This window comes from Phyllobates terribilis, unplaced genomic scaffold, assembly GCF_046119375.1.
Source record: "Phyllobates terribilis strain yellow unplaced genomic scaffold, ASM4611937v1 Scaffold_256__1_contigs__length_2794641, whole genome shotgun sequence".
Taxonomy (NCBI): Eukaryota; Metazoa; Chordata; class Amphibia; order Anura; family Dendrobatidae; genus Phyllobates; species Phyllobates terribilis.
Genome location: NW_027363016.1, coordinates 243,767 through 315,855, shown reverse-complemented (window position 1 = coordinate 315,855; position 72,089 = coordinate 243,767).

The following is a 72,089-nucleotide window of genomic DNA, read 5'->3' as shown; positions in this document are numbered from 1 at the left end:
TGTGCTCAGTATCTTAGTTTTTTCCCATTTTCTAGAGCAGTAATGCAATTTAAATTTAATTTATTTCATGTTACTTGCTATAGCACTGCAGAATGGACCCTCCATCACATGAATGAGGAAGCCCCCACCCACGCTGCACATACGAGTGATGGTAAGAGAGCTGAAACATAGGAGAGATTTGCAAATTAGCCTGGAAGTGCACTGGGGGCGTGTCACTGCACTTGGATTTCTTCTTTCACGCCCCCAGCGCACTTCCATTCTGATTTGTATATGGTGTCTACTTTACATTTCTCCTGACTGGCACATTGGATTTCTACAAACAATTATTATTAGGGGACAATGGCCTATACCGTCACACCACTACTTCTATATGTAACAATGTGCTGCCAGGTTCCCATTACACAGAGTAGAGAGTAAATCTAACATTATCCTCCGTCCTCTGTAATATCTGGACATTCCTTGTAGAAGGTCGGGTGATCGCTCACCTGTAATCAGATCGCTGTTCAGCTCCGGCTGACTCCTATTAGGGTCAGGGATTTTCGGGCTCACATTTTGCCCATATTTGGCGTCGCCTCCTGTTGTTTCCTGATAGATATAATATATATAATTACTATGTGGAAGATTTTACTAAATCACCAAATACATAAATCATAAAGGACTAAACCAACATTTACAGATGCACCAATTGTAACGATACAAATCCCGCGCCATCTTCAGACCTTTTCTCAGAAAGTCTCCTCAGATACAGTGGATTAAGATACGTCTATTAATATTGATCCTTACCGGGCGTTCCAATGAGCGTTCTAGTATAGACAGGACTTTTTCGGCCAGTTCTTTAAAGACAGCCAAATCTTCAGTCTGAGATCTTTCTTCAGCCTATAAAGAAGGAAAAATGGAAAAGAGAATTTTCAGATGAAAGCGGTCAGAATGGAGGCGGAAATTGTATGTGACATCGGTTCTCTGTCTGCAGATACAATGACTACATACTGTATTTGGGGACTCGTTGTGTTTTACCGTATTTTATGGACTATAAGATCCTTTTTTTTCCAAAATTTTTGACCTCCCTTCTAACACTCTCGCACCCCTCCAATCTATCCTAAACTCTGCTGTCTGACTAATCCACCTGTCCCCCCGCTATTCCCTGGCTTTTCCCCTCGCTCCGCCAATCCCTTCACTGGCTCCACATTACCCAGAGACTCCAGTTCAAGACCCTAACCTTGGCATGCAAAGCCACCCACAACCTGTCTCCTCCATATATCTGTGACCTAGTCTCCCGGTACTTACCTGTACGCAACCTCCGATCCTCACAAGATCTTCTTCTCTACTCCCCTCTTATCTCCTCTTCCCACAATCGCATACAAGATTTCTCCCGTGCATCCCCCCTACTCTGGAGCTCTCCACCCCAGCATATCAGACAGATTATTAATAATAATAATTGTCTGAATGTAGCTTACCAGGGGGGTGGCTGTGGTGGAGTGAGGTCACAGGAGGTGGGGTCACTGCTGCAGGAAGCCGGCAGTAGAAATGGGGCGCTCCTGCGGGCCAGCGGGGTGTCCAGGACGTGCGAGGCTGCGGGCCCTGGGCTTCAAGGAAATGTTAGCGGTGATTTAGGAGGGGAGTCCCCGCTCTGCCCATTGATTTTCTGGCGGTGGGCTTCAGGCAAATGGCCGCTGGAGGCAGTGCATGTGCAGATTTAGATCTCGGCTCAATGACGAGCTGAGATCTCAATTTGTGTATTGGCCATCTCCAGCAGCCTACTTCTTGAAGCCCACTGCAGAGAAATCAATAAGCAGAGCAGGGCCTCCCCTCCTGAATTACCGCTAACATTTCCTTGAAGCCCAGGGCCCGCAGCCTCGCACCTTCTGGACACCCCGCTCCTCCCAGCTTGGGGCCCACAGCAGCGCCCCACTCCTACTGCCGACTTCCTGCAGCAGCGACTCTGCCTCCTGTGACCTCGCTCCACTGCCACCACCCCCCTCAGTAAGAAACCGAAAATTCGGACTATAAGACAGGACTATAAGACAGACCCCCATTTTATTATAATAAATGTTTTTCCTATTTACCTCCCAAAAATTTTTGGTACGTCTTATGGTCTGCAAAATACGATATATTAGAAGAAAAAGCTTCTATCCCTCCATTATTATCTATTAATATTGAGATGTTCTGTGCAGAGTGTCCGCCACTTACCTGGTGTAGTAATGTCCTGATGTTCTGAAGTAAATCCGTCAGATAGTCTGACGTTAGACGACGTTGTCGGTGTTTGGTCACGCAATCCTTTACTAGCTCCATCACCAGCCGGTGAGTGAAGCTGAGGACGCCATCGGGTGGTAGAAGCACACTGTTAGGACGATTGATCATAAGGATCAACAATAGTGCTTTTACCTGAGAAATGTCCAAAACAATTCCAGCCATAGTGAAAAACTGCAAGTGCTATCAGTCACTATAGAGCCAAGAAAGGCACGGGTGAGCCTATGTGCATTGTATATATAGCGACTGTGAGCAGTGATGTCACCATCACCTGTGATGTCATCACGGAATCTTGTGATAGAATCTTCACGGAGCAGCTCTGCGCAAATAGAATGCGGCCTGGTAATATATAAAGTGAAAACACCATACAATTAACTACCCATGTTATCATGGCCGTTCTATTTTATATCCAATTAGAACACAACCAGGATAAAGGTGTGTTCACAAGTTGGATTTTGGCAGCATTTTTTTTCTACCTCAAAAATCAAAGGAGGCAGGAAAAACGCTGCTTAAAATTCAGGTGTTTTTACTTGTGTTTATTTTTCCATTCATTTGAATGGGTGAAAAATGCTGCAAAACCTCTGAAAGACTTGACAAGCTGCAGATTTAAAAAAAATGCAAAAAAACAGCATGTGAATGAGATTTCAGAAATGTCATTCACTAAGATGGTGCTGTAAAACACAGCATTTTTGCTGCAGAAGAAAAAACAGTGAATACACCCTAAAGATATCCTCAGTCATATTATGGGAAATATTGTATATTTCGCATTTATTATCTCACGTGTTTTTCTTCACCATAGAACTTTTAAGGCTGTGTGCCCACTATGCGTTTCTTAGGCGTTTCTGCAGCGTAACTTCCGCCGCGGAAACACTTAAAAAACGCTTGGTGATAGGTCTGCAATGGTTCCCAATGATAATCCGCATGTGCTGTGCACATGCTGCAGAGATTTCCGCTGCGGATTATCATTGCGGAAAAATCCGCAGCACGTCCTTTAATTTTGCAGAGTCGCTGCGATTTAGCCGCCATTGACTTGCATTGGAACGCATAACATCCGAATGACTAAAAATACACATGTGGATACTATACGACTCAATGCATGGATGGTACCCGGGTCAGGAGATGAAGAGACTCTCCTCCAGACCCGGGTACCATAGTACCTGTAGTTAAAATAGAATTAAAATAAAAAATAAACATATACTTACCTTCTGATGGCCCCTGTCTGCTCCCGGCGGTGCTGCTGGCTCTTCGGCTGCTCGCGGTGGTAAAATGACCTTCCATGATGCCATTTAGTCATGTGACAGGTCACGCGACCGCTGACATCGGCGGTCGCGTGACCTGTCACATGACTAAATGACGTCATGGAAGGTCCTTTTACAGCACCGTGATCCGCCGAAGACACCGGACGCACCGGAGAAGAAGATCGAGGACCATCGGAAGATGAGTATAATGTTTTTTTTTTATTTTTCACCATTATTATTCTTTTTTTTTATTATTGATGCTGCATTTGCAGCATTGTAACTTGGTCACACTATATAAATCCATGCCGGTTGCATGGAATTATATAGTGTGACCAAGTTGTCAAGCACTTTTCCAAGTGATGCTAAAATCACTTGGCAAAGCGCTTGACAATCCAGGGAGATGCAGAAACGCTTAGGAAAAATCCGCAGCATTTCTGCATCGTGGTCATATATCCTAACTCATTGGCGAACTGTTATACAAGGCTATATTCACACTAGACGTTTTTTTAGCGGGCTTTTTTATGCAAATTTTCAGCTGCGTTTTACAGTACCAACAAAGTCTATGAGATTTCCGAAATCTCATGCACAAAGCTTGCTTATTTGTCCTCAGTATTTTGTGCTTTCCATGGCTTTTTGCAATAGAGTATGTCACTTGTTTCAGCGTTTTTCACCCATTAAAAAAAAGGGTGGTGGAAAAAAATGCTGAAAAAAAGCCTAGTGTGAACATTTTGCTGCGTTTTTAGTGAAAAAAGCAAGTATGTGACACACATTTACTTTTGTGATTTTCCCAAGTTTAAACCATCTTGTCTTGGTCACCTGATATAGCAGCTTGGATTATTACAGTTTAATTAAATTAGTGATGCCTACAAAGTAAACATTGGTTGAGCTAGGTGTGAGATTGAACAACACGTGTGGCCCAGGGAGGTGTGAAAATGAACAATGCCTGAGCAACTCAATGGCAAACCATAATGTGAAAGTAAATAGTGTCCTACAAATTCAATGCACTGCCAGGGTCTTAGATAAACTATTCCAGACCAATTCACCCCCCCCTATTACATTTGTAATGTGTACTTTTTCATGAACATATGTCTTGCAATGGTGACCTGTTTTCATGTGTCTATGGTGGAAGCAAAGCTGAACTTTGGGATCCTGAAAAACGCACCAAAAATGCACCAAGAACCACTGCAAAAAAACACACCAAAACCTGCGTTTTTGACGCTACTTCTTTCCTGCCAAGAGATTATGTTTTGCTGCAGAAAAAAAACACCTAGTGTGAATATAGCCTAAGACTTACTCTGCCAGCATTAATAGTCAATATTCTGTATACAAATAGGACTCCAATCCATGTATTCAGTTTATCATAAACAAGCCTGAGTTAATCTGCCAAATACACATAGTATGCTTTCTCATAGGTGAAATATAAATCCTGTTAAAGGTCCAAGTTGCAGCAGTTAAGTAGAACAAAACAGACCTCTTCATTCTTTGTAGGTGGAAAAACTTTCGAAATTTTCAGTGTATCAAGTACTTATACTCCTGACTGTATATAGTATAATTGCCGCACTGCTACATACAGGTGCTTCTCAGAAAATTAGAATATCATCAAAAAGTGAATTTATTTCAGTTCTTCAATCCTAAAAAATGAAACTCATATATTATACAGAGTCATTACAAACAGAGTGATCTGTTTTAAGTGTTTATTTCTGCTAATGTTGATGATTATGGCTTACAGCCAATGAAAACACAAAAGTCATTATCTCAGTAAATTAGAATTAACAAGAAACACCTGCAAAGGCTTCCTAAGCATTTAAAAAGGTCCCTTAGTCAGTTTCAGTAGGCTCCACAATCATGGGCAAGACTGCTGACTTGACAGATGTCCAGAAGGCAGTCATTGACACACTCCTCAAGGAGGGTAAGCCACAAAAGGTCATTGCTAAAGAAGCAGCTGTTCACAGAGTGCTGTATCTGAGCATATTAATGGACTTGGAAGGAAAAAGTGTGGTAGAAAAAGGTGCACAAGCAACTGGGATAACCGCAGCCTTGAAAGGATTGCTAAGAAAAGGCCATTCAAAAATTTGGGGGAGATTCACAAGGAGTGGACTGCTGCTGGAGTCACTGCTTCAAGAGCCACCACACACAGACGTATCCAGGACATGGGCTACAAGTGTCGCATTGCTTGTGTCAAGCCCCTCATGACCAATAGACAACGCCAGAAGCGTCTTACCTGGGCCAAAGAGAAAAAGACCTGGACTGATGCTCAGTGGCCCAAGGTGTTGTTTTCAGATGAAAAGTAAATTTTGCATTTCATTTGGAAATCAAGGTCCCAGAGTCTGGAGGAAGAGTGGAGAGGCCACAATCCAAGCTGCTGGAGGTCTAGTGTGAAGTCTCCACAATCAGTGATGGTTTGGGGAGCTATGTCATCTGCTGGTGGAGGTCCACTGTGTTTTATCAAGACCAAAGTCAGCGCAGCCGTCTACCAGGACATTTTACAGCACTTCATGCTTCCCTCTGCCCACAAGCTTTATGGAGATGGAAATGTCATTCTCCAGCAGGACTTGGCCCCTGTCCACACTGCCAAAAGTACCAATACCTGGTTTACACACAACAGTATCACTGTGCTTGATTGGCAGCAAACTCGCCTGACCTTTACCCCATAGAGAATCTATTATAGAGAATCTATGGGGTATTGTCAAGAGGAAGATGAGACCCCAGACCCCACAATACAGATGAGCTGAAGGCTGCTATCAAAGCCACCTGGGCTTCCATAACACCTCAGCAGTGCCACAGGCTGATCCCTCCATGCCACATTGCCGCATTGATGCAGTAATTGATGCACAAGGAGCCCGAACAACTATTGAGGGCATTTACTAAACATACATTTCAGTAGGCCACCTTTTCGGATTTTAAAAACATTTTTCAAGCTGTTGTTATGAAGTATTCTAATTTACTGAGATAATGACGTTTGTGTTTTCATTGGCTGTAAGCTATAATCATCAACATTAACAGAAATAAACACTTAAAATAGATCCCTCTGTGTGTAATGACTCTATATAATAGATCCCTCTGTGTGTAATGACTCTATATAATAGATCCCTCTGTGTGTAATGACTCTATATAATAGATCCCTCTGTGTGTAATGACTCTATATAATAGATCCCTCTGTGTGTAATGACTCTATATAATAGATCCCTCTGTGTGTAATGACTGTATATAATAGATCCCTCTGTGTGTAATGACTCTATATAATAGATCACTCTGTGTGTAATGACTCTGTATAATAGATCCCTCTTTGTGTAATGACTCTATATAATAGATCCCTCTGTGTGTAATTACTCTATATAATAGATCCCTCTGTGTAATGACTCTATATAATAGATCCCTCTGTGTGTAATGACTCTATATAATAGATCCCTCTGTGTAATGACTCTATATAATAGATCACTCTGTGTGTAATGACTCTATATAATATAGGAGTTTCACTTTTTGCATTGAAGAAATGAAATAAACTAACTTTTGATGATATTCTAATTTTGTGAGAAGCACCTGTATATAGTATGAAGCCCCACTGCCCCATATCTGTATGTATAATTTGATGCACATGACTCGCCCCCTGGGCCGTGGGGTACACGGAACCGGGCCTTCTAGTGTACGGTGCTGATGGGGGTAGTAGTGGTAACCCGATCCCGTGGCTCAGGGTGGTCAGACCAAATGGTGGCAGTCTATTTATCAGTGTTTTGAATGTCCGACTACGCCACCCGTGGATTGCGGTCAGGGATAACCGCCGCTGCGAGGCAGACTGCTGAGGCTGGTGTTGGTGTGCAGCACAGGTGTAGGATAACTCCCCACGGGAAGAGTGTAGCCTCAGGGCAGTGTAGGTGGATGTTGGGGGTGATAGTGCAGGCCGCAATAGTAAGAGTTCAGAGTCCGCTTCAAACAGTTCAGGGTCTTTATTGTAGATATTATTAATGACCCAACAGTACCGGTTAGGAATGGGCCTGGGTGTCTGAGAGCATTCGGGCGAGCCCCACTGGTCAGGGTGAGTGTGTAGGCCTACCGTTCTCTCTATGCTCTTTCTGACTATCCCCCTTTTCGTGGTGTAATAGCCCACGTCCCTGAACTGGCCGTGTACTTCTCGCCTGTATGGCATGCGACTAGGGCCTTGGGTACCTGTTGCTTGCTCCTCGCTGTACTGGTCCCTCTGTGTGGCGGAGCCTCCAGGATTCTTAGGCCAAGGGACCTGAAATCCCTCGCAGGTTGGTTCTCTGCTGCTGGGCTTGTAACCCTGACAGCCCCGGACCCCAATGCCCGGTAGATTGGTTCTCTTCCAGGACCGGCTCTCGTCGCCTCTGTCCCTGGCTTGCAGTTTCTCCTCTGCCTCACGGACTCCTCAGCTACAGCTGAACTGTCCCTCCTTCTCTGGGACTAGTCTCACTCCTGAGCTAGGTCTTCCAGTTCTCTCTAACCCTGCCCCCAGTTCCAGCTTTTATAGGGGCAGCCAGCTCCCCCTGCTGGCCTGGGACAGGAGGTGCTGTATGCTAATTGTCCCTAACCAGTGGACCTCCCTCCTGCTCTCAGACACAGATTATTGTTTGTGGCATCCAGGCCTGGGGTGACACATTCTCCCCTAGTAAAATTTAGTACTTCGGACTAAACAGGAACCACAAATACAGGGTATAAATGACAACATAACATATACACAAGTATATTTTGTCCTTGAGGTCACAGCGCTTCCGTGACCGGGTGTCCATGTCACCCAACAAGGTGAAGTTTTCCACGGTGTGGGGACCTGTTTCCATAAACCCCAAGTTCCTGGCCTTGGGCGTGGCGACAAGGCTGAGCTCTCTACTTTGGGCCACAAGGAGGCCACACCGGACAGATTTTTCTTCCGTGGCCATCTTCGAAAGAGGGCACCAAGTGCAACTATCTACAAGACAGTTCCGGTTATTCAGCGTCCATAACCTGTTAGTCCATGAACTAGAAAGACTGGAAAAACATAATTAGCAACCAGGCAACAAACATAAAACATTTACAATATACAGCATTTAGATCTTCCAGTGAGCTGGTATTTGCCCCCTAGTGCTCCGGGTTGACCTGCGTAACCCACTGTCTGGTGGTGGTCTAACCTGACTTTCCCCACTAGCATTCAGGGTACAGCTTCTAGCTGGGTTTACAGGCAGTGCAGGCAGCTATCTGCGGGTCCTTTGGCTTACCGCAGGTATGGCAGGCTCACTGTCAGCAGAGGGTTGACTCTCTTGGGCTGCTGGCATGGGTTCTTCTGCCTCTAGGGCTGCTTGGTCTTCTAATTCCTCCTGCTCTCCTGTAGGTTCCTGCTGGGTTGGTTGAAGGAAGTGTAGGACGGGTACCACTATTGCATCATTTATCCGAGTCCAGGACCGGGGGAACTCTCCAAGAACTGTGCTGATCATTTCTTTCTTGTCTTCTGCGGGTTCAAGGTCATCTTGATCTTCTCCTGCACTCTGTAGTTGCTTGGGGCACCTTTTTATTTGGTCTCTGGAGACGGTGCTAGTGGTTTCTCCTCCATCCTTGGTAATTACACATACCTTCGGGTTGTTGTGGTTGGACTGCAGTACTGTGTACGGGTCGCTCTCCCACTGGTCATCTAGCTTGTGAAGCCTTCTCTTCCGCTTCAGAACCTGCTCACCAGGTTCCAGGGGACCAGCAGGGGCGTGTTGGTTGAAGAGCCTCTCTTGCTTTTCTCTCGCTTGAGCCAGACTCCTCTCCACACTCTCCTGTACCTTCTTGTACTGTAGCCGCCGTTCCGTATCCCAGTCCGCGTCTGGGGAGGTGTCCTCGGGGGTCAGGACTCCCATCTCCAGGTCTATCGGCAGCTTACCTGGTCTTGCCCTCATCAGGTAAGCCGGGGTGCAATTTGTAGCATTCACCAGGATATGGTTGTATAAGTCTATCAGGTCTGGCAGCTTCTCCGGCCACAGGCTGCGTTCTTCCAGGGGCAACGTTTTGAGGAGATCAATGACGATATTATTCATTTTCTCACATAGCCCGTTGGTTTGTGGGTGGTAAGACGTTGTCCGAATCTTCTTACAGCCGTAGAGGTTGCAGAACTCCTGGAAGATTTCAGCCTCAAACCCTGGACCTTGATCTGTCAAGACCTGTTCCGGATACCCGTGTGGACGGCAGAAGTGTTGTTGGAAGGCTCTGGCCGCTGTTTGGGCTGTCAAGTCTTTAACAGGAACCACCACCAGGAACCGGGAATAGTGGTCCACTATTGTCAGGGCATAGACGTAGCCCAACCGGCTTGGAGCCAGTTTCACATGGTCCAGAGCTACCAGCTCAAGAGGCTGCCTGGTGATGATGGGCATCAAGGGCATCTTCTGGCTGGTACCGTCCTTCCTTCTGAGGTTACATGGGCCGCAGTCCCTGCACCACTTCTCTATGGCCCCTCTCATTCCGACCCAGTAGAACCGCTCTCTCAGTAGGAACTCCAGTTTCTTCCACCCGAAGTGTCCCGCTCTGTCATGGTAGGCCTCCAGGACCATTGCTGCATCTCGTCTCGGGACCACTACCTGCCAGGTCAGCTCGTGCGTCCGGTGGTTGACAAGCCTTCTGCACAGCTTACCTTCGTAGAGGAATAGCCTGCTTTTCTCCTTCCATAACTGCTTGGCTTCCTCTGGAGCGTCCGAGCCAGGGCTAGCGTCTGCCTGGGTCAACAGGTCTTTCACCAGGCGAATTGCAGGGTCACTATCTTGCGTTTCAGCCCAGCCGTGGTGAGGTAAGGGATTGAACATGACAGTGGTCAAGTCTTTGTCTCTTACACGGTGGGAGTACTGAGTGGCCCCGTACCGGTGGAATGCAGGGAGCTCTATTTCCTCCAACTCGTCTGGATCTTCTCCCTCATCAGGCAAGTGGGGAATTCTCGATAGGGCATCTGCATTGGCATTGTCTCGGCCTGCCCGGTACTTGATGGTGAAGTCATAGTTTGCTAGCCGGGCCATCCACCGCTGCTCTAGGGCACCAAGTCTCGCATTGTCCAGATGTGTCTACGGATTGTTGTCCGTGTACACAGTGAACTTCACAGAGGCCAGGTAATGCTTGAAACGTTCTGTTACGTCCCACACCACTGCCAAGGACTCCAGCTTAAAGGAGCTGTAATTCTCCGGGTTTCTCTCGGTGGGCCTCAGCTTCCGGCTGGCGTACGCGATCACCCTTTCTCTGCCCTGTTGGTTCTGTGACAGTACGGCTCCCAGCCCCACATTACTGGCGTCTGTGTGGAGGATAAAAGGCTGGCCATAATCAGGGTAGGCCAGGATCTCATCCCCCGTGAGGGCCATCTTCAGCTGGCGGAAGGACTCCTCTTCCGGCTTGTCTCACTTGAAGGGTGGCTTTTGGCTTCTGGTCTTAGATTGTCCTATAAGGAGGTCCTGCATAGGGGCTGCCATCTTGGTGAACCTGGGGATGAACCTTTGGTAGTAGCCTACCAACCCGAGGAACTGCCTCACTTCTTTTATGTTAGAGGGGCTTGGCCAGTTCTTTATTGCCGTGATTTTGTCAGGGTCGGGGGCTACTCCTTCTGCACTCACCACATGTCCCAGGTACTGTACCTTCGGCTTTAACAGATGGCACTTGGAGGGTTTCACTTTCATGCCAAAGCCTGCCAGGGCATCGAACACCTCGGCCAGGTGCTTTAGATGGTCCTCGTAAGTCTTCGAATAGACAATCACGTCGTCCAGGTAAAGTAGGACCGTCTCAAAGTTTCGGTGCCCTAGACAGCATTCCATCAGCCTCTGGAAGGTCTCGGGTGCGTTGCAGAGCCCGAACGGCATATAGTTGAATTCACTTAATCCCATCGGGGTGGTGAAGGCGGTCTTCTCCTTATCAGCCTCTGCCACAGGAACCTGCCAGTACCCACTTGTAAGGTCCAAAGTAGAGAAGAAATTAGCTGATTTTAGTGCGACCAAAGACTCCTCTATTCTAGGCAACGGGTATGCGTCTTTATGGGTGATACGATTGACTTCTCTATAGTCCACGCACATTCTCATAGTACAGTCTTTCTTTTTAACCAGAACCAAGGGGGCTGCCCAGGGGCTACAACTGTCTCTAATGACCCCGGCTTCCTTCATTTCTCTCAGCATGCCCTTTGCGTTCTGATAGTGTGCGGGGTGGTACAGATCTGTATCTTTCTTTTATTGGTGGGTGGCTCCCCATGGGGATGTGGTGTTCTACCCCTTTCACTCTGCCGAAGTCTAGCGGGTGCTTACTAAAGATTCTCTCGTACTCTTGAACCACCCGGTAGACTCCTTGTTTTTGGTGCAAGGGAGTGGAGTCAGCACCCACGTGGAGTTTCTGGCACCAGTCCTCCTTGGGTTTCTGGGAACCATTACCCTCTGCATGGGGAGATGGAGGCAAGGGTTCCATGGCCCTGACAGCATTGTGTTCAACAGTATACAATTTGGCTAGTGTAGCGTACCAAGGCAAGTGTACTTCCCTTTCCCCAATGTTTAAGATCCAGACGGGCACCCTTCCATGGCGGACATCGACCACCCCCTGGGCTGTCAAAATGGTGGGCCTGCTGTCTGAGTACACGGGTTCTACCATGGCTTGGTAGTCTCTCCCTCTTAACCCGATTGCATTCCGACACCAGATCATTTCACTTTTGGGGGGCATGGCAATGGGGAACGGGTCGCTCATCCATTCCTCACGCTACCGATCTCACCACCAGACAGTTCTACCTGTTGCCATCTCATCAGGGCTCTTATCTCCTTCTGGAGGACCCTCTGCTGGCTGGAGCTCACATTCATCGCCACCTGCTGCAAAATTACAATTGCTTCTGAAAGACAATTTTCAATCACATTAGTACCCAAGGTTATTTTAGGGTGACTTTCTCGACGGTCAATGTCCACAATGATCACTCCCTGTGCCGGCAGTTCAACTTTACCAATCTTAATGGTCATCTCTCTGAACCCCACCTGCGGCACGGGTTGACCATTGCTGGCGATGATGCTCAAGTCATCATCTGGATAACGAGTTATATCAGTGTCACTCCAGTACTGCTTGAAAAGTACATATTGGATGGTAGTCACTTGGGACCCGGTGTCCAGCAGTGCACTCATGGGGATACCGTCCAGCACTACGGGTAAAACCGGGCGTTCCCCTACCTACTTACCACGCCAATTAGATGGGCCTGATGACCTTATACCTGGGGGTTGGCCCTTTGCCCCAGGTCGGACCCATTTAAAGTACAGTACCTGGCTACGTGTCCCGGCTGGCTGCAACGGCGGCAAATCGGCTGTCCATCCTCAGTGTAATGATCGGCGGGCCTCCCTCTGAACGACGGGATCCTCCTCCGTCGACGCCACGGGACATCCTCCGGACTGGAAGCCAGCTTGATTGGTCCTGACGGGTCCATCTGTAACGACTGTACGGTCCTGGACAATGCAGCAACACTCTTTGTTAGTTCTTGGACCTGATGGTGCAGGTTTGCAGGCGGGGATGGATTTAGGGCCTGCGCATCAGCCCCCACAAGGTCTGCGGGATAGGGTGCCGCCCCCTGGTGGTAAGGGATGGCAGGGCGCCGGGAAGCTACAGCGCCACCCGGTGCAGGTTCTCGGAGCACCCGGATGGCCCTATCGTTGAACTGTGCAAAAGTCAAATCGGGGTTCTGTAGGGCCATGAGGCGCAGCTGGGTTCTGTGGGCGCTGGACAGCAGACCTTCTATGAACTGGTCAGTCAATAGTTTATCTGTATCCTGCACGCTGCCAGGGTCAGCTTGCTTAATTGCCCCCAAGGCTTCCTGTAAATTTAGGGCATAATCTCGGATACTATCTTGAGCTCGCTGCTTACATCCATAGAACCGCATTTTGATTTCTGCTGAGGTACGGGTATCAAAGGTGTCCCGTAGACGGGTGAGAACCCCCCTTACAGTCCTTTTCTCCTCAGCTGTCCAAGACTTTACCTCCCGCTGGGCCGCACCAGTTAACTGCCCTATCAGTATGCTTACCTTCTGTTCTTCTGTCAGGGGATAAACTTTGAACAGTCTATACAGCCTTTCTTTAAAGTCACCCAAGGTATGCGACTCGCCAGCATACTGGGCATCCAGGCCGCTCCGGGGATATAGGCAGGGGTGGATTAAGAGTAGCAAGGGCCCCGGGCAGTTTAGAAGGCGCGGGCCCCCTCCACACACCTGATTTATCACGTGACATGTCACATGATCCCCTGTGATAGATCATGTGATAGTTCATGGGAAATTAATTTGGCATAATATTAATTGTGCTGCCTCATCTGAGAGCAGCACAATATTGGGGCAGATACCCTGATTCCAGCGATGTGTCACTTTTTCAGCTGCTTGTTGCCATTTTGAGAAAATCACAGTTTTATCTGCTGCAGATCTAGCAGCTCTCTGAATGCTGCGCTCTGTATAGCCCCACCCACACCACTGATTGGCAGCTTTCTGCCCATGCTCAGTGTACACAGAAATCTACTGATCAGTGATGGGGGTGGGGTCCTACAGAACTTACTAGTCATCTAGTGATAATTACCTTCTGACAAATCAATGATTTTATCAAAACAACACTAAACAGCCCAGTAAGTGACACATTACTGGAATCAGTGCCTCTAACCCTACATTATGCTGCTCTCAGATTAGGTGGCAAAAACCTGATGACAGATTCCCTTTAAAAGAGCTGTAAAGACAAAAAAGTTTGTATTAAAAAAATACAAGCCATTTGTTAAATTAACTTTTTTTCATTGTTAATTCACATTAGACTGTATCTTCAACACTTTTGTCAGCAGGTCTTATTACAGACTCTGAATAGGGCAGCTCTCTCCCTCTCCCTCAGCAGAAAGTCACAGCATGGTTAAAAAACTGGATCTTTTATGATTTTCTCATAATAAATAAAAAGGACATGCAAGTCCTCCAAACTATTTTTCGTTTCTCTATAGGGGAGGTCCTAAATCTTTCTTGCTCTTTAGTTGATCACATGTCAAAAATGCAAAGCATTTACTATGAACTCGCCTAAAAAAATATACACTTGGAGAGTAATATCATCATCTGCATGTAAATATTCCTTGACTCTAAGGGCTCGCTCACACTGTCGTATAACACGGCCGAATGCTATGTGATGTTTTATCGGATAGGACTCGGCTCTATGTTATACTATGGGACAGTGCGATTATTGGCATGAGAAAATAATCTCATTCGATATTCGGACCATGTGCACCCATACAAGTCTATGGGTGCACGTAAAACATTGGACTGCACTCGGATGTCATCCAAGTGCAGTCCGATGAACACTCACAGAGACTATGGAGAAAGTAAGTTCTCCATCTTCTCCATATCTGTGCTGCGAGAGAATCGGATCACACTCAGTTGAAGCTCTGACAGAGTTTGAGCCGAGTGTCATTAGCTTAATTGGCCCTATTCTCTTGCATGAGAGAATATATGGCTTAGTGAGTGGACCCTAAAACTGAATAGTAGTGACGGACAGGCACCTCACAAGCGGGATCCATGTAGCTCTCAGATGTCATGTAGGTAGGGCTTCATTCCATGGGGTAGGGCTTAATTTCAAGGTATATAAAAAAATGGACTTCAAATAAAAATTAAATAAACACAAAAAGCACTAATTGAATTATTTTTTTCATATTTATGTTTGCAGCCCCTTTAAAAACCCTTTGAGGACCAAGGCACATATATGTCCCATAGTTTTAAACTGGAAAAAAAATTGATTGAATAAAATTTAAGGTCCTCCAAGGTTTAAGTAGGTCATAAATTCATATGAATACTTGCTCATACAATTGCACATGCCAAAAGATGAAGAAGAACAGAATCAAAAATATGACATTAAGTGGAACACTTACAGGTATTCAAGGTGAAAGAGACCAGCAAAGGCATCGTCTCGAATGACAGTAAATGAGTTAGAATTCAGCAAGCTGAAAATGAAGACAGCAGGTTAGAAGCGAACCAGACTTTATGGTGCTCAGAATTAGTCAAGCAGAATTTATTGACTGCTCTTGCAAAACACTGAGACTCCCGCTGTGTATAGATGGCTCCGTGCGGCCTCCCGCTGTGTATAGATGGCGCCGTGCGACCTCCCACTGTGTATAGATGGCGCCGTGCGGCCTCCCGCTGTGTATAGATGGCACCGTATAGATGGCTACGTGCGGCCTCCTGCTGAGTATACGTGTATAGCTGGCTACGGTCGGCCTCCTGCTGAGTATAGATGCCGCACGGCGCTCCCCCCAGAGACAGCAGGAGGCCGCACAGCGCCATCTATACTCAGCGGGAGACCGCACGTAGCGATCTATACACAGCAGGAGGCCGCACGGCGACATCTATACTCAGCGGGGGGCCGCACGTAGCCATCTATACACAGCGGGGGGCGCACGTAGCCATCTATACACAGCGGGGGGGCGCACGGCGCCGTCTATAAACAGCGAGGGGCCGCACGTAGCCATCTATACACAGCGGGAGGCTGCACGTAGCCCCCCCAGAGACATCAGGAGGCCGCACGGCGCCAACTATACTCAGCAGGAGGCCGCATGCAGTCATACACACACACAAACATATACAGACACGCATAAACACATTTGAAACACAAAAATACATACAAACAGGCATCACACAATGACATCTGCCCACACACACACACACACACACACAAACAGACAGACATCACACACACACACACCTGCCCACACACACACACCTGCCCACATACACATCTGTGTGTGTGTATGTATAGTGTGTGTGTGTGTGTGTATAATGTGTGTGTATGTATACTGTGTGTGTATGTATAGTGTGTGTGTGTGTGTGTATATAATTTGTGTGTGTGTATTTTTTTTTTAAGTTAAAAACAAGTAAAATGCTTGTGGCATCAATATCAAGACTCCAGATATAAGGGCCTATTCACACTGAATTTTGCAATGCATTCATCTCCTCTTTCCAGGCTTCTATCTAAATCCCTGAAAAATGGCATTCAGATGTGCCTTGACATAGCCATTGATTTGAACAAAGGCAAACCGAGGCTAAAGTCTGAATCTTTAGGCTCCATTTTCTCTGCTTTCAGATGTCTCATTTCAGACAGCACAATCCTGAATTTCAGGGATTCAGTTGTAAGCCTTGTGTAAAGACCTGAATGCAGCGCTGAATGTAGTGTGAATAGGTCCTTACATCCTACACCACCTCAGGGGATTGTTGTTATGGAGTATTGCCCCTGGGTGGCCGCAGTTATGACCACCACCAGGGCTCGCGGTCACCCACCCTAACTTTGGTATTCTGGGGAGCTGGTATAATGAATATCTGAGAAGAGCCCTAGAGAAGCAAGAACATTGGACAACCAAGAGGTGGTGGCCTCAAGTCAGGTGTAGTGTTCAACAGGGCAAGAATTTCTAACCTGCCCACACACACACACACACACACATATACACACACACACCTGCCCACACAGACACACACACACACCTGCCCACACAGACACACACACACCTGCCCACACACACACACCTGCCCACACACACATCTGCCCACACAGACACACACACACACCTGCCCACACACACACACACCTGCCCACACACAAACACACCTGCCCACACACAAACACACCTGCCCACACACACACACCTGCCCACACATACACACCTGTCCACACACACACACCAACACCTGCCCACACACAGACACACCTGCCCACACACACACACCTGCCCACACACACACACACCTGCCCACACACACACACACACCTGCCCACACACACATCTGCCCACACAGACACCTGCCCGCAAACACACACACACACACCTATATACACACACCTGCCCACACACACACCTGCCCACACACACACACACACCTGCCCACACACACACACACACCTGCCCACACAGACACCTGCCCACACACACACACACACATATACACACACACACACCTGCCCACACAGACACACACACATATACACACACACACATATACACACACACACACACCTGCCCACACAGACACCTGCCCCCACAGACACCTGCCCACAAACACACACACACCTGCCCACACACACATCTGCTCACACACACACACACTCACCATCCCCCGGCTCAATTCCTCCTGCCTGCTCTCTCTCTTTTCCGGTGCAGCACTGCAGGCCGGGGCGCACTGTGTGACGTCACAGCTAGGAGACACAGCCGCGCACAGGGCCATGTCTCCTAGCAGTGACGCGGCCGGGCCAGCACAGGGAAGTTAACTGCTGCAGTGCTGGCCCGGCCGATGAAGAAGTAGCGGTGGCCGCTGCTGGGGGAGCAGTCCAGGCCCCCCCTTCCCGCCACTGCTACCGCTATGTGCCGCGGCGGCCCGCACATATAATGAGGGCAATCCGGCATTAGACACCCCGCCTGGAGCCGCGGACCCCCTGCAGGCTCGGGGCCCTGGGCGGTCGCCCGGATTGCCCTCATTATAATCCGCCTATGGATATAGGGCATGGAAAACGGCATCACAGCTGCAGCGGCTACGCTGGTGGTAGAGGGTCCCTCCGCGTCCGACATCTTCCTCCCTCCTAATTAACCGTGGCCTACCTTCTGGCGATCCTCTTCTGTAGGCCGCGGCTTCCCTCGCGATGCTCTGGGAGAGGACCTTGCGTTGCTCGGTGATGACGTCGGCATCCGCTGGATCTCCATCCAGGACCTTGAGCAGCGTCTCAGCGTAGGGCGGGGCTTCAGGTCTCACGCGTTTTTGGACGTCCACGCCCCTCTTCTTCCCGCGCGTCGTCCCGAAGATGGCGCCCGATGGCGGGAAACGGCTCCGATTGGCGGGAAATGGCCCCAAATGGCGGGAAACTTCACTCAGATATGTATAGAGTCTTTTCCAGGCACGCAATACCCGTTTGTGGCGGGTTGGTCACAATTCTGCCGACTACGCCAAAGCTGACTCCCCCCCTGGGCCGTGGGGTACCTGGAACCGGGCCTTCTAGTGTACGGTGCTGATGGGGGTAGTAGTGGCAACCCGATCCCGTGGCTCAGGGTGGTCAGACCAAATGGTGGCAGTCTATTTATCAGTGTTTTGAATGTCCGACTACGCCACCCGTGGATTGCGGTTGGAGATAACCGCCGCTGCAAGGCAGACCGCTGAGGCTGGTGTTGGTGTGCAGCACAGGGGTAGGATAACTCCCCATGGGAAGAGTGTAGCCTCAGGGCAGTGTAGGTGGATGTTGGGGGTGATAGTGCAGGCCGCAATAGTAAGAGTTCAGAGTCCGCTTCAAACAGTTCAGGGTCTTTATTGTAGATATTATTAATGGCCCAACAGTACCGGTTAGGAATGGGCCTGGGTGTCTGAGAGCAATCGGGCGAGCCCCACTGGTCAGGGTGAGTGTGTAGGCCTACCGTTCTCTCTATGCTCTTTCTGACTATCCCCCTTTTCGTGGTGTAATAGCCCACGTCCCTGAGCTGGCCGTGTACTTCTCTCCTGTATGGCTTGCGACTCAGGCCTTGGGTACCTGTTGCTTGCTCCTCGATGTACTGGTCCCTCTGTGTGGCGGAGCCTCCAGGCTTCTTAGGCCAAGGGACCTGAAATCCCTCGCAGCTTGATTCTCTGCTGCTGGGCTTGTAACCCTGACAGCCTCGGACCCCAATGTCCAGTAGATTGGTTCTCTGCCAGAACCGGCTCTCGTCGCCTCTGTCCCTGGCTTGCAGTTTCTCCTCTGCCTCACGGACTCCTCAGCTACAGCTGAACTGTCCCTCCTTCTCTGGGACTAGTCTCACTCCTGAGCTAGGTCTTCCAGTTCTCTCTAACCCTGCCCCCAGTTCCAGCTTTTATAGGGGCAGCCAGCTCCCCCTGCGGGCCTGGGACAGGAGGTGCTGTATGCTAATTGTCCCTAACCAGGGGACCTCCCTCCTGCTTTCAGAAACAGATTATTGTTTGTGGCATCCAGGCCTGGGGTGACACACACACACTGCTCTATATTTAGTATGATGCCCCCACTCCTCCATATATATAGCATGATAGTCCCACTGCTCCATATATAGGTGCATCTCACTAAATTAGAATATCATCAAAAAGTTAATTTATTTCAGTTCTTCAATACAAAAAGCTGTCTTTCAGCTCATCTGCATTGTTGGGTCTGGTGTCTCTCATCTTCCTCTTGACAATACCCCATAGATTCTCTATAATAGATTCTCTATGGGGTTAAGGTCAGGCGAGTTTGCTGCCAATCAAGCACAGTGATACTGTTGTGTGTAAACCAGGTATTGGTACTTTTGGCCGTGTGGACAGGGGCCAAGTCCTGCTGGAGAATGACATTTCTATCTCCAAAAAGCTTGTCGGCAGAGGGAAGCATGAAGTGCTGTAAAATGTCCTGGTAGCCGGCTGTGCTGACTTTGGTCTTGATAAAACACAGTGGACCTACACCAGCAGATGACATGGCCTCCCAAACCATCACTGATTGTGGAGCCTTCACACTAGACCTCAAGCAGCTTGGATTGTGGACTCTCCACTCTTCCTCCAGACTCTGGGACTTTGATTTCCAAATGAAAATTGGAACTCTAGGACCTTGTGGAGTGTGTCAATGACTGCCTTCTGGACATCTGTCAAGTCAGCAGTCTTCCTCATGATTGTGGAGCATACTGAAACAATATTGAAGAACTGGAATAAATTAACTTTTTGAAGATATTCTAATTTAGTGAGATGCACCTGTATATACTATGATGGTCCCACTGCCCCACATACATATAGTATAATGGCCCCACTACTCCATATGTAGTATGATGGACCCACTACTCCAGATATATAGTAGGATGGCTCCACTGCCCGATCATTTAAAAAAATATCTCACTTAATCCTGATTCCCTACATCACGGCCTCTGTCTCCTCTTCCATGGCGGGACAGCAGAGCAGAGCGATGCAATGATGTCACCGAGCCACCTGCGTGAGGATGCTGACATCTCGTTAACCGCAGGCCTATGGCGATCTGTGGCATATGAAAGAGATAGTGATAGGGCAGGGAGCTTGTGTCCCACTGCTTTATCATGCGACGCCTCTGCATAAGAGATATTAGGGCTACATTAGCTACGTCACAGAAGACACTGGAGCTGGAGTATATAGAATAGGAGACACTGGGGCTGGCGTATATTCATCACAGGATACATTGGGGCTAGAGCATATACATCACAAAAGAAGCTGGAGTATATAGAATAGGAGACACTGGGGCTGGAGTATATAGAATAGGAGACACTGGGGCTGGCGTATATTCATCACAGGATACATTGGGGCTAGAGCATATACATCACAGAAGAAGCTGGAGTATATAGAATAGGAGACACTGGGGCTGGAGTATATAGAATAGGAGACACTGGGGCTGGCGTATATTCATCACAGGATACATTGGGGCTAGAGCATATACATCACAGAAGAAGCTGGAGTATATAGAATAGGAGACACTGGGGCTGGAGTATATAGAATAGGAGACACTGGGGCTGGCGCATATACAGTTCTGCTCAAAAGTTTACATACCCCGGCAGAATTTTTCCTTTCTTGGCCTTGTTTCAGAAAAAATGAATGATAACAAAAACACTTTTTCTCCACTCATGGTTATTGGTTGGGTGAAGCCATTTACTGTCACATTTCTGTGTTTTCTCTTTTTAAATCTTAATGACAACTAGTGATGAGCGAGCATGCTCGCTACTGCTCGGTGCTCGCCCGAGTATCTCACTGCTCGAGATGCTCTGCGCTCACCGAGTATTTCCGGGTTGGTCGGGCGGGAAGTCGGGACCCATCCCTGCATGTTTGGTGCTCTTTACAGAGCCAATGAACATGCAGGGATTGCCTGCCATGCACTGTAATGCCATAGCCATGTTGGTTGTGGGCATTACAGTGATTGGCTGGCCGCACAGCGTCATCAGGTCTATATCTGACCTGGCACCGCCATGCTCATCACAGTCACTCCGGATCAGACAGTGTAGGGAGAGCTGATGCTGCGTTAGGGAGAGATTTGATCGTGCATTAGGTAGTGTAGTGAGAAAAACCGCACATTACACATATACATCTCAACAAACAGTCCTTCTGAGGACTAATCCATCTGCAGATATATCAGGCAGGCAGTGTAAATAGGCAGGCAGGCAGTGTATATAGCAGACTGCAGTGCATATAGCACAAGAGGCTCCATTCCAAATCTGCCTTCTGCTGCTGTTAGATATTTCTATACAAAGGCCCAGGTCTCAGGGGCGAGGAATACTTTTCTTTGGATCTTAATCCTCATTATTTGCTTATAAAGCAATCCAGAGAACAACGTTTTTCTGCACCATTTGCTTGTTGGCACTGCAGAATACAGCCAGGTCCTTTCCATATTAGAGCGCTAGAAATCCAGCTATTTAAAACTGTGTTTTCTCCGTCACACAGATCACATATACGTTGTCAGAAAATACTGCCATTTCTGGCCTCCATTTTTTCAGTGTGTCAGTGAAGCAATTCACAGCAGTTTGCTGTTCACACTACTTACCTACAGGCCAGGTATTTAAAACTCTGTTTTCTCCATCACACCGATCACATATAACTTCGCTTCAAACTCAATCATTTGTAGTGAGCGTGGAAGATACTATCCTCCATTTAAAATGGGCAAGGCACGTGGCAAGGGACGGGGAACTGGACGTGATGGTAATGGTGCATGCAGAGGTCGAGTACAAGGCCGTGGGCAAGCCGAAATTGTGCCACAACAAACACCCACATCTTCTCGCCTGACCTTCCTGTCCCAATTTCTAGGGGACCGCAGCACACCACTATTGAACCCAGATCAGTGTCAAAAGGTTGTTGGTTGGATAGCGGATAATGCTTCCAGTCACTTAGCCACCACCACCACCACCACCCTGTCTTCCACACGGTCAAGTCTCAGTAGCCATGAGTCTGGACCTCATATTCCTCACCCTGATCCTCCTTCCTCCCACCATGCCGAGTACCCAGAGACAATTGATCCCACACTTGGACAATCTGAAGAGCTGTTCACTTTTCCATTTATAGATTCGGGCCTCTCGCCCGGTCCACTTGAAGCGGGGCAAGAGGAGATCACGTGTAGCGATGCCCAAATATTTGAGCAGCCACGGTCACACGAAGGCGACGGTGGGAAACTGTCATAAGAGGTGGACGATGATGAGACACAATTGACAGAAAGTCAGGAATAGTACCAGGGTGCAGAAGTGGGAGACGAGGTGGTGGATGATATAGTAACTGACCCAACCTGGCAGGAGGACATGCAGAGCAAGGACAGCAGCACACAGGGGGAGGGAGGCAGAGCACCCCAACAGGCAGGAAGAAGCAGTGTGGTGGCCGCAGACAGAAGGCAGGCTACCATTTCCCGTAACACCAACATGAAGGAAGTTGCCACTACAACTGTTAGGTCTTCCCGAGTCTGGTTGTTTTTTAAAGACTCTGCCGATAACTCCAAAAAGGCCATTTGCATCACGAGCCAGACCAGCATCAGCAGGGGTGGCAAAACGACCAGCCTGACCACCACCAGCATGATGAGGCACATGGCAGCAAAGCACTCGACTTTGTGGGCCGAACACCAGGGTCCAGGAACAGTGTCTACAGGTGGCACCATTGCTTCTTCTGCTGTTGTGCATGCAAGTCAATCCCCTGTCCATAGTACAAAGATGCCCCCTGCCCTGCTCCTGTCATTGCACACTCTCAAGTAGCAGCATCAGGAAGCACGTCCATGTCCTTGTCCCAGCGCAGCGTTCAGTTGTTCATACTCCAGTCCTTGGAATGCAAGCGCAAATATGCAGCCAACGTCCCACAGGCCACACTACTAAATTCTCACAATTCACGACTGCTTGGCTCGAAATGTTGCCTTTTAGGCTTGTGGAAACAGAAGCATTCCGCAACCTGATGGCGGCGGCCGTCCCTCGGTACTCTGTCCCCAGCCGCCACTATTTCTCCCAGTGTGCCGTCCCCACATTACACAAGCAAGTGTCCCAAAACATTAGCCGTGCCCTCAACAACGCAGTTACCGGTAAAGTCCACCTAAACACGGACACGTGGACAAGTGCTTGTGGGCAGGGACGGTACATCTCGCTGATGGCACACTGGGTTAACATAGTGGAAGCCGGGACCCAGTCGGACCTTGGGACGGAACACGTCCTCCCGACGCCAAGGATTGCAGGCCCTAGGTCAATCAGGGTTGCCCCCACGGTCTACAGCTCCTGAACCTCATGCTCCTCAGCCTGCTCCTCCTCCTCAGCCTCCATCTCCGAAATGACCACATCAGTCACAAGCTGGAAGCACTGCAGCACTGCCTCGGCCAAGCGGCAACAGGCTGTGCTGAAGCTAATATGCTTAGGTGAAAAAACACACAATGCTGAAGAGTTATGGACAGCTCTGAAAGAGCAGGCAGATCTGTGGCTCAAACCGCTGAACCTACAGCCAGGCATGGTCGCGTGTGACAATGGCTGGAACCTGGTGGCGGCTCAGAGGCGAGGCGAGCTCACACACGTACCATGCCTGACCCATGTGCTTAACCTCGTGGTTCAGCGGTTACTCAAATCCTACCCGGAGCTGCCGGATCTGCTTGTTAAAGTATGCCGCCTGTGTGCCCATTTTAGAAAGTCAGCTACAGCTTCCGCTGCCCTTGCAGTGTTTCAGCAGCGTTTGCAGCTTCTGGCTCACAGACTGGTGTGTGATGTCCCCACACGTTGGAACTCTACATTGCAGATGTTGGGAAGGATTTGTGAGCAGAAGAGGGCAGTTGTTGAGTACCAGCATCAAAAAGGCTATCGGTATTCAGTTCAGACTCCACACATAAGACCTCAGTAGTGGACGTGGATGTCAGACATATGTACCATCCTCCAAAACTTTGAGGACTCCACCAAGATGGTGAGCGGCGATGACGCCATAATTAGCGTCACCATCCCGCTTCTCTGTCTTCTGAAACGCTCTCTGCTCACAATCAAAGATGATGCATTGCAGGCGAAGCATGATAAGATGGAGCAATTAACCATACAGGGTGATTACACACAGCCAAGCCTCATCTCATCCCAACGTGGATTGGGTGACAATGAGGAAGAGGAGGAGGAGGAAGGACAGGAACTAGTTTCATGCACTATAGACGGTGCTATCTGCACAGCTGTCATACCGTCTGTTCAGCGTGGATGGCCAGAGGACAGAGAGGAGGAGGAGGAGAGCATGGTCAGTCATCCTCTTGGTGAGGACACGGAAGTCTTGCCTGTTAGTAGTCTGGCACGCATGGCTGAGTTTATGTTATGCTGCCTTTCCCATGACCCTCGCATTCTCAAAATTTTAGGTCATTACTGGTTGGTGACACTTCTAGACCCACTCTACAAGGAGAACTTTATATCTCTTATTCCTGAGGCGGACAGGTGTACAAAAATGAGGCAGTACCAGAAGGCCCTTGTTGCGGACCTATTAAAAAAATTCCCATCTGAAAACGCTGGAGGCAGAGGGCACACTTCGTTCGACAACCAAGGAGTACAGGCGAGAGAGACACAACTTCAATCCAGCAGAGGCAGGGGAACACTGTCAAAGTTCTGGGAGAGTTTTCTCAGACCCTCCCATCGCACAGGCCCTGAGGCGCAGGGTACTCTCACAAGGAGTGCAAAGTTTGGGAAGATGCTGAGGGAGTACCTTGCCGTACCGTACCAACGTCCTCCGTGATTCCTCTGTGCCTTATAAATATTGGGTATCCAAGCTAGATATGTGGAATGAACTGGCTCTCTATGCCTTGGAGGTCCTGGCCTACCCTGCCGCCAGCGTTTTATCAGATCGGGTTTTTAGTGCCGCTGGTGGAATTATAACTGATAAGCGCATCCTCCTGTCAACTGAAAATGCTGACAGGCTGACTCTTATAAAAATGAACAAGGGCTGGATTGGGCCAGACTTCTCAACACCACCGAATGATAGCAGCGTAACATAAACTCAAATCCAGTGTCTTTTCTTGGGAGGTGTATTCCCATGCACCTTTTCACACCCACACATGGGTATACGCTTCCTGATTTTGGCTATTTGCTCTTGTCCTCCTCCTTCTCCTCATCCTCCACCACCATATCACCAGGGTGACCGTGGTCCATGATGCAACACCCACATAATTTTTTTTAAGGGTGTTTGACTCGCCCCTGGGCCGTGGGGCACTCGGAGCCGGGCAATAGGGAGACGGTGGGGGTAGTAGTGGCGACCCGGTTCCGTGGCTCAGGGTGGTCAGACCAGTGGTAGTCCTTTAGCCGTCCTAAGTGATGTCCGACTGCGCCACCCGTGGATTGCGGTTATTATGAACCGCCGCTGCAAGGCAGATCGCTGGGGCTGATGATGTATGCAGCTGAGGTAGTGTGACTCCCCACGGGAAGAGTGCAGCCCCAGGGCAGTGTAGTGGATGGTGGGGGTGATGGTGCAGAGAGTCCCAGTGCCGTTAGTGCTGGAGGAGCGAAAGAGTACACAGACAACGTACTGCAGTCCAATGTCTTTTACTCACAGTTCATGTACTCCGGGTCACTTCTGTCAGCAATGACCGCCCGAGCCGTGCTGCGTCCACCAGGTGAGGGGCTCGGTCAACCCCAGGCAGTTCAGGAGCATGACACAGGACCCCTTCAATCCTTTCTCTGGCCTGCCTCACCAGTGACCCACTTTTGTCCAGCTGCCGCAGACTTGTGCGGGTAAATGTGGTTCCCGTTCCCCGCTGTCCTATATGGTGCCTTCCTAGCAGGTTTGATGAGGTGTCGCACCAATAAATGATCACGACCTCCGGTCTTTGGCTGAGGGCTGTTTCTCCTCCACCAACTTGGGATCCGGTACCCTTAATCTGCCTGACCCTTCACCCTGTATTCTCGTTGGTTCTTAGGGTCCCTTCTGCCGTCTTGTTCCTGAGCCCTTCTGTTTCTCTCTTTCTCTTTCTCTTCTGTTCCTTTCTGTTCTTGTTCCTTTCTGTTCTTGTTCCTTTCTGTTCCTGGCCTTCACCCTAGGCCTGCCTCGTGGAGCTGGGCCCAGACTGAGCCACAGCTCCCTGTCAGCCCTCTCTGGCTGAACTCCTTCTCTTACTCCACTCACTGAACTTCTCTTCTTCTCTTCTCTCTGTGCTGGCTGGGCCTCAGAGGCTAGGCCCGCCTACGGAGAAGAGCCCCTTGCAGAGGCCCCCACTCTGTCACTTCTTCTCTCTGACTGAACACTGTTCTAAGATGGTGCCTACCTTTTATACCTCCCTCTAGAACATGAGCCCAGGTGACCAGCAAACAATGGGCTCCTATCTACGCTCAGGAACCAACCCCTATCTGCTCCTACATCACTGGGTATTCCTACCCCCTCCCCACTCCAGCCAGGGACATGGTCTGTCGTGCCTGCATTTCTGTCTAATGGGAGCACCGTTGAGCTGTCCCTCGGAAATGGGGTGAGTGTGCTGTATGCAGCTAACTGAACCCTGGTCCATACTCCATCCTTACCAAGGAGTGGAATATCACACCTCTGGCAGAGGTGCAATACCCCTGTAGCGGTCGAGCCCTCGGGGCGCTACATTTTTATGATGCCCGTAAAAAAATTTTTTTATACAGTATGTTCATGTATACCCCCCAGGAGTAAATGTTTGTCAGCCCATACACTTAGTGCATGGCATTACAAGTATAGGAGGCCCGCTCCTTTCTAATGGTAACAATTTTTTATGATGCGCTCCTCCACGTCTCTTCCAAGGGCCATTGAAGTGCCTCCAAATTTTTGGCAGCTCTTGCAGTCACTGCATAGTCCAACACTATGGGAGACTCTCTCCTTTCTAATGGGAATTTGTCATTACTGTGGCCTGGTCTATGTGTCTTTAAATTCTTAGTGGGTTTTTTCCTAAACTTGGTCAGCCGGTGGACTCACTGCATACCCTATAACTGTATAGCAGACCCTCTCCTTTCTAATGGGAACATGTCGTACCTTGTTAATGTGGCCCTGCTCTGTGTGTCCTTAAATTCTTAGTGGGGTTTTTCCTAAAATTTGTCAGCCGTTGGATTCACTGCATACCCTATAACTGTATAGCAGACCCTCTCCTTTCTAACGGGAACATGTCGTACCTTGTTACTGTGGCCATGCTCTTTGTGTCTTTAAATTGTTAGTGTTTTATTCAAAAATTTTGGCCACCCTTGCAGTCACAGCATGGGCATTACCACTATAGAAGACCCGCTCCTTTATAATGGGAACATTTTTTTTACTGAGACCCTCCTCTATGTCTCTTCAAAGGGGTATTAGGTTGCGTCCAAATTTTTGACAACCCTTGCAGTCACTGGATGCGCAATAACAGTATAGGAGACCCACTTGTTAATAATGGGAACAACAAAGCATAGCCCTCTGATGGCTCTCTAACAATAGCTAGGGCCGACTGCTGGCCTTTTAAGAATAGTAAGGGCCGTCTGATGTTCCTATAAAAATAGGCTTTATGACTTTCAGAGTCCCTCCATCATAAATAAAACAGGATGTGTCTGATGACACCACATTGCCAGATTAGGTTGTAAAATGTTAAAATGACTTTTCCCGGTGAATGCATTTGTCATAAAAAATAACATAAAAAAACATAACAATAGGATCTTTCTTTAGTATAAAAAATAGCATCACCAATTTAACCTCAATGTAATCACATTGTTCAGCTCATGCACCTCCTCCTCCATCTCCGAAATGACCACATCAGTCACAAGCTGACAGCACTGCTGCACTGCCTTGGCCAAACAGCAGCAGGCTGTGCTGAAGATAACATGCTTAATGCTTAATTAACAAACCGCCCAGCGCTGCATAGTTGTTGAAAGCTGTAACACAGCAGCTTGATCTGTGGCTCTCACCGCTGAACATACAGCCAGGCATGGTCGTGTGTTACAATGGGCGGAACCTGGTGACGGAGAAATGACAACCGGGGTAAATAAGGTTTCCCTATATGCCAGTCCTTTCACAGAGCTAAAGAATATGGCATGCTGTGAAATACAACTCCCACTGAGAAGCTGTTTCAGATTGAAAAACATTCTGCCCACCAGAGGATTTGTTTCTGAGGGCTAACCTTTCTCACCCGCTCAAGAGCCCCATAGCAGCTGCAAAGTTAGCGCTATCATGAACTCTCCTGAGGTAGAAGCCAAGGCACACCAGAGAATTCTCTGGTGGGACTGTCCAACCCTGTGGGAGAACATACAAATTTCTTGCAGATGTTGTCCTTGCTGGGATTTGAACCCAGGATCCCAGTGCTGCAAGACTTCAGTGCTAACCACTGATCCAATGTGCTGCCATTCACCCTCTAATATCTAACAGGCTGGAGAAACTTGAACCTACTGCCACTCTATCATCAGCTCCTTTGTGAGAAAATTTATTTTGGCAGCCACTCAGTCTACCAAATAAAATTCCAGAGAAGGAAATTGAGGATGGCTTCGCTGCTGGTACTGGGGGCAGTGCTAATACCATGGTGTTGTACCATAGTTTGCTGGAAATATTCCAGGCTGGTAGGAGGCAAGAAAATTGCCACAGAAAAGTACCAGCAGTAATGTTCAGGCCACATTTCAAGTGCAAGCAGCTTTAGAGGGCTTCCTGGGAGAAATGACACTCAGGGTAGATACGGTTTCCCTCTATGCCAGTCCTTTCACTGAGCTAAATACAACTCTTATCAAAAAAAGTTGTGGACTGGCTCCGTACCGTCCCTGGCCACATTCACCTGTCCACGTGTTTGTGGTTAGGCAGTCCTTCTTAGTAAGTGCACTGGGTAGGGCATGGGTAATGTTGTGGGACCCGTGCTTGTGGAAGGCGAAGGCGATACCGGGAAAAATACTGGCGGCTGGGGACCGAGTATGGACACCCGGCCGCCGCCTGCATGAGGTTGTGAAAAGCTTCCACCTCCACAAGCTTAAAAGGCCATATTTCAAGTGCAAAGAGCTGCCCAGAAATCTGTCAGTTTAGTGTTGCGGCCTGTGGGTGGGTGGGTGGCTGGCTGCATACTTGTGTAGCACCCTGAGGATTCGGCTGCTACAGGGGTATTGCACCTCAGCCAGAGGTGTGATATTCCACTCCCGGGTAAGGAAGGAGTGTGGAACTGAGCTCGGTAGGCTGCATGCACTACACACATCCCATTTCCGGAGGGCAGACCAACGGTACTCCCACTTAGAAATGTGCAGGTACGACCGAGTCTGTCCTTGGCTGGAGTGGGAGGGGGGTGGAATATCCCAAGTAGTGTAGGGGCAGATAGGGGGAGCAGCCTGGGTAAAGTTAGGAGCTCATTGGGTGCTGGTCACCTGAGCTCACACATAGAGGGATATATAAGGTGGGCACCAACTAAGAACAGGGTCAGTTGCAGAGAACAAGTCAGCGAGCAGAGGAGAAGAGAGACCCAGAGTGAGAGAGGAGAAAGAGAAGGAAAGACCCAGAGGGGGAAACAGAAAAGAGGACTCCAAGAACCCAAATTAAATCCCCGGGTGAAGAGTCGGCACAGGGTACCGGATCCCAAACTGGTGGGGGCAGAAGCACACCCTAGCCAGAGACCGGAGGCCGTGGGCAGCATCTGCCACGGCCACCCACCACATCCACCCCGAAGGCATACCACGTGGAGGGTCAGGGAACCCAAGGCCAAGGGCCTCCCAACAGAAGGCCCGAGGGAGCTGGACCTAGGTGGATCACTGGTGGGGACGGCCAGAGGAAAGGACAGAAGGAGAGCTCAGGGTCACGCTCCGGACTTACTTGGGGGTTGGCCGAGTCCAGGACCTGGTGGACGCAGCACGGCTCGGGTGGTCACTAGAAGCTGGAGTGACCGGAACATCAGCAGTGAGTAAATACCCTAAACTGCATAACCCGACTCTGTCTCTGATTGCCGTCTACACTGCACCACCACAACCCCCATCCTCTGCACCTGATCCCCCTGAGGCTATACCCCTCCCGTTGGGGGTTATCCTATCAAGCTGCACCAACACCATCAGCCTCAGCGGACCCTGCTGCAGCGGCGGCCACAGTGACCGCAACACAACGGGTGGCGTAGTCGACAATAAAGAACTTAATAACATCTGTAGGACTGCCACATACAACTGAGTTTGACACCCTGGGCACGGACCGGGTCACAGCCACTCGGAGACTACAACCCCCATCTGATCCGGCTCCGGGTATTCCCCTGAAAGAAAGGAATATGTCCCAGGGGGCGCGTCAACTTTGGCGTAGTCGGCAGGATTACGTGCCCGCAACAACCGGGTACTGCGTGCCTGAAGAAAAGTACAAGTTTACCTCAGAAAGAAGTCTCCTGCCGGTTCCGGAGGGTCCCCGCCATCGGACCCCATCACCAGTCGATTCCCGCCGGTTGTCCGCCATTTCCAGCTTTTTCCCGCCATCTGCAGAGTTTCCCGCCACTGGGAAGCGATTCCCGCCATTTCCGAAAATTTCCCGCCTTGGAAGAGCGGACGCCATTATGGGCGTGCCAGAAGATGGTAAGAGGCCACCTCCCATCGTGGGCCGGGACCGAAAATGGCGCCAAAAGTGGAAACCGCCCCCACCAACAGAGACTGTGATGCTAGAGGTGTCTGTCAGCGTGAAAGAACTGCCCCTGGAGCTGATGGTCACCGAGTTGCCCCGGGACCGCCCTCGAAGTGGGAGGAGACGAAAGAAAAGAACGAAGATGGGTGCCGCCTGGAGCAGTCTGGAGCGAGCGCACCCGGAGGCAAGAAGCCTGGAGAAGAGTAGCGGAGGAGCTTACCCGGAGATGGCGAGAAAGCAGAGCAGCACCGGCCCACTGGCCAGGAGCCTGCTAGAGACTGAGGAAGGAGAGCAGAGCAGCACCGGCCCGCTGGCCAGGAGCCTGCTGGAAGAAGAGCAGAGCAGCACCGACCCGTTGGTCAGGAGCCTGCTGGAAACTACGACCCCACTAGGCCTAGTGGAGGTCCTCGCACAGCTCCCCCGAGACCGGGAGTGTGCACAGACTGCCCTGGAGGGCCTCGCACGGAGGATGGCCCGGGTACAGCGAGAGACATTGGCGGAGTGGAGCCGAGAGATGGCCCAGCAAACCAAGACCCGGAGCACGCCAGCCAAGATGAGGAGACAGACCGCCTCTGAGGATGGCGCGGGAGGACCCAAGGCCGGAGACGGCGTCGAGAAGGGAGCCGAACGCATGGAGGCAGGTAAAGGGGACGTCTATACCCCAAACCGGGAAACCGCTTACCTGCCCCAGCTCCCCGTCGCAGAGCCCGAAAGTCCCCCTGCTGTGCCCGAAAACGCCATGTCACCGACGCAGACTAGGCCCCAACCGGAAGCCGCCGCCGCGACCCCTGTGACGCCATTCACAACGACCCCGAGCGTGGCAAAACAGGAAGCAACACCAGCCTGGTCGCAGGGCCTAGAATTCCCGGGCGTCGCATCACCAACAGCGCCCCCTACCTCCGCGGAGCCTCCGGCCTGGCCGCAAGGCCAGGTAGCCCAGGGCGCCGCCGTCCTAACGGTGCCCTTCACCTTCCAGGTGCCCCAGGCCTGGCCGCAAGGCCTGGGCAACCCGGGCGCCACCATCACCGCGCCCGCGCCCGTAAAACCAAGGGTGCCGCGTCTGGGAGAGGACTTGTTTGCCCAGCACACGTGGCCGGACGGGCAGCCTTTCATCTGGCCCCAGGAATATTATGAACTGGAGCACCAGAGGAGGGTTGGGGCCATGTGTGCACCCCTGATTCCGGCTCCGAAGCCCGTGATAAGGATCTCGCCCCCGCTTGAAGAGACCCAATTTGAGTGGGACCCCACCGGAGAAGATCTAATGGGGTTCACTCAAGAAACCCGGGCAGCTGCAGCGAAGCGTGCTGAGTGCTGCCGGCAGCAGCTCGAGGAGTTTGCGAGGGAGCGGAGAGAGAGGCGGGTCCGGGAACAACAGGCCCAAATAAGGAGCGCCGAGCAGAAGAGCCGGACCAGGAGGGACCCCCGTGCAGCGCACAGTCCCCGCACCACCGGGACTGTAATCAAGTTCAACATGCAGCACGGGTGGGGCTTCATCCGAGACCACAACACCCCCGGCGACGTCTTTGTCACGCGCAGAGACGTGGAGTCCCATCTGCCGGAGGGGCACAGAGGTCGTGACCTTTATATCGGGGACGAGGTCACCTTTACCCGGCACAAGTGTGCCAAAGGACCCTACGCCCTCCACGTGCATCGCCTGACGGAGGAGGAGTTGCGGTGTGAGGAGGAGGAGCAAGAAGACCCGGACGGGTCTAAAGCAACAGCTGACTACAAGAAAAGAGCAGGAGGACGCCGTCGTTGAGGACGGTAGTGAAGGAGACTGTATATAGTTACCCGTAGGGGTACAAAGAAACTGTTACTGCAAATATAGTCCCCGTTGGGACCAGCTGATGTGAACTGTTCACCCGTTTTACCTTTAATCCCACAGGCTGAGGACTGTGAGCAGCCATTCCTTTCCCTTCCCTTTACCTGGCCGAGGACTGAGAGCGGCCAACTACCCTTGTACATAGTTGCGCTTCCTAAAGCGCCCCCTACTGGTTTTACTGTCAAACCACCTTAAGAAAAGGAACTGTCGCACTTTGCCCGGTCAACAGTTGCCCAGTGACCGGAGGAGGAGGAGAGACGACGAGAATGTTTTATATAAAAAGTTCTATTGATGCTGCTAATTTATATGATGTTTTATATGTTTTATATGTTGATGTTTATGAAAAAAAAAATTGTATGTTTTTGTGGTTTTATCTTTTGCAGCCCGAGGACGTGCTGTGATTTACCAGGGGGGAATGTAGCACCCTGAGGATTCGGCTGCTACAGGGGTATTGCACCTCAGCCAGAGGTGTGATATTCCACTCCCGGGTAAGGAAGGAGTGTGGAACTGAGCTCGGTAGGCTGCATGCACTACACACATCCCATTTCCGGAGGGCAGACCAACGGTACTCCCACTTAGAAATGTGCAGGTACGACCGAGTCTGTCCTTGGCTGGAGTGGGAGGGGGGTGGAATATCCCAAGTAGTGTAGGGGCAGATAGGGGGAGCAGCCTGGGTAAAGTTAGGAGCTCATTGGGTGCTGGTCACCTGAGCTCACACATAGAGGGATATATAAGGTGGGCACCAACTAAGAACAGGGTCAGTTGCAGAGAACAAGTCAGCGAGCAGAGGAGAAGAGAGACCCAGAGTGAGAGAGGAGAAAGAGAAGGAAAGACCCAGAGGGGGAAACAGAAAAGAGGACTCCAAGAACCCAAATTAAATCCCCGGGTGAAGAGTCGGCACAGGGTACCGGATCCCAAACTGGTGGGGGCAGAAGCACACCCTAGCCAGAGACCGGAGGCCGTGGGCAGCATCTGCCACGGCCACCCACCACATCCACCCCGAAGGCATACCACGTGGAGGGTCAGGGAACCCAAGGCCAAGGGCCTCCCAACAGAAGGCCCGAGGGAGCTGGACCTAGGTGGATCACTGGTGGGGACGGCCAGAGGAAAGGACAGAAGGAGAGCTCAGGGTCACGCTCCGGACTTACTTGGGGGTTGGCCGAGTCCAGGACCTGGTGGACGCAGCACGGCTCGGGTGGTCACTAGAAGCTGGAGTGACCGGAACATCAGCAGTGAGTAAATACCCTAAACTGCATAACCCGACTCTGTCTCTGATTGCCGTCTACACTGCACCACCACAACCCCCATCCTCTGCACCTGATCCCCCTGAGGCTATACCCCTCCCGTTGGGGGTTATCCTATCAAGCTGCACCAACACCATCAGCCTCAGCGGACCCTGCTGCAGCGGCGGCCACAGTGACCGCAACACAACGGGTGGCGTAGTCGACAATAAAGAACTTAATAACATCTGTAGGACTGCCACATACAACTGAGTTTGACACCCTGGGCACGGACCGGGTCACAGCCACTCGGAGACTACAACCCCCATCTGATCCGGCTCCGGGTATTCCCCTGAAAGAAAGGAATATGTCCCAGGGGGCGCGTCACTTGCAATTGCATTCCAAGTAACAGAAAACTAAGCAGATGATGGCCTCTATCATCATCATGGCCTCACCTCGGCACTATGAACTCTCCTGAAGGAGAAGCCAGGGCCCGCCGGAGGAGTCTCTGGTTCTCTGGTGGGCCCGTGCAACCCTGCCGAAAAGCAGCCCTGGCTAAGAAAAGTGTGGGGGAAGGTTCCTGGACACTCTATGGCTGCTTTTTTAATGCGGATCAGCCATGCTTATGCATGTTATTTCTCAAAACGCATTACGGATCAGGCCATTTTCCAACTCTGTATTCAAGAAATTAAATGCGCAAAGAAAGATGTGTGTGTGTCAAAGCACCATTGACAAGTGCGAGTTGATGTTGGATGGGCTGCCATTGCTTCTGCAACAAGCTCAATTACAGGATTTTCTGGGAGAAATGACGCGCAGGGTAGATACGGTTTCCCTCTATGCCAGTCCTTTCACCGAGCTAAATACAACTCTTAGCAAAAAAAGTTGTGGACTGGCTCCGTACCGTCCCTGGCCACATTCACCTGTCCACGTGTTTGTGGTTAGGCGGTCCTTCCCAGTAAGTGCACTGGGGAGGGCACGGGTAATGTTATTGGACCCGTGGTTGTGGAAGGCGGAGGCGATACCGGGAAATATAGTGGCGACTGGGGACCGAGTATGGACACCCGGCCGCCGCCGGCATGAGGTTATGAAAAGCTTCCGCCTCCACGAGCCTAAAAGGCCACATTTCAAGTGCAAGCAGCTGTCAAAAATTTGGCAGTATAGTATTGCAGCCTGTGGGTGGGTGGCTGCCGGCATTCTTGTGCTTGCATTCCAAGGAATGGGGTAGGGACAACTGAACACTGCAGTGGGACAAGGACGTGGACGGTGATTGTTTCAAGTCTGCAACGACAGGTGCATGGCGGGAGGCATCTTCGCATGTGCCAAGGATCACTTATGATGGGCACACATTTAGGCAGTGACCTGGGATTCAGAGATGTTTACAGAGGTCTTCCCCTTGCTGTTCCCATGTCTTTTCAGCACTGTATGCATGTGTCTGATGATGTGTCACACACCACATGGCCAGATAAGGTTGTAAAATGTTAAAATGACATTTCCTGGTGAATGCATTTGTCTTGGTTGAAAGCAATGCAAAAGTGCAAAAACGTGTCAAAAATGCTACGTGTGAACATAGCCCAAGGTGTGTAGGAGTATTTGTGTTTTTGTTTATTTATTTTGCCTTATATACAAGTCATCACCCTGGAAAGGATGTTCCTTACGCCGTAAAAGTGGCGTAATACTCTGACGACGTTGTTGACAGCAGTGATCTGGGAGTCAGAGATGCTTCCAGGGGTCTTCCCCATGCTGTTCACATGTCATTTGAGCACAGTTCCCATCGATTTGGGCAATTTTTAGGCCCTCTGCAGACCGCCGTGGGGAGCCACCTGAAAAATGCTCAAGTTTCCCCTAGACTTATATTGGGCTCATTGCTCGGGTTGAGCACCCGAGTATTTCAATTTGCTCGACCCGAGCAACGAGTACTCGAGCATTTTAGTGCTCACTCATCACTAATGACAACCAAAAACATCCAAATAATCCTGATCAAAAAGTTTACATACCCTGGTGATTTTGGCCTGATAACATGCACAGAATTTGACACAAATGGGTTTGAATGGCTACTAAAGGTAACATCCTCACGTATGACCTGTTTGCTTGTAATCAGTGTGTGTGCATAAAGCTGAGTGAGTTTCTGGGATCCAGCCACTGACGTTTCTGGATTTTGAGATGGGGAAAGCAAAAGAATTATCAACGGATCTACGGGAAAAGGTAGTTGAACTGTATAACACAGGAAAGGGAGGCAAAAAGAGTATAACACAGGAAAGGGATACAAAAAGATATCCCAGGAATTGATAATGCCAGTCTGCAGTGTTCAAACTGTGATTAACAAATGGAAAATCAGATGCTCTGTAAAAACCAAACCACAGTCAGGTAGACCAACAAAAATTTCAGCCACAACTGCCAAGAAAATTGTTCGGGATGCAAAGAAAAACCAACAAATAACATCAGCTGAGAACACACTTAGGGGTGTACTCACTTTTGTTGCCAGCTGTTTAGACATTAATGGCTGTGTGTTGAGTTATTTTGCAGGCACACCAAATTTACAGTTAAACAAGCTGTACACTGACTACTGTACATTGTATCAAAGTGTCGCATCTTCAGTGTTGTCCCATCAAAAATATATATATGTATTCCGGCCCATTTTTGGAGTTTTGTGTGAAATTATGTCCAATTTGCCTTTTTTTTCTCAGTTTTTTTGTGTTGTTCCAATAAACACAAAGGAAATAAACATGCGTGTAATAAAACATGTGTAATTTTCTGAAACAATTTCAAGGGTGCCAGCACTTTCCGCCATGACTGTATATGCAAGTAGAGTCCTTAACCCCTTTACAACCCAAAGTGGTTTGCACGTTAATGAGAAGGCCAATTTTTACAATTCTGACCACTGTCACTTTATGAGGTAATTACTCTGGAACGCTTCAACGGATCCCCCTGGTTCTGAGAATATTTTTTCATGACATATTGTACTTTATGATTGTGGTAAAATTTCTTCGATATCACTTGTGTTTATTTGTGAAAAAAACAGATATTTGGCGAAAATTTAGAAAATTTTGCAATTTTCAAAATTTGAATTTTTATGCCCTTAAATCGGAGAGATATGTCACACAAAAAAAGTTAATAAATAACATTTCCCATATGTCTACTTTACATCAGCACAATTTTGGAACCCAAATTTATTTTTATTAGGGAGCTATAAGGGTTAAAATTGACCAGCGATTTCTCATTTTTCCAACAAAATTTACAAAACCATTTTTATTAGGGACCGCATCACATTTGAAGTCACTTTGAGGGGTCTTTATGACTGAAAATACCCAAAAGTGACACCATTCTTAAAACTGCACCCCTCAGTGAATCGGGTCATCATGGCAACATCCGGGAAGCCGCGGCACACATTGCTGGACGCCGGCAGGAGAGGTGACTATCCCGATCACCTCCCCTTGCCCCCGCAATGCTGCGAACGACTTCGATCCCAGCATTGCGGGGGTTAATGTGCGGGACCTCTCCCAGCACATAGCACCGGGTGTCAGCTGTGACAATCAGTTGACACCCGGCGGCGATCACGCCCACACAGCCTGTGTGCGGGCGCGATCGCAAAGATGTACTAATACGTATCAGGCTCTTAAGTCCCAGGGCGCAGATACGTATCAGTACGTCTTGGGCTTTAAAGAAGTTAAAATTATGTGAAAATGGGAAAAGTCACAAAACTTTGCAACTTTTCAAGAGCTTTATGCCAGTTTTCTGGCAAAAACACTGGTGAATCGGGTTCATAATCTCTAATCCTTTCAGCTCCCTTTAATTAGACTACTTTCAACAAACTAATTATAAGTATTGGGTCTGTTTTTTTTTTAATGCTTTTAAAATAATTGTAAATATTTTCAATCCCCTTTTGTTATAAGGATTTCCCAAAAATTAGCTAATCATAGGTTGTCCTGCATTCGTGACAGTGATTGACTGCGCGGTCACTTGGAAGTTTACATTGGCATCACTACAGGGCCGGTAAAGAAGGACTGTCAGGGACCCCCAGAGTGTGGTAAAATGCGCCAACTAATTCATAATTCATTTAATTCTCAAACAATATACTAAGTTAGTGTAAGTCTACCAAAAAGCAACAAAACTTGGTGCTAAAAAAATTGAGCATAACTTTTTGAAAAATGAACCAGGTTATGCCAAATCTTACATATTTTGTGACTTTGTGATCAGTTATCAACACAAATATTTTACTCAAATTACCAGATCGATGGATAAGAATTGGGACTTTTCCCTAAATCTCTCCAAAACATCACCGCTTATAGAAGACCACCCTCATATCCAGATCAGATTTTCTGTGAGAGATGCCCAGATTCACAATATAGTATGCATACTGGCCATCTATGAGAAGTCCACCCCAATGGAAGTCCAGTTATTAAAGAGGATTTTACTGTTTATATAAGGGGCAGACAATGACAGTGAAGGGCCCTTAATCAGGACTTCTGATCTGGGCCCCCCACCCTCCATCAGGCACCACCTACATATACATTTCCATGTATATTTATATTAGGCACACATATAAAATTTGCACATGCTAATACTCTATACACATTTTAACGTATGCATATGTGGCACCCCAGGGGTCTGGTTTCCACAGTAACAGCAATGTTATGTCTGAGAGCAGGTGGGAGGTCTCTTGGTCAGGAATCCTATGCATGCCACACCTCCTGCCCAGTCCTGGGAGGGGAAGGACTTCCCCTATATAAACCTGGGGCTGAGGCAGGGTTAGAGAGTTCAAAGGGAGAGTTGAGCCAGGAGGGCGGACAGGGAGCTGTGGCTCCGGCTGGGCCCAGCTCCCGGGCCATGCCAGAAGTAGAGACAGAGAAGAGAAGCAGCATAGGAAGAAACAACAGGAGCTCTGTAGGAGCAGTGCTACAAGGAGTCAGGGGCTGGCAGCTGCAGAGCTCGCCCTGACTGAGAAGTTATCACCGGACCCGGAGTCCGAGGCTGTGGGGACTAACCCTTACCCAGCAGCAGAAACCGTCCGGCAGGGGATTTCAAGTCCTCTGGCCCAGAAACCCGAAGGCACGGTCACACGCGTGGGACCAGCACCGCCGTCGTGGAGCGGAAGGCACTAGAAGGCCCCGAGTCACCGGCCATACGGGTGAGCACCACACGGTACACTCAGGGACGTGGGCTACTTTTACCCGCCTCTAGCAAGGTAGCCAGAAGAGTACAGTTAGTTGGGAAGGCCTACAACTCCACCTGGCCAGGGGAGATCCCATCTGCTCAAGGACTGACCAGGCCCCGATCGCTAGCAAGTACTCCGGGAGGGTCTGTCTTTGTCACCAGTAAAGACCCTGAACTACACCGCATCGTCTCTGAGTGGTTCCTGCTACCCCCATCTTCCACGTCGGCTGCCCTGAGGCCATACCCCTCCCGTTGGGGGTTATATCATCCACGCTGCACCATCCTTCCACCGGCCTCAGCGGTCTGCCCTGCAGCGGCAGCTCCATAGCTGCATTCAACGGGTGGCGTAGTCATCCTACATCTACTGCTAATATACCGCCACTTAGTCTGACTCCCTGGGCACGGACCGGGTCACCGCCACGAGACTACTACCCCTATCAGATCCGGCTCCGGGTAGTCCCTGCGTGCGCAACGCTACGTCACATAGGCCCAGGGCGCGTCACATATACATAGTGCACACAAACATAAAATACGGACATACACATAAGATGCACATACACAGTATAGAGTCCCGGTAGTCCTCATAGTTTTAAGCATGGACCCTGGCAAATTGTAGACGGACTTTTATTGTTCATGGGCTTTAAGGGAGAGAGGCTTCCTTTGTGGAGGACACTCATGAATGCCATTCATTTGCAGTGTACACCGTGTCGTGTCATGGAAAACACTCACCCTAGTTTGGCTTTCTACTTCTTCAGCTAATAGCAATGAATTTGCCTGTCGATTTTCTTCTCATCAGAAGATGCTTTTGTTTAGATGTTAACTTCCATCTGACTGATAAGAAAAGCTTTGCTGATCTTCTTGTAGACTTCACATTTTTTGTAAAGAAATTATTTTCTTTCTCAGAAATGTCTTGTGACATTTCTCTTCTATGTGGTACCACTTACCCTTCTCATCAGAGGACGCTTTTGTTTAGGTGTTAACTTCCATAGTCGGCCTGGACGTCTCTGTAAGATGGTTGCAGTTCCATCTTTGTTATAGTTTTGCATCACTTTTGCTACAGTATTCTGACTGATAAGTAAAGTTTTGCTGATCTTCTTGTAGACTTTACATTTATTGCAAAGAAATTATTTTCTTTCTCAGGTTTTGTGACATTTCCCTTCTATGTGGTGCCATTGCTGATAGCATGAAATGGGAAGGAGTTTTCTTTATTAAGTAACTTCCTTTTACAGACACCTGTCTGCTGGACATCTGTTTAATGAATAATTACACTTACCTGTGGTTCAGTTCTTGTTAATTAGAATTTTGTTGTCTAAACTTAGCTTTTCTCTTAAGACTGTTACTGGGATGTTCTCATTTTTGAAACATGATCTTGAATGAGTTTGTTAAGAAAATTACTTTTTTGGGGTCTGCAAAATACCAAATCTTGTTTGCATTCAATGGCTCAAATTTGCGAGAGTATTTTGTAGTATGGTATCCCATATAAAATGATGATTCTGAAAGGAAACTACAGGTTTGCTGACAAATCTATTTGGGTGTACTGATTTATGCTAAACACTGTATATATATATATATATATATATATATATATACAGTACAGACCAAAAGTTTGGACACACCTTCTCGGTTAAAGATTTTTCTGTATTTTCAAGACTATGAAAATTGTACATTCACACTGAAGGCATCAAAACTATGAATTAACACATGTGGAATAATATACTTAACAAAAAAGTATGAAACAACTGAAAATATGTCTTATATTCTAGGTTCTTCAAAGTAGCCACCTTTTGCTTTGATGACTGCTTTGCACACTCTTGGCATTCTCTTGATGAGCTTCAAGAGGTAGTCACCGAAAAAGGTTTTCACTTCACAGGTGTGCCCTGTCAGGTTTAATAAGTGGGATTTCTTGCCTTATAAATGGTGTTGGGACCATCAGTTGTGTTGTGCAGAAGTCTGGTCAATACTCTGCTGATAGTCCTACTAAATAGACTGTTAGAATTTGTATTATTGCAAGCAAAAAGCAGCTAAGTAAAGAAAAACGAGTGGCCATCATTACTTTAAGGAATGAAGGTCAGTCAGTGCGAAAAATTGGGAAAACTTTGAAAGTGTCCCCAAGTGCAGTTGCAAAAACCATCAATCGCTACAAAGAAACTGGCTCACATGAGGACCACCCCACGAAAGGAAGACCAAGAGTCAGCTCTGCTTCTGAGGATAAGTTTATCCGAGTCACCAACCTCAGAAATCGCAGGTTAACAGCAGCTCAGATTAGAGGCCGGGTCAATGCCACACAGAGTTCTAGCAGCAGACACATCTCTTCAACAACTGTTAAGAGGAGACTTTGTGCAGCAGGCCTTCATGGTAAAATAGCTGCTAGGAAACCACTGCTAAGGACAGGTGTGGCACCCCAGGGGTCTGGTTTTCCACAGTAATGTAATGTTATGTCTGAGAGCAGGTGGGAGGTCCTTTGGTCAGGGATCCTGTGCATGCCACACCTCCTGCCCAGTCTTGGGAGGGGAAGAACTTCCCCTGTATAAACCCTGGGCTGAGGCAGGGTTAGTCAGTCAAGGAGAGTAGAGACAAGAAACAGTCACAGGAAGAAACAGCAGAAGCTCAGTGGGAGCAATACTACTACAAGTCAGGGGCTGGCAGCTGCAGAGCTCGCCCTGACTGAGAAGCTTTCTTACCGGACCCGGCGTCCGAGGCTGTGGGGACTAACTCTTACCCAGCAGCAGAAGCCGACCGGCAGGGGATTTCAGGTCCTCAGGCCCAGAAACCCGAAGGCCCCGAGTCACCGGCCATACGGGTGAGCACCACACGGTACACTCAGGGACGTGGGCTACTTATATCCGCTTCTAGCAAGGTAGCCAGAAGAGTACAGTCAGTTTGGGAGGCCTACAACTCCGCCTGGCCAGGGGAGATCCCATCTGCTCAAGGACTGACCAGGCCCCGTTCACTAGCAAGTACTCCGGGAGGGTCTATCGTTGTTACCAGTAAAGACCCTGAATTACACCGCACCGTCTCTGAGTGGTTCCTGCTACCCCCATCATCCACATCTGCTGCCCTGAGGCCATACCCCTCCCGTTGGGGGTTATACCATCTACGCTGCACCATCCATCCACCGGCCTCAGCGGACTGCCCTGCAGCGGCAGCTCCATAGCTGCATTCAACGTGTGGCGTAGTCGTCCTGCATCTACCGCTGTTACATCGCCGCTCAGTTTGACTCCCTGGGCACGGACCGGGTCACCGCCACGAGACTACAACCCTCAAGAGATCCGGCTCCGGGTAAGCTCCCGCGTGCGCAACGCAGCGCGACACAGGCCCAGGGGCGCGTCAACTTTGGCGTAGTCGGCTTGATTTCATGCCCGCAACCACCGGGTACTGCGTGCCTGAAAAAGAGACTTTTCAAACTTACCTGTGGTGAAGATTCCCGCCATCCAGCGCCATCTTCAGCCTTCTTCCCGCCATCCGTGGAGTTTTCCCGCCATTGGACGCCATCTTGAGGACGCCGCGCGGGAAGAAGAGGGGCGTGGACTCCGAAAGCGCGCGAGAACTGAAGCCCCGCCTCACGTCCGGACGTTGCGTAAGGTCCTGGAAGGAGCCCAGCAGACGCCGACGTCACAGGAGCGCGACGGAAGGTCCTCAACCCTGACGATCCACTGCGGAGCCGCGGCCTACGGAACAGGATCATCGCAAGGTAGGCCACGGTCCACTAGGGGGGAGGAAGATGTCGGATACGGAGGAGAGCTTCACTGCCTCAACCCCCGCCAGCGCTACCGCTGCTGCAGTTATGCCCTTCACCATGCCCTATATCCCGGGAGCAGCTTGGCTACCCCAGTACTCAGGGGAGTCACATACCCTGCATGACTTTAGAGAAAAGCTGGATAGCCTCTTCCAGGTGTACCCCCTCACAGAAGAGCAAAAAGTGAGCATCCTGGTGGCCCAACTAACCGGGGCAGCCAAAAGGGAAGTAAAATCCTGGCCACCTGGGAGGAAGACTGTCGCAGGGATACTAACCCGGCTGAAGGACACCTTTGATACCCGCACCTCAGCCGAGATTAAGCTTAGATTCTACGGGTGCAAGCAGCGAGCGCATGAGAGTATAAGGGACTATGCACTAAACCTACAAGAGGCCCTGAGGGCCATTAAGCAGACCGACCCTGATGGAGTGGGAAACGAGGACAGGCTGTTGACCGAACAGTTTATAGAGGGACTGTATTGTAATACCCACCGAACCCAGTTGCGGGCAATGGCCTTACAGGATCCCCATCTGGGCTTTGCACAGTTCAAGGACAGAGCCATCCGGGTGCTCCGAGAACCGGCACCGGGTGGCGTTGTGACCCACAAGCGCCCTGCTATCACTTACCACCAGGAGGCGGCGCCCTTGTCGGCAGGGCCTGTGGGAGCTGATGCGCAGGCTTTGGACAATGACCCGGCTCCAGACCTACACCATCAGGTCCAAGAGCTAGCTAAGAGCGTTGCTGCGCTAACCCGAACTGTGCAGTCTTTACAGGCTTCCACCCCAGGGAAGATCCAGCTGGCATCCGGACCGGAGGACATCCCGTGGCGTCGACCAAGGAGGACCCCACCGGCCAGAGGAAGACCCAGTGACCGATACAGCGAGGACGGACGACCCATCTGCCGCCGCTGCAATCAACCTGGACATATGGCAAGGTACTGTTCTTTAAACGGGCACAACCTGGGGTAGAGGGCCAACCCCCAGGAAAAAGATCACCAGGCCCATCGAACTGGCGCGACAGATATGTGGGAGGACGTCCAGTCTTGCCTGTGGTACTGGATGGCATTCCCATGAGTGCCCTACTGGACACCGGGTCACAGGTCACCACCATCCCGTACGTGCTCTTTAAGCAGTACTGGAATGACTCGGATATTACCCGCTACCCTGACGACGACTTGAGTATCATCGCCAGCAATGGCCAGCCCGTGCCACAGATCGGATTTAAAGAGGTGACCATCAAAATCGGTAGAGTCGAACTGGCAGCACAGGGACTGATCATTGTAGATATTGACAAACATGAGAGTCACCCAAAAATAACTCTAGGAACTAATGTAATTGAAAATTGTCTTGCAGAGGTGATTTTCCTTTTACAGCAGGTTGCCAAGAACGCCAGCTCCGGCGAGCAGCGGGTGCTCCAGAAAGAGATCCGGGCACTGATGCGACGGCAACAGGTGGAACTCTCCGGCGGTGAGATTGGTAGCGTAAGAATGTGTGACCCTTTTCCTATTGCCATGCCCCCAAAAAGTGAAATGATGATTTGGTGCCGGGCAGCTATTGGTCTGAGAGGTAGAGATTACCAGGCAATGGTAGAACCAGTTTACTCAGACAGTAGGCCCACCATTTTGACAGCACGGGGGGTGGTCAATGTACGCCATGGGAGGGTGCCCGTTCGCATAATCAATATCGGGGAGAGGGAAGTGTACCTGCCCCGGTATGCCACGCTAGCCAAATTATATACCATTAACCAAAATGCTATACAATCTGTGGAACCCTTGCCTCCATCTCACCCGGAGGAAGGTAACGGCTCTAAGAAAACAAAGGAGGACTGGTGTCAGCAACTACATTTGGGTACTGACTCCACTCCCTCACATCAGAAACAGGGAGTCTATCGGGTGGTTCAAGAGTACGAGAGAGTGTTTAGTAAACACCCGTTAGACTTCGGGCGAGTCAAGGGGGTAGAACACCACATCCCCACGGGAGACCATCCTCCCATAAAAGAGAGGTATCGACCCGTACCCCCTGCACACTACCAACACGCCAAGGGGATGCTTAGAGACATGAAGGAGGCTGGGGTGATCAGGGATAGCTGTAGCCCCTGGGCAGCTCCACTAGTCTTAGTCCGAAAGAAAGACAACACCATGAGGATGTGTGTAGATTACCGGAAAATCAATCGTATCACACACAAGGATGCGTACCCCTTACCAAGGATAGAGGAGTCATTGGCTGCTTTAAGATCTGCTAACTTCTTCTCTACCTTGGACCTCACTAGCGGGTACTGGCAGGTTCCTGTAGCAGAGGCGGACCGGGAGAAGACCGCATTCACCACCCCCATGGGACTTAGCGAGTTCACCTGCATGCCGTTCGGACTCTGCAACGCACCGGGAACCTTCCAACGACTAATGGAGTGTTGTCTGGGCCACAGAAACTTCGAGACGGTCCTGTTGTACCTGGACGATGTCATCGTATATTCCAAGACGTATGAGGACCACCTGAAACACCTGGCGGAAGTGTTCGAAGCTCTGGCAAGTTACGGCCTAAAGGTGAAACCCTCCAAGTGTCACCTCCTGAAACCAAAGGTGCAGTACCTGGGACACGTGGTGAGCGCTGACGGAGTGGCTCCCGACCCTGATAAGATCACCGCAATTAAGGAATGGCCAAGCCCCTCCAGCGTAAAAGAAGTGCGGCAGTTCCTCGGGTTGGTAGGCTACTACCGAAGGTTTATTCCCGGTTTCACCAAAAAGGCAGCACCTATGCAGGACCTCCTGATAGGCCAGTCCCGGAAGGCCAAGAACCAGAAGCCGCCCTTTAAATGGGAGGAGCTGGAAGAAGAGTCCTTCCGCCAGCTGAAGATGGCCCTCACGGGGGACGAAATCCTGGCGTACCCGGATTATAGCCAGCCCTTTATCCTCTACACCGACGCCAGTAACATCGGGCTAGGAGCCGTACTGTCCCAGATCCAGCAGGGGAAGGAACGAGTAATCGCCTACGCCAGCCGAAAACTGCGACCCACCGAAAGGAACCCCGAGAATTACAGCTCATTTAAGTTAGAGTTCCTGGCCGTAGTATGGGCAGTCACCGAGCGCTTTAAGCATTACCTCGCTTCTTCCCGGTTCACCGTGTACACGGATAACAACCCGTTGACACACCTGGACACGGCAAGACTCGGTGCCCTGGAGCAGAGGTGGATGGCCCGTCTGTCCAACTACGAGTTCACAATCAAATACCGGGCAGGACGCTCCAATACCAACGCGGACGCCCTGTCCAGGATGCCCAACCTGCCGGACGGAGGAGAAGATCCGGAGGGACTGGAAGAAGTTGAACTCCCTGCGTTCCACCGTCATGGGACTATCCAGTATTCCCACCGGGTAAGGAGTAAGCAGGCTGCTACGTTGAACCCCTTACCCCACTACAACTGGGCGGAAACGCAAGACAGCGACCCTGCCGTCCGACTGGTGAAGGAGATGCTGACTCGGCCGGAGGCTCGCCTTGAACCAGACGCTCCGGAGGAAGCCAAACAACTATGGGCAGAGAAGAGTCGACTGTTCCTTTACAAAGGGAAGTTGTGCCGCAGAATGGTTAACTCCCGGACGCATGAATTACTCTGGCAAGTAGTGGTGCCACGAAGAGACGCAGCCATGGTGATGGAGGCATACCACGACGGAGCTGGACACTTCGGGTGGAAGAAGCTGGAGTTCCTGCTGCGCGAGCGGTTCCACTGGGTAGGCATGAGGGGAACCATCGAGAAGTGGTGCAGAGACTGTGGCCCGTGCAACCTGAGAAGGAAGGACCGTGCCAGCCAGAAGACTCCCCTGCAGTCCATCGTCACCCGGCAACCGTTGGAACTGGTAGCCTTGGATCATGTAAAACTGACCCCAAGCAGAAGTGGCTACGTCTACGCGTTAACCATCGTGGATCATTACTCCCGGTTTCTGGTTGTCGTCCCCGTCAAGGACTTAACGGCTCAAACAGCAGCTAGAGCCTTCCAGCAGCACTTTTGCCGTCCACACGGGTACCCGGACCAAGTGCTGACGGACCAGGGACCTGCCTTTGAAGCGGAGGTCTTCCAGGAATTCTGCAATCTGTATGGCTGCCGGAAGATAAGGACGACACCCTACCATCCGCAAACTAATGGACTTTGTGAGAAAATGAACCAGGTGGTAATGGATCTTCTAAAAACGTTGCCCCTGGAAGAACGCAGTCTGTGGCCTGAGAAGTTGCCCGATCTGGTGGACCTATACAACCACATCCCGGTAGGTTCCACCAACTGTACCCCGGCTTACCTAATGAGGGCAAGACCTGGTAAGTTACCTGTTGACCTGGAAATGGGAGTCCTGACACCCGAGGACACTTCACCAGAAACAGACTGGGACACAGAGAGGCAGCAGCAGTACCGGAGAGTACAAGAGAGCGTGGAGCGAAGTCTCTGTCAGGCTAGGGAAAGACAAGAGAAAACTTACAACCAGTATGCTCCCGCTGTTCCCCTGGTACCCGGAGAGCAGGTCTTGAAGAGGAAGAGACGGCTCCACAAGTTGGATGACCAGTGGGAGAAGGACCCGTACACCGTACTGCCCTCAAGCCACGAGAACCCGAAGGTTTGTACCATCAGTAAAGACGGAGGGGAAACCACAGCCATTGTATCCCGGGACCACCTGAAGAAGTGTCCCGAACAACTGAGGAACCCTGAAGAGGAACAAGAAGACCATCGACCCGTAGAGGAAAGGGAAGATATGGTTAGTACTGTGCTCGGGGACTTCCCTCGGTCTTGGACTCAAGTCAATGGCGCAGTTGTGGTACCCGTACTCACCTTCCTCCAACCAGCATCCCAAGCACCTACGGAGCAACAGGTAGAGCTGGAAGAACAGCCGGTCCAGGAGGCAGAAGACTCCACACAAGCAGAACAGGAGGATCAACCCTCTGCTTATAGTGAGCCTGCCGTACCCCTAGTGAGACAAAGAGCCGGTAGACAGCTGCCCAGTTTACCCTTGACAGCTCCTACACCCTGTAGTTCAGGGCTAGACAGTCAGCTCCGTAGGTCCACTAGGGCCACTAGAGGCCAGTTACCCGCACGCTGGAGGATTTGAAGTGTATAAATTGTTTTATTTATGTTTATCTGTGTATTGTTGCTTGTGTATAATTTTGTGTTTCCAGTTATTTTTAGGAATCCTTGGTGGATTTACCGGGAATCCTTGTACATAGTTGGAGCGTAACCCAGGATGGACTAGAGACTGTTAAGGACTCGGGGTAGGACAGACCCCTACCTGGTTACGTCTCCCTGTTTTGGTGAAATGGACACCTTGCTTTCTTCAAAGACTGCACCCGGTTACGGACACGCCGTGACCAGCTTTATGTGTTTCCTTATTGTAATGTTATTGTTTATACTTTGTTATGTTACAAAAATATGTTTAGTCCCGGAGTACTAAATTTCACTAGGGGGGAATGTGGCACCCCAGGGGTCTGGTTTTCCACAGTAATGTAATGTTATGTCTGAGAGCAGGTGGGAGGTCCTTTGGTCAGGGATCCTGTGCATGCCACACCTCCTGCCCAGTCTTGGGAGGGGAAGAACTTCCCCTGTATAAACCCTGGGCTGAGGCAGGGTTAGTCAGTCAAGGAGAGTAGAGACAAGAAACAGTCACAGGAAGAAACAGCAGAAGCTCAGTGGGAGCAATACTACTACAAGTCAGGGGCTGGCAGCTGCAGAGCTCGCCCTGACTGAGAAGCTTTCTTACCGGACCCGGCGTCCGAGGCTGTGGGGACTAACTCTTACCCAGCAGCAGAAGCCGACCGGCAGGGGATTTCAGGTCCTCAGGCCCAGAAACCCGAAGGCCCCGAGTCACCGGCCATACGGGTGAGCACCACACGGTACACTCAGGGACGTGGGCTACTTATATCCGCTTCTAGCAAGGTAGCCAGAAGAGTACAGTCAGTTTGGGAGGCCTACAACTCCGCCTGGCCAGGGGAGATCCCATCTGCTCAAGGACTGACCAGGCCCCGTTCACTAGCAAGTACTCCGGGAGGGTCTATCGTTGTTACCAGTAAAGACCCTGAATTACACCGCACCGTCTCTGAGTGGTTCCTGCTACCCCCATCATCCACATCTGCTGCCCTGAGGCCATACCCCTCCCGTTGGGGGTTATACCATCTACGCTGCACCATCCATCCACCGGCCTCAGCGGACTGTCCTGCAGCGGCAGCTCCATAGCTGCATTCAACGGGTGGCGTAGTCGTCCTGCATCTACCGCTGTTACATCGCCGCTCAGTTTGACTCCCTGGGCACGGACCGGGTCACCGCCACGAGACTACAACCCTCAAGAGATCCGGCTCCGGGTAAGCTCCCGCGTGCGCAACGCAGCGCGACACAGGCCCAGGGGCGCGTCACAGGCAACAAGCAGAAGACACTTGTTTGGGTTAAAGAACACAAGGAATGGACATTAGACCAGTGGAAATCTGTGCTTTGGTCTGATGAGTTCAAATTTGAGATCTTTGGTTTCAACCACCGTGACTTTGTGCGATGCAGAAAAGGTGAACGGATGGCTCTACATGCCTGGTTCCCACCATGAAGCATGGAGGAGGAGGTGTGATGGTGTGGGGGTGCTTTGCTGGAGACACTGTTGGGGATTTATTCAAAATTGAAGGCATACTGAACCAGCATGGCTACCACAGCATCTTGCAGCGGCATGCTATTTCATCCGGTTTGCGTTTAGTTGGACCATCATTTGTTTTTCAACAGGACAATGACCCCAAACACACCTCCAGGCTGTGTAAGGGCTATTTGACCAAGGAGGAGAGTGATGGGGTGCTACGCCGGATGACCTGGCCTCCACAGTCACCAGACCTGAACCCAATCGAGATGGTTTGGGGTGAGCTGGACCACAGAGTGAAGGCAAAAGGGCCAACAAGTGCTAAGCATCTCTGGGAACTCCTTCAAGACTGTTGGAAGACCATTTCCGGTGACTACCTCTTGAAGCTCATCAAGAGAATGTCAAGAGTGTGCAAAGCAGTCATCAAAGCAAAAGGTGGCTACTTTGAAGAACCTAGAATATAAGACATATTTTCAGTTGTTTCACACTTTTTTGTTAAGTATATAATTCCACATGTGTTAATTCATAGTTTTGATGCCTTCAGTGTGAATGTACAATTTTCATAGTCATGAAAATACAGAAAAATCTTTAAATTAGAAGGTGTGTCCAAACTTTTGGTCTGTACTGTATATATATAAATATATATATATATATATATATATATATATATATATATATATATATATATATATATAAACCTTATAAGTTTGGTATCACAGTAATCGTACTACTGACTCTGAATCATTTTGTCAGTTTGTTTTTACAACACAATACACACTGTAAAATGAAGGAACCCAAACCTGGCATTTTTTCTCATTTTTCAACACATTATATGATAAAATGAATGGTGTTGTTCAAAACTACAACACTAAGCGTCAGCACACTGTGATTTGCTGATCTGTAAGATGCGTTCTTTGTGCTGTGAAAATACACAGCTGTGATATCTCACCAAATATTCATAGTGGGAACTTAAAATTATGTTTTTCTGCAATGATTAAGGATGGTTTGGATGTATGAAACATGTTGACCTTTTATTTCTATCTTTGTGGAATTAAGGCTGCATGAACCAGTCACCAACCATTATCTGTATATGTACAAATATTAAGTGCTACTGAGTGCTGTAGGAAAAACTTAGAATAGTGAGGTGATTTGACAGTCCTGCCACAAATAATCTGTTTCTACTGCACACTTAAAATCTCTGATAGTGGGAATGAACCTGATTGCCTGCAGTAGTGCACTCCTGAGAGCTGGTGCAGCAGAGAAAATGTCTTGGACATGAGAGTGGGAGGTCCTGATTATGGAGGATGTTAATCTTAGCTCATTGGAGTGTAGATATGGTAGAGATACAGGACTGTGCAGCAGTGTGGAGAGGTTTGTGGATGAGTGTAATGACTGGTACAGGGTGGATGCACCAGTGTAATTGCTGGACAGAAATATGAGACTGACTGCTGCATTAAGGATAATGAGAAATACATTTAGTGAGAAGAAGAGCAATTAGTGAGTTACAAGTATTTGTGAATTCAAGACAAAAAGGAATCAGAGCAACAGTAACAGATTTTACTTTTTTTTAATTAATAATGGGATGAATAAAATCGTGAACATTGTCAATAGAATAAATCAAAGTCAGGAAGATAGCCGAGGTCAGATACCAGGTGATCAGTAAATGACACGTCAGACGAGCAGTATGAATACCGCGGAGCCCGATGACAGAGGCGTTACTGAAACTTGTCCAGGTTGACCAGTCAGAAGGCCACAGGTAGATGGTGAAGGTCCTTCTATACAGCTCCAGCAGTGATGATGGATCTGCTGGACTTCAGGGCGCTGGATGCTTAGGTGTCCCGTCTTTTAGATGGTTTTAGGGCAACAGTGACAGCATGCAAATGCGCGAGCAGCCCTGGATAATCCACGCCGGCAGGATGATAAGATCCGGCGGAAGATGGAACCTATGAGAAGAGAAATAAATATAATGTAAGTGATGGGACTCCATATTACATGATAATGCTGTGCAGTCACTGTGGCCGGACGGCAGAGGAATATTATCATACAGAGGTCAGGGGTCATTGTCAGCAATCATACATGTGACAATCCCATCACTGACAGATGACATCTACTCCACATGAATTATTCTCACTGACATCACACAACATGGAGTTGATTCTCACACTTACCTCGTCTCTTTTTCCCATTTTTTCCATTTTCTGAGTTTTGTTGCTCCATACTCAGATTTATTGCCGATTTTCTTTCTTCATGAGATGGAAATTCTGATGAAAAATTAAAAAAAAAATCAGTAACAATATATTCTTATAGGATCTGCTTTGTCATAATATGGATAACATAAGAGACCTATAGTATTGTATAAAACCATGTGGGAATATTTGAGCCTTGAAGTCAACATTCACATTGCTGGTGCTGTAGACATGTACATACCTGGCAATGGGGACGAGGGTGGCAAGATGGTAACAGCATCGTCTGTATTACATACAGGAACAGATACTTTCTGCCTGTTTGAAGAAGAAAAACATGTAAATCTCAAGTAAACTCCGTATAAAAGGGGTTGTCTCACTAGAAGAACACCGACTATAAGGCCTAGTAGGACATATGACTGTCATAGTGGGGAAGGTCTTCTGCTCAAGACTACCTTTTATAGAGAGCTGAGAGGAAAACAACTACCAAGAATGGCCGGCATTTCATACTACATCTCTCCTACAGTGAGGGCAGCACTAAAAGTGCATGACCGGCCACAATTATGGGCTGTTATCTCCAACAATTCCGAAAGCTGAAAGCACAATGACCCATAACCATGGGGCGGTGGATGCTACATTTGATATTATGGTATTTATGTCCTATATTTGGTGTTGTGCACATATATCAGCCTGGAGCTCCCAGTAATGACCCCATAATCTACTCACATTTCTGAGATGTTTGTGTTCGATTCTGGTGTACACTCTGGAGGGGCCTTGGGATCCTCGTTGTTCACCATCCCGTTAGTGGTGGTAGAGTGCTAAATGTGGATAACAATAAGTTATTAAATATACATACTTTTTAATTTTATAGATCCTTTTTTTGTACATATTTTGGATTTATCGATCACATACTTACTTTAGAAAGCCTCTCAGAAGATGATGATGCAAATATTCGGAAGATAAAGTTCTCATCGTCCTCACTTGTGCCCTCCTTATCCTCTGAGATCAGATGGTTGTTTTCATCAGAGTGATCTACAAGACATAGGTAATGAAGGATTGTTAGAGGGTGTCAGTATAACACAGTCGCTATATCTCACTAGGTTAATAGATGATGCAACGTAATATACAGAATACATGAAAAAAAACTCCTGTACAAAATTAGGGAAATAGGGATACAGTACGAACCCATGGTCAACATAGCTGAGATCCATGAAACATGGATAACATAGTAGACCAGAAAAACCATGTGGAAATATTTGAGCCTTGAAGTCAACATTCACATTGTTGGTGCTGTAGACATGTACATACCTGGCAATGGGGACGAGGGTGGCAAGATGGTAACAGCATCGTCTGTATTACATACAGGAACAGATTCTTTCTGCCTGTTTGAAGAAGAAAAACATGTAAATCGTAAGTAAACACAGTATAAAATGGGTTGTCTCACTATAAGAACACTGACTATAAGGCCTAATAGGACATATGACTGTCATAGTGGGGAAGGTTTTCTGCTCAAAACTACCTTCCATGGATCAGAACACAACTACCAAGAATGGCTGGCAAGTAATACTACAGCTCTCCTACAGAGTAGGCAATGCTAAAAATGCATGACCTGCCACAATTATGGGCTGTTATCTTCTGCATTTTCTGAAGCCAAAAGTACAATGACCGTTAACCATGAAGCGGTGAATGCTGCATTTGATATTCTGATATTTATGTCCTATATTTGGTGTTGTGTACATAGATCAGCCTGGAACTCCCAGTAATGAAGTAATGACCCTTTATAATCTACTCACATTTCTGAGATGTTTGTGTTGGTTTCTGGTGTATACTCTGGAGGGGCATTGGGATCCTCATTGTTCACCATCCTGGTAGCGATGATACAGAGCTAAATACGGATAAAAATAAGATATAAAATATTTTTTTTATGTACTTTTAGAGTTGTTTTACATTTTTTTTTACATGTTTTGGATTTATTAATCACATACTTACTTTACAAAGCTTTTCAGAAGATGACGTAAAATTTTGGAAGTCAAGGCTCTCATTGTTCTCACTTGTGCCTTCCTCATCCTTTGAGACCAGATGTTTGTTTATATCAGAATGATCTACAAGAAATAGGTAATGAAGTATTATTAGAGGTTGTCAGTATAACACAGTCACTATTTATCACTAATATTAATGGGAACAGATGATCACATATTAGGGAAGATGAGACAAACAGTCGCTTAGTCTAGATGACGTCTCCTTCTACTTACTGATAAATAAGCTGGTGTCTGCGTCTGAAACAAGCTGAGGAACATACTCCAGCTCCTGGCTCAGAATGTTGTCAAAGTCCAAGTCACTCAGGAATGGATGAACCTTGATCTCAAATGCTCCTCCTAGAAAAAGAAAAACAAAAGTGATGCGGACATAGTCAGGGATGGCTCCATATCTGAACAGTTTATCGTAATCTGAACTAATGACAAAACTGAGCCGACATGAAGGAAATAAACTGAAAGTCTTAGTGTGGAGAGCTAGAAATACAGTAGATGAGCTGATAGAGAAATGCTGATCTTCATGGACATGAGCGATATGTCCTTGGTCTAATAAGGGAATATTAATACTAGTATATCTGTTACCTGTCCCAAGTCTACGCACAGGATTTCTTCTGAGCAGCTCAGTGATGAGATTCTGAGCATCCAGGGGTGGAGCGCGATCACAATTCCAAATTAGTTCTCCTGTTACATAGAAAATTACAGAAAATAAAACCTCTTTACTGGACTGTAACATAAAGCAAAGGAAATAACTAAACAAATGTAACCAATCAACGCAATGATCGGATTATTCTACTCACCAATGACAACCCTTTTATAAAGCTCAGTGAGGGAATCAGCATCAAATGGTACACATCCCAGCAGGAATTTATACAGGATGATCCCCAATGACCACCAGTCAACAGGTCTTCCATAGCCTTCTTTCAGGATGATCTCTGGGGCTATGTAACATGGGGTGCCACAGAACTGGAAACCAACAGAACATAGAGATGAGAATCGATGAAACAATTATTATGACAAGTTATCATCGTTAAAACACAATGCAGAAGATAAAATATTAGTGGAAAAGTTCTCTAGAAAGGAAGAACGTAGAGAAGAGACAATAGTGTGATGAGATTTGCAAATAACAAGCTAAGTTCTTGTAGGTGATGCTGACCTCACGGTCCTGGAACTCTCTGGAGATGTCCACTGCTAATTCCTTGTAGGTGTTAGTTTTCGGTATCATTAGACCAAGTTTTGAAATCCCAAAATCGGTAACTTTAATATGTCCAGTAGATGTAATCAGGAGGCTGCAAAAGAGAAGATGGTTTTAGCCTCACAGACTGAATGATAATAAATGACAACTTTCCCCACTTTATTATACTACGGGGGCACTTACTTTTCCGGCTTCAGGTCTCTGTGCACCACACCGTAACTATGCAGGTATTCCACGGCAAGTACCGCCTCTGCAAAGTACAAGCGGGCCATGGGGACAGAGAAAGGACCCCTGGTGCTTAGAAGGGTCCCACAGTCTCCACCTATAGAAGAAAGGAAATATGACCAGTGAGGGGTTTATACAGCAGATGACCATGATATACCACGAGCAGATAACCATGATGTATAATGAGCAGTGAGCGGAAACATCCTGGGGAGATCACACAGATAATGGCGTACATAGAAATCACAAGACCCCATATCAAAAGTTGTAATTGCCCCCCACCCTAAAAAATAAAAAAGAAATATATTTATATCCCTGTTGAAGCAGCTTGGTGTTCTCACCAGCAATACAACTTTTATGGCCATTTTAGAGTATGATGCTCCCAAAAATGCCCACACCCACACTCAATGAGTATGGTATCCCCACAGTGAATCCTCCTAAGGAGGCCACCACTTAGAAGGAGGCCAGCCACAACCCCCTACTCGGTGTGATGGCACCCACAGCAACCCTCCCACTCAGGATAATGGTTCCCACAGTCCCTCACACAATATAATGGTCCGCATAACTCCCCACTCAGTATGATGTCCCCACACAGAATGGGGGCCTCCATACAGAGTGAGGACCCCCACAGCACCCCACTTAATATGATGACCTCCACTCAGCATTCACAGTCCCCCCATATCTAGTCATACGGCCCCCTTTCAGTATTTTGGCCCCTACTAGCCACCTACTCAGTATTTTTGCCCCCACCAGCCCCACCTCCTTGAAGAAGCAAATACCGCTGAAATTGTGATGACAGGTGGAGGGATGCTGCCCACTGCTGAGCGTCGACAGACCCCCTCCGACTGATGAGCCCCATAGCGCCCCTGCACCAAGATCAATGAATTTACGAGCATCTTGGTAATAGATAACCTATAGTAAATGCTCTGTGGGGAAGTAACCAACAATGTCCTAATGATATGAGCAGTGATAAGATGAAAGCAGACATGGGCTGAATATAATACAATAGATGTGTCTTACCTCCTACATACTCCATGACCATACACAGGTGAGATCTAGTTGGAAAGGAGCAGAGCATGGAGACCACAAAGGGACAATCAGCAAATGTTAAGATGTCCCTCTCCAGAAAGGCCCATTCCAATCTCTGTGCAGTATTTAGGTTCCGCTTAGCCATTTTCTTCATAGCAAAGGTCTGGTGTGAGTCTTTATGATGCACTAAGTAGACGGCCCTGGAGAGAAGGAGAATCCATCGGTTATAATAAATCCTTATTAATAATCCATATATAGAAATCATTATATGTTTAATACTGGTATCCTGGTAACATTTCTCCTTGCGGAGAGTGACATGTTAAGCTTGTCAAGGTGAGGAGACTTTTAAGCCTCAATGATCCTCTGGGAAATATGCAAATTGTCTCTTCAGAGAGGAAGAGAACTAGAACTCTAGTGCCACCTATAGGAAGTAGTAATCCTAAAAGTCAATATCGACCCTTTAACGAGCCTTATCACATGACATGGAATAATAGCCATAACCAAAATCTCAATTTTCGGACACTATGTTTTGGGGTACAAGCACTCATCAGTGCAAAGTGTGAGATATGGTTTGGCTGGGTAAGAGGCATCTGACCGGGATCCAAGCGGTAACGTTTCTCCTTGCGGAAAAAGCCATGTTAAGCATGTCAAGGTGAGGAGACTTTTAAGCTGTAATGCTCTTCTGGGAAATATGCAAATTGTCTCTTTTCAGAGAGGAAGAGAACTAGCACCCTAGTGCCACCTATGGGAAGTAGCAATCCTATTTCCCAGAGGAGCATTGTGGCTTAAAAGTCTCCTCATGTCCGCAAGGAGAAATGTCAACCCCTTGGATACCGGTCAGACACCTCTCACCCAGTCAAACCATATCTCACACTTTGCACTGAAGAGGGGCAGTACCCCAGAACACAGTTCCTGCAAATTGAGATTTTGGTTTTGGCTATTATCCTAAGTCATGTGACAAGGCTTGTTAAAGGGTCGATATTGACTTTTAGGATTGCTACTTCCTATAGGTGGAGTTCTAGTTTGCTTCCTCTCAGAAGAGACAATTTGCATATGTTTAATACTAGAAGTCTGGCCGCCACTATAAATCCACATCTAGAAATACATAAAATAGCACTACATAGATCACCTATTGGAGGTCTCCACAATGCCACTTCTGCCGGAGCCATCACCCAGGTCACATTATAGATACGAGAATCTACTGAAATTCTCTTTGGGCAGATTCGCTATAACTGACCAAATACAATTTAGTGCAAATAAAATTGGTCCAAAATGAATGTGCTCCAGGGCTCTCTTCTGCTGCTGAGGCCAGTGATTGGGCCCACATGGTCATGGTGGAGGGTGTAGATGTCATTGACGTCAATATGGTGTCACCCTTCATGTGACCATGTGTAGCCAACTTCTCTGATCAGCTTCATAATGGAGCCCCCCCCATCAAAACAAAGATCAGAGTGGAGAGCAGAAAAGCTCAGGTGGAGGAGGCAGCATAAGAACAGATGAGAGTCTAGCACAGGCGAATGTAATAATATTATATTATTATATATTATATTATATGTAATTATATTATTTAAATCGCTTTCCTTACAGTTTGATTTGCTACAGATCACATAATTTCCCTATGATAACACTGAATGGCAGAGTGCAGGGGCAGAAGCATTGTCATAGGGAACCCTGAGAAATGTGGATTATGGCAACAGAAATCTCACCCAAAATTTCCACTGCTGATGAGTTTGGAAGTTTCATAGTCGGTCATATGCGGCTTTCTCGCCGGAACCAATGAATCCATCACGCTCTATAAAAGAATAAGAAATAATACTGATTTATTGAAGATGCAGGAAAAAAGTTACAGATGCAAAAACTTCTCCCCCCATATTATGTCCCAGATGATTTACACTGATATGATGTTGGGAGGATACAAACCGGACGCTGGGCAGACCTGGCGCTAGCACCCTGCACACCCAGGCAAGTGCCGGGGCCCTGAGTAGGCGGGCCTTGCTCCCCCCCCCCTCAATGCTTGCCCAGGACCACGGCCGGCACAATACTTACCTCTCCACAGCTGGTGAGCAGTGAGGTGAGCATTTGATTTTTTTTTTTATGTATGGAGGTATGGGGCATTATATGGGGGGAGAAGTGACATCCTGCATGGGGCATTATATGGGGGGGAGGTAGGGACATCCTGCGTGGGGTATTATATGGGGGGGAGAAGTGACATCCTGCAATGGGCATTATATGGGGGGGAGTGACATCCTGCATGGGGCATTATATGGGGTGAGAGGTGACATCCTACATGAGGCATTATATGGGGGGGACATCCTGCATGGGGCATTATATAGGGGGGTGACATCCTGCATGGGGTATTATATGAGGGGGAGAAGTGACATCCTGCATGGGTCATTATATGGGGGGGGGAGTGACATCCAGCATAGGGCTTTATATGGGGTGAGAGGTGACATTCTGCATGGGGCATTATATGGGGGGTGACATCCTGCATGGGGCATTATATGGGGGGAGTGACATCCTGCATGGGGTATTATATGGGGGGAGAAGTGACATCCTGCATGGGGCATTATATGGGGTGAGAGGTGACATCCTGCATGGGCCAATATATGGGGTGAGAGGTGACATCCTACATGGGGCATTATATGGGGGGGTGACATCCTGCATGGGGCATTATATGGGGGGTGACATCCTGTATGGGTCATTATGTGAGGTGGGACATCCTGCATGGAGCATTATGTGGGGGGGGGACATCCTGCATGGGAAATTATATGGGGGGTGACATCCTGCATGGGGTATTATGTGGGGGGGATATCCTGCATGGGGCATTATGTGTGGGGGACATCCTGCATGGGGCATTATGTGGGGTGGGACATCCTGCATGGGGCATTATGTGGAGGGGACATCCTGCATGGGGAATTATATGGGGGGTGACATCCTGCATGGGCCATTATGTGGGGGGGCACAGCCTGCATGGGGCATTATGTGGGGGGCACAGCCTGCATGGGGCATTATGTGGGAGGGACATTCTGCATGGGGAATTATATGGGGGGTGACATCCTGCATGGGCCATTATGTGGGAGGGGGACATCCTGCAAGGGGCATTATGTGGGGGGGGCACAGCCTGCATGGGGCATTATGTGGGGGGTCAAAGCCTGCATGGGGCATTATGTGAGGGTCACAGCCTGCATGAAGCATTATGTGGGGGGTCAAAGCCTGCATGGGGCATTATGTGGGGGGCACAGCCTGCATGGGGCATTATGTGTGGGGTCACAGCCTGCATGGGGCATTATATGGGGGCACAGCCTGCGTGGAGCATTTTATGGGGTCCATTATTCTATATGGAGCAATATATGGAGCTCATAATACGGTATAGAGGACTATGTGGTGCCATTATACTGTGTGGAGGACATTACTGTCCGGTCTGCACTGTGAGCTGTGAGGATTCGCCGCTTTCTGAGTTATTGTGGAATTTACAATAGATATCGCTCATGTAATGTAAGAAGTGAAATCTTCGGCCTTGTACTATATATATATATATATATATATATATATATATATATATATATTTATCTGCGGTATCTGTGCATCATGAATCGTGGTATGTGTTAAAGGGGCCACTGAGACTCTTTCGCCCAGGGCCCACAAAATCCTGGAGCCGCCCTGCAACGGTCATCATACATTACTATAACATTCTGGATAATGTGGGAGATCACACAGAGGAGGACTTACAGGTAATCTGTCACCAGGTGTTTGCTATGTATTCTGAAAGCACCATGATGTAGGGGCAGAGACCCTGATTCCAGTGATGTGTTACTTACTAGGCTGTGTGTGGCTGTTTCAATAAAATCAGTAGATTATCACTAGAAGACTATCTGTCTAGCCAGGTAGTCCTATTGCTCTGTACCCCTGCCTCCACCACTGATTAGCAGCTTTCTGCCTATGCACAGTGTACACAGAAAGCTGCCAATCAATGGTGTGGGCGGGGTTATACAAGACTCAGCATTCAGAGCTCTGCAGCAGAAAAAAATAGTGATTTTATCACAACTGCTCCACCGAGTAAAGTAATCAACACATGGAATCAGGGTCTCTGTCCCTGCATCATGCTTCTCTCAGACCAAATAGCATAAACCTGGTGACAGATTCCCTGTAATTCACATGTAATTAACACCATAGGGTCATCTACACTTAGAATAGAGACGTACCATGGTTGTATGGGGGATAATACTGGACGAGTCATTCACACCCCATGATCTGATGACACACACGCATCCCCCTCTATGATACTTACGGATTCTTGGATCTCCGGGATCTCACTAATTCCATTGTTAGGATTCGACAGCTCAGTTGTTTCTAAAATAATGATGAAGAAATGAAATGTATTAGAGGATATTATTCCTACATAGATAATACAGCAATATAACGGAGAAATGACAAGATGTCTGTAAATGGGATTAATACTCGTTATATGGGGATTCTAAATATGAGAATATACGGGGAATCCATAGATAAATGTAATGTAAATGATGGAGGAACCCCTTCATAAATAACAAAAGACTGACCATCACTTCCGAAAAGAAAATGGGTGTGAACAGGTGCATACTAAGAGTAGCCATCCAAATACATAACTAACAAAGTTGCACTCTGTAACGCTATAGCATGTAAACATGAAATAAATGAAATTTGAATTGCATTACTGCTGTAGAAAATAGGATAAAAGGAAGATACTTAGCACATAATTTGGCCAATTCATGCATGGCCTGCAGCCACGGCAAGGCGACCTTCTTTTTCTGGGTGCATGCCAAGTAGCCACGGCAAGGTGACCTTTTTTTTTGCTGGGTGCACGCCCAGCAGTCACGGCAAGACGACCTTCTTTTGCTGGGTGCATGCCCAGGAGTCACGACAAGGCGACCTTCTTTTGCTGGGTGCATGCGCAGCAGTCACGACAAGGCGACCTTGTTTTGCTGGGTGCATGCCTAGCAGCCACGGCAAGGCGACCTTCTTTTGCTCGATGCATGCCCAGCAGTCACGGCAAGGCGACCTTTTTTGCTGGGAACCTATCTCCACCCATCAGCCCGGGGTGGTTTTAATTACAACAGGATCCTACCTACCCATATAAATGTAGGCTTCAGCCTAGGAGAGGATTCACATTAGGAGAGGATTCCAACAAAAAGATCGCCTTGTCATTGGCTGCTGGGCATTCATGAATTGGCCAAATTATGTGCTCAGTATCTTAGTTTTTTCCCATTTTCTAGAGCAGTAATGCAATTTAAATTTAATTTATTTCATGTTACTTGCTATAGCACTGCAGAATGGACCCTCCAGCACATGAATGAGGAAGCCCCCACCCACGCTGCACATATGAGTGATGGTAAGAGAGCTGAAACATAGGAGAGATTTGCAAATTAGCCTGGAAGTGCACTGGGGGCGTGTCACTGCACTTGGATTTCTTCTTTCACGCCCCCAGTGCACTTCCATTCTAATTTGAATATGGTGTCTACTTTACATTTCTCCTGACTGGCACATTGGATTTCTACAAACAATTATTATTAGGGGACAATGGCCTATACCGTCACACCACTACTTCTATATGTAACAATGTGCTGCCAGGTTCCCATTACACAGAGTAGAGAGTAAATCTAACATTATCCTCCGTCCTCTGTAATATCTGGATATTCCTTGTAGAAGGTCGGGTGATCGCTCACCTGTAATCAGATCGCTGTTCAGCTCCGGCTGACTCCTATTAGGGTCAGGGATTTTCGGGGTCACATTTTGCCCATATTTGGCGTCGCCTCCTGTTGTTTCCTGATAGATATAATATATATAATTACTATGTGGAAGATTTCACTAAATCACCAAATACATAAATCATGAAGGACTAAACCAACATTTACAGATGCACCAATTGTAACGATACAAATCCCGCGCCATCTTCAGACCTTTTCTCAGAAAGTCTCCTCAGATACGGTGGATTAAGATACGTCTATTAATATTGATCCTTACCGGGCGTTCCAATGAGCGTTCTAGTATAGACAGGACTTTTTCGGCCAGTTCTTTAAAGACAGCCAAATCTTCAGTCTGAGATCTTTCTTCAGCCTATAAAGAAGGAAAAATGGAAAGGAGAATTTTGAGATGAGAGCGATCAGAATGGAGGCGGAAATTGTATGTGACATCGGTTCTCTGTCTGCAGATACAATGACTACATACTGTATTTGGGGACTCGTTGTGTTTTACCGTATTTTTTGGACTATAAGATGCCTTTTTTTCCAAAATTTTTGACCTCCCTTCTAACACTCTCGCACCCCTCCAATCTATCCTAAACTCTGCTGTCTGACTAATCCACCTGTCCCCCCGCTATTCCCTGGCTTTTCCCCTCGCTCCGCCAATCCCTTCACTGGCTCCACATTACCCAGAGACTCCAGTTCAAGACCCTAACCTTGGCATGCAAAGCCACCCACAACCTGTCTCCTCCATATATCTGTGACCTAGTCTCCCGGTACTTACCTGCACGCAACCTCCGATCCTCACAAGATCTTCTTCTCTACTCCCCTCTTATCTCCTCTTCCCACAATCGCATACAAGATTTCTCCCGTGCATCCCCCCTACTCTGGAACTCTCCACCCCAGCATATCAGACAGATTATTAATAATAATAATTGTCTGAATGTAGCTTACCAGGGGGGTGGCTGTGGTGGAGTGAGGTCACAGGAGGTGGGGTCACTGCTGCAGGAAGCCGGCAGTAGAAGTGGGGCGCTCCTGCGGGCCAGCGGGGTGTCCAGGAGGTGCGAGGCTGCGGGCCCTGGGCTTCAAGGAAATGTTAGCGGTGATTTAGGAGGGGAGTCCCCGCTCTGCCCATTGAATTTCTGGCGGTGGGCTTCAGGCAAATGGCCGCTGGAGGCAGTGCATGTGCAGATTTAGATCTCGGCTCAATGAGGAGCTGAGATCTCAAACTGCGTATTGGCCATCTCCAGCAGCCTACTTCTTGAAGCCCACTGCAGAGAAATCAATAAGCAGAGCAGGGCCTCCCCTCCTGAATTACCGCTAACATTTCCTTGAAGCCCAGGGCCCGCAGCCTCGTACCTTCTGGACACCCCGCTCCTCCCAGCTTGGAGCCCGCAGCAGCGCCCCACTCCTACTGCCGACTTCCTGCAGCAGCGACTCTGCCTCCTGTGACCTCGCTCCACTGCCACCACCCCCCCTCAGTAAGCAACCGAAAATTCGGACTATAAGACAGACCCCCATTTTATTATAATAAATGTTTTTCCTGTTTACCTCCCAAAAAATTTTGGTGCGTCTTATGGTCTGCAAAATACGATATATTAGAAGAAAAAGCTTCTATCCCTCCATTATTATCTGTTAATATTGAGATGTTCTGTGCAGAGTGTCCGCCACTTACCTGGTGTAGTAATGTCCTGATGTTCTGAAGTAAATCCGTCAGATAGTCTGACGTTAGACGACGTTGTCGGTGTTTGGTCAGGCAATCCTTTACTAGCTCCATCACCAGCCGGTGAGTGAAGCTGAGGACGCCATCGGGTGGTAGAAGCACACTGTTAGGACGATTGATCATAAGGATCATCAATAGTGCTTTTACCTGAGGAATGTCCAAAACAATTCCAGCCATAGTGAAAAACTGCAAGTGCTATCAGTCACTATAGAGCCAAGAAAGGCACGGGTGAGCCTATGTGCATTGCATATATAGCGACTGTGAGCAGTGATGTCACCATCACCTGTGATGTCATCACGGAATCTTGTGATAGAATCTTCACGGAGCAGCTCTGCGCAAATAGAATGCGGCCTGGTAATATTTAATGTGAAAACACCATACAATTAACTACCCATGTTATCATGGCCGTTCTATTTTATATCCAATTAGAACACAACCAGGATAAAGGTGTGTTCACAAGTTGGATTTTGGCAGTATTTTTTTTCTACCTCAAAAATCAAAGGAGGCAGGAAAAACGCTGCTTAAAATTCAGGTGTTTTTACTTGTGTTTTTTTTTCCATTCATTTGAATGGGTGAAAAATGCTGCAAAACCTCTGAAAGACTTGACAAGCTGCAGATTTTAAAAAAATGCAAAAAAAACAGCATGTGAATGAGATTTCAGAAATGTCATTCACTAAGATGGTGCTGTAAAACACAGCATTTATTGCTGCAGAAGAAAAAACAGTGAATACACCCTAAAGATATCCTCAGTCATATTATGGGAAATATTGTATATTTCGCATTTATTATCTCACGTGTTTTTCTTCACCATAGAACTTTTAAGGCTGTGTGCCCACTATGCGTTTTTTAGGCGTTTCTGCAGCGTAACTTTCGCTGCGGAAACACTTAAAAAACGCTTGGTGATAGGTCTGCAATGGTCCCCAATGATAATCCGCATGTGCTGTGCACATGCCGCGGAGATTTCCGCTGCGGATTATCATTGCGGAAAAATCCGCAGCACGTCCTTTAATTTTGCAGAGTCGCTGCGATTTAGCCGCCATTGACTTGCATTGGAACGCATAACATCCGCATGACTACAAATACACATGTGGATATTATGCGACTCAATGCGTGGATGGTACCCGGGTCTGGAGATGAAGAGACTCTCCTCCAGACCCGGGTACCATAGTACCTGTAGTTAAAATAGAATTAAAATAAAAAATAAACATATACTTACCTTCTGATGGCCCCTGTCTGCTCCCGGCGGTGCTGCTGGCTCTTCGGCTGCTCGCGGTGGTAAAATGACCTTCCATGATGCCATTTAGTCATGTGACAGGTCACGTGACCGCTGACATCGGCGGTTGCGTGACCTGTCACATGACTAAATGACGTCATGAAAGGTCCTTTTACAGCACCGTGATCCGCCAAAGACACCGGACGCACCGGAGAAGGAGATCGAGGACCATCGGAAGATGAGTATAATGTTTTTTTTTTATTTTTCACCATTATTATTCTTTTTTTTCATTATTGATGCTGCATTTGCAGCATTGTAACTTGGTCACACTATATAAATCCATGACGGTTGCATGGAATTATATAGTGTGACCAAGTTGTCAAGCACTTTTCCAAGTGATGCTAAAATCACTTGGCAAAGCGCTTGACAACCCAGGGAGATGCAGAAACGCTTAGGAAAAATCCGCAGCATTTCTGCATCGTGGTCATATATCCTAACTCATTGGCGAACCGTTATACAAGGCTATATTCACACTAGACGTTTTTTTAGCGGGCTTTTTTATGCAAATTTTCAGCTGCGTTTTACAGTACCAACAAAGTCTATGAGATTTCCGAAATCTCATGCACAAAGCTTGCTTATTTGTCCTCAGTATTTTGTGCTTTCCATGGCTTTTTGCAATAGAGTATGTCACTTGTTTCAGCGTTTTTCACCCATTAAAAAAAAGGGTGGTGGAAAAAAATGCTGAAAAAAAGCCTAGTGTGAACATTTTGCTGCGTTTTTAGTGAAAAAAGCAAGTATGTGACACACATTTATTCTTGTGATTTTCCCAAGTTTAAACCATCTTGTCTTGGTCACCTGAGATAGCAGCTTGGATTATTACAGTTTAATTAAATTAGTGATGCCTACAAAGTAAACATTGGTTGAGCTAGGTGTGAGATTGAACAACACGTGTGGCCCAGGGAGGTGTGAAAATGAACAATGCCTGAGCAACTCAATGGCAAACCATAATGTGAAAGTAAATAGTGTCCTACAAATTCAATGCACTGCCAGGGTCTTAGATAAACCATTCCAGACCAATTCACCCCCCACCCGCCCCCTGTTACATTTGTAATGTGTACTTTTTCATGAACATATGTCTTGCAATGATGACCTGTTTTCATGTGTCTATGGTGGAAGCAAAGCTGAACTTTGGGATCCTGAAAAACGCACCAAAAATGCACCAAGAACCACTGCAAAAAAACACACCAAAACCTGCGTTTTTGACGCTACTTCTTTCCTGCCAAGAGATTATGTTTTGCTGCAGAAAAAAACACCTAGTGTGAATATAGCCTAAGACTTACTCTGCCAGCATTAATAGTCAATATTCTGTATAAAAATAGGACTCCAATCCAGGTATTCAGTTTATCATAAACAAGCCTGAGTTAATCTGCCAAATACACATAGTATGCTTTCTCATAGGTGAAATATAAATCCTGTTAAAGGTCCAAGTTGCAGCAGTTAAGTAGAACAAAACAGACCTCTTCATTCTTTGTAGGTGGAAAAACTTTCGAAATTATCAGTGTATCAAGTACTTATACTCCTGACTGTATATAGTATAATTGCCGCACTGCTACATACAGGTGCTTCTCAGAAAATTAGAATATCATCAAAAAGTGAATTTATTTCAGTTCTTAAATCCAAAAAGTGAAACTCATATATTATACAGAGTCATTACAAACAGAGTGATCTGTTTTAAGTGTTTATTTCTGCTAATGTTGATGATTATGGCTTACAGCCAATGAAAACACAAAAGTCACTATCTCAGTAAATTAGAATTAACAAGAAACACCTGCAAAGGCTTCCTAAGCATTTAAAAAGGTCCCTTAGTCTGTTTTAGTAGGCTCCACAATCATGGGCAAGACTGCTGACTTGACAGATGTCCAAAAGGCAGTCATTGACACACTCCTCAAGGAGGGTAAGCCACAAAAGGTCATTGCTAAAGAAGCAGCTGTTCACAGAGTGCTGTATCCGAGCATATTAATGGACGTACTGCCAAAAGTACCAATACCTGGTTTACACACAACAGTATCACTGTGCTTGATTGGCAGCAAACTCGCCTGACCTTAACCCCATAGAGAATCTATTATAGAGAATCTATGGGGTATTGTCAAGAGGAAGATGAGACCCCAGACCCCACAATACAGATGAGCTGAAGGCTGCTATCAAAGCCACCTGGGCTTCCATAACACCTCAGCAGCGCCACAGGCTGATCGCCTCCATGCCACATTGCCGCATTAATGCAGTAATTGATGCACAAGGAGCCCGACCAAGTATTGAGGGCATTTACTAAACATACATTTCAGTAGGCCAGCTTTTCGGATTTTAAAAACATTTTTCAAGCTGTTGTTATGAAGTATTCTAATTTACTGAGATAATGACTTTTGTGTTTTCATTGGCTGTAAGCCATAATCATCAACATTAACAGAAATAAACACTTAAAATAGATCCCTCTGTGTGTAATGACTCTATATAATAGATCCCTCTGTGTGTAATGACTCTATATAATAGATCCCTCTGTGTGTAATGACTCTATATAATAGATCCCTCTGTGTGTAATGACTCTATATAATAGATCCCTCTGTGTGTAATGACTCTATATAATAGATCCCTCTGTGTGTAATGACTCTATATAATAGATCCCTCCGTGTGTAATGACTCTATATAATAGATCCCTCTGTGTAATGACTCTATATAATAGATCACTCTGTGTGTAATGACTCTATATAATATAGGAGTTTCACTTTTTGCATTGAAGAACTGAAATAAACTAACTTTTGATGATATTCTAATTTTGTGAGAAGCACCTGTATATAGTATGAAGCCCCACTGCCCCATATGTGTATGTATAATTTGATGCACATGACTCGCCCCCTGGGCCGTGGGGTACACGGAACCGGGCCTTCTAGTGTACGGTGCTGATGGGGGTAGTAGTGGCAACCCGATCCCGTGGCTCAGGGTGGTCAGACCAAATGGTGGCAGTCTATTTATCAGTGTTTTGAATGTCCGACTACGCCACCAGTGGATTGCGATCAGGGATAACCGCCGCTGCGAGGCAGACTACTGAGGCTGGTGTTGGTGTGCAGCACAGGTGTAGGATAACTCCCCACGGGAAGAGTGTAGCCTCAGGGCAGTGTAGGTGGATGTTGGGGGTGATAGTGCAGGCCGCAATAGTAAGAGTTCAGAGTCCGCTTCAAACAGTTCAGGGTCTTTATTGTAGATATTATTAATGACCCAACAGTACCGGTTAGGAATGGGCCTGGGTGTCTGAGAGAATTCGGGTGAGCCCCACTGGTCAGGGTGAGTGTGTAGGCCTACCGTTTTCTCTATGCTCTTTCTGACTATCCCCCTTTTCGTGGTGTAATAGCCCACGTCCCTGAGCTGGCCGTGTACTTCTCGCCTGTATGGCATGCGACTAGGGCCTTGGGTACCTGTTGCTTGCTCCTCGCTGTACAGGTCCCTCTGTGTGGCGGAGCCTCCAGGCTTCTTAGGCCAAGGGACCTGAAATCCCTCGCAGGTTGGTTCTCTGCTGCTGGGCTTGTAACCCTGACAGCCCCGGACCCCAATGCCTGGTAGATTGGTTCTCTTCCAGGACCGGCTCTCGTCGCCTCTGTCCCTGGCTTGCAGTTTCTCCTCTGCCTCACGGACTCCTCAGCTACAGCTGAACTGTCCCTCCTTCTCTGGGACTAGTCTCACTCCTGAGCTAGGTCTTCCAGTTCTCTCTAACCCTGCCCCCAGTTCCAGCTTTTATAGGGGCAGCCAGCTCCCCCTGCTGGCCTGGGACAGGAGGTGCTGTATGCTAATAGTCCCTAACCAGGGGACCACCCTCCTGCTCTCAGACACAGATTATTGTTTGTGGCATCCAGGCCTGGGGTGACACATTCTCCCCTAGTAAAATGTAGTACTCCGGACTAAACAGGAAACACAAATACAGGGTATAAATGACAACATAACATATATACAAGTATATTTTGTCCTTGAGGTCACGGCGCTTCCGTGACCGGGTGTCCATTTCACCCAACAAGGTGAAGTTTTCCACGGTGTGGGGACCTGTTTTCATAAACCCCAATTTCCTGGCCTTGGGCGTGGCGACAAGGCTGAGCTCTCTACTTTGGGCCACAAGGAGGCCACACCAGACAGATTTTTCTTCCGTGGCCATCTTCGAAAGAGGGCACCAAGTGCAACTATCTACAAGACAGTTCCGGTTATTCAGCGTCCATAACCTGTTAGTCCATGAACTAGAAAGACTGGAAAAACATAATTAGCAACCAGGCAACAAACATAAAACATTTACAATATACAGCATTTAGATCTTCCAGCGAGCTGGTATTTGCCCCCTAGTGCTCCGGGTTGACCTGCGTAACCCACTGTCTGGTGGTGGTCTAACCTAACTTTCCCCACTAGCATTCAGGGTACAGCTACTAGCTGGGTTTACAGGCAGTGCAGGCAGCTATCTGCGGGTCCTTTGGCTTACCGCAGGTATGGCAGGCTCACTGTCAGCAGAGGGTTGACTCTCCTGGGCTGCTGGCATGGGTTCTTCTGCCTCTAGGGCTGCTTGGTCTTCTGATTCCTCCTGCTCTCCTGTAGGTTCCTGCTGGGTTGGTTGAAGGAAGTGTAGGACGGGTACCACTATTGCATCATTTATCCGAGTCCAGGACCGGGGGAACTCTCCAAGAACTGTGCTGATCATTTCTTTCTTGTCTTCTGCGGGTTCAAGGTCATCTTGATCTTCTCCTGCACTCTGTAGTTGCTCGGGGCACCTTTTTAGGTGGTGTCTGGAGACGGTGCTAGTGGTTTCTCCTCCAACCTTGGTAATTACACATACCTTCGGGTTGTTGTGGTTGGACTGCAGTACTGTGTACGGGTCGCTCTCCCACTGGTCATCTAGCTTGTGAAGCCTTCTCTTCCGCTTCAGGACCTGCTCACCAGGTTCCAGGGGACCAGCAGGGGCGTGTTGGTTGAAGAGCCTCTCTTGCTTTTCTCTCGCTTGAGCCAGACTCCTCTCCACACTCTCCTGTACCTTCTTGTACTGTAGCTGCCGTTCCGTATCCCAGTCCGCGTCTGGGGAGGTGTCCTCGGGGGTCAGGACTCCCATCTCCAGGTCTATCGGCAGCTTACCTGGTCTTGCCCTCATCAGGTAAGCCGGGGTGCAATTTGTAGCATTCACCGGGATATGGTTGTATAAGTCTATCAGGTCTGGCAGCTTCTCCGGCCACAGGCTGCGTTCTTCCAGGGGCAACGTTTTGAGGAGATCAATGACGATATTATTCATTTTCTCACACAGCCCGTTGGTTTGTGGGTGGTAAGACGTTGTCCGAATCTTCTTACAGCCGTAGAGGTTGCAGAACTCCTGGAAGATTTCAGCCTCAAACGCTGGACCTTGATCTGTCAAGACCTGTTCCGGATACCCGTGTGGATGGCAGAAGTGTTGTTGGAAGGCTCTGGCCGCTGTTTGGGCTGTCAAGTCTTTAACAGGAACCACCAGCAGGAACCGGGAATAGTGGTCCACTATTGTCAGGGCATAGACGTAGCCCGACCGGCTTGGAGCCAGTTTCACATGGTCCAGAGCTACCAGCTCAAGAGGCTGCCTGGTGACGATGGGCATCAAGGGCGTCTTCTGGCTGGTACCGCCTTCCTTCTGAGGTTACATGGGCCACAGTCCCTGCACCACTTCTCTATGGCCCCTCTCATTCCGACCCAGTAGAACCGCTCTCTCAGTAGGAACTCCAGTTTCTTCCACCCGAAGTGTCCCGCTCTGTCATGGTAGGCCTCCAGTACCATTGCTGCATCTCGTCTCGGGACCACTACCTGCCAGGTCAGCTCGTGCGTCCGGTGGTTGACAAGCCTTCTGCACAGCTTACCTTCGTAGAGGAATAGCCTGCTTTTCTCCTTCCATAACTGCTTGGCTTCCTCTGGAGCGTCCGAGCCAGGGCTAGCGTCTGCCTGGGTCAAGAGGTCTTTCACCAGGCGAATTGCAGGGTCACTATCTTGCGTTTCAGCCCAGCCGTGGTGAGGTAAGGAATTGAACATGACAGTGGTCAAGTCTTTGTCTCTTACAAGGTGGGAGTACTGAGTGGCCCCGTACCGGTGGAATGCAGGGAGCTCTATTTCCTCCAACTCGTCTGGATCTTCTCCCTCATCGGGCAAGTGGGGCATTCTCGATAGGGCATCTGCATTGGCATTGGCTCGGCCTGCCCGGTACTTGATGGTGAAGTCATAGTTTGCTAGCCGGGCCATCCACCGCTGCTCTAGGGCACCAAGTCTCGCATTGTCCAGATGTGTCTACGGATTGTTGTCCGTGTACACAGTGAACTTCACAGAGGCCACGTAATGCTTGAAACGTTCTGTTACGGCCCACACCACTGCCAAGGACTCCAGCTTAAAGGAGCTGTAATTCTCCGGGTTTCTCTCGGTGGGCCTCAGCTTCCGGATGGCGTACGCGATCACCCTTTCTCTGCCCTGTTGGTTCTGTGACAGTACGGCTCCCAGCCCCACATTACTGGCGTCTGTGTGGAGGATAAAAGGCTGGCCATAATCAGGGTAGGCCAGGTTCTCATCCCCCGTGAGGGCCATCTTCAGCTGGCGGAAGGACTCCTCTTCCGGCTTGTCCCACTTGAAGGGTGGCTTTTGGCTTCTGGTCTTAGATTGTCCTATAAGGAGGTCCTGCATAGGGGCTGCCATCTTGGTGAACCTGGGGATGAACCTTCGGTAGTAGCCTACCAACCCGAGGAACTGCCTCACTTCTTTTATGTTAGAGGGGCTTGGCCAGTTCTTTATTGCCGTGATTTTGTCAGGGTCGGGGGCTACTCCTTCTGCACTCACCACGTGTCCCAGGTACTGTACCTTCGGCTTTAACAGATGGCACTTGGAGGGTTTCACTTTCATGCCAAAGCCTGCCAGGGCCTCGAACACCTCGGCCAGGTGCTTTAGATGGTCCTCGTAAGTCTTCGAATAGACAATCACGTCGTCCAGGTAAAGTAGGACCGTCTCAAAGTTTCGGTGCCCTAGACAGCATTCCATCAGCCTCTGGAAGGTCCCGGGTGCGTTGCAGAGCCCGAACGGCATATAGTTGAATTCACTTAATCCCATCAGGGTGGTGAAGGCGGTCTTCTCCTTATCAGCCTCTGCCACAGGAACCTGCCAGTACCCACTAGTAAGGTCCAAAGTAGAGAAGAAATTAGCTGATTTTAGTGCGGCCAAAGACTCCTCTATTCTAGGCAACGGGTATTTATCTTTATGGGTGATACGATTGACTTCTCTATAGTCCACGCACATTGTCATAGTACCGTCTTTCTTTTTTACCAGAACCAAGGGGGCTGCCCAGGGGCTACAACTGTCTCTAT